Raw genomic sequence first — 72,089 nt, forward strand, 5'->3', positions numbered from 1 at the left:
TGATCAGATTCAGTATTGATTGAGATTGATCAGATTTAGTAATGATTTCGATTGTATCGTGATGCTATTGATATGAATTAGATTGTACCTTGTTCAGATATGGATCAGATTATATATCGATTTGAGTATTGATCAGAACAGGACTTGAATTGAGTTATATACTGATACGGTATTTATATGATTGTCATTATCAGATTTGGATATGGACAGATTGGGATACGAGATTCGTCTTCATCAGACCGAGAAGACAAAGGTATAAATTGATGTTTATTGGGAGATCGACTTGAGTTAGATTCTACTCGAGTTTCCCTAACCACATACTTGTATGGTATTGTTTTTATACCTTTATGTTTTAATGATTATGTTTATTCTACTGAGATAGAAAGTAGAAAGCAGAGAGCTATTGAATAAGAGTCACTGACAGAGTGTCACACCCCGAGCCCGGGTCCGTGCCTGCGTGACTGCACAATGGGCCCCTATAGCAACTACTTCGTATTCTTCCTCGCTTTACGAAAATGATTAACCCAAGTTGCTATAGAAGTCCATTGCAAGCCATTATAAACTCATTTTTAAATCTTCATTTTTAAGATGTGGGACATCACACAGAGGGGCCAGACTATGACAGAGACGTCACTGACCCATTGCACATTGTCAGACTAGGCTTAGTCTTGGTAGATACGCCAAGGCACTGGACATTTGGTGTATCGATGCGCTTAAGATACATATATTGTTCTTATTGTAGATTATTCGATACAGCTAGACCAAAGTCCAGAAATAAGAACGTACCGCCACCACGACTGGTAGTAGTAGTTGGAGACTTGTTACGTTCTTATACACCGGGATCCCTAGATTAGAATGAGAGATGAGTCGAGTCTTAGATATTGAGACTAGAATTGAATTACAGATCCGCATTGAATTATGTTTCGTAGATTACGATTCATGTTTTATTTATAGATTAATATTGATACATGTTGTTTGATTTTAGATACATGTACAAAGATATAATGCATGCTTTTATGTTAATTCTGTTAATTGCATGTATACATTGTTTATACTGAGATTTATTCTCACCGGAGTTATTCGGCTGTTGTCTTGTTTGTATGTGTGCATGACAACAGGTGGGACAAGATCTGGGTCAAGAAGATGATGAGAGAAGACGAGTTTAGAGTGGTGATTCTGGACTTATTGTAGACCTGGTTTAATACTTGAAATTAGTAGTTGAACCTTAGACTAGTTTGAATAATTGTTGTACAAGATTTGTATTATTATACTGACTTTATAATAGAATGATTTCATTACCTTCCGCATATGCATTTTAAAAAGAAAAAATTTTAGACCATGTTTATCTTAATTGATAATTAAATCCCAAAGATGATTAGCGTCCGGGTCCCCACAATTTATGTGGTAAATTTTTCATGTAACATTTAAGTTATAATATAACGTTTCTCTTTTTTATTCCCTCCATAATTATGAGTATTTATTTATTGTTATTCGAACAATTGTACTCACGAAATCTAAAATTTCAAAAAGATCAAATGTTATATATATATATATATATATATATATATATATATATATATATATATATATATATATATATATATATATATATATATTTATTTATTTATTGTACTAAGTTGGGCGCAGACAATAAATGGGGTTTGTCAGGAAAATTTAAAACTAAAAGAAAAATAGCAATATATTAGTTGGCCTAATATTAGCTACACACAAATGTATTAAAATTTCCCCACATTTAATTAAAGATCTAGAATAATTATTGCCATAGCCAACTAGATATATCGACTACCACAACTTTGAGGTGAATGTGATAACAGCTAACAATACATTAAACTATACGTACATACAAAATCAAGGGGAAAAGCGAAAGAAATATCACATTTATAAACTACATAATATCTTATCTATTTTATCATATTTTACATACATTAAATGATAGGAAAACTTGTAAACTTTGGTCTTTGTGCACTAAATTTTAATTTTTTTCTTATATTGGTCTAATTTCTCGTGTGATGTCGGATATGTCATCATTTTTCGGTTCTATGTGAGCAATTTCCGTCGTCATATCTTCAATTTTGTTGTCACGCCATCACTCGGACGAAATAGAATCAAATGACATGCAATCTATATAATTGTTATTGCATCAAAACTGAACTTTAAATACATAGTCAATCAAAATTCAATGTGAAACAAATCAGTGGACCGAAAAAAAGTTATTTTCTATTAAAATAAACATTTGACAAAGACCAAAATTATATACACATATATATGATCAAAATTGTAATTTTACCTAAATGTTATTACAATGTTCTTATAAATTATTTAAAAAAAAATATGCCGCCTGTTCGATTAATTCCCTCGTGATCTCTACCTTGTAGGCAAATGATATTGTACATCGAATCATATAAAAAAAATGTAACAACTTCAATTCGAAACCATATAAAATCAAATTTCTTTTATATTTCCATCAGTGTGCCCGATAAAACTATGGTTAATATAAGGACCAAGCCATAGCTTATTTATTCAGACAGGTTAAACTTAAATTACAATATTTTTTTATTTATTATACTGGGCTATACTTGACAGATCAATGACAAATCTAGAAGTTCATGAAATATATATATACATATATAATATTTATAGGAGGGACAATAACACATTTGTGCATGTACCTCTAAATGTATCAAATTTAGAGAAAAAAATCAATAGGGTTTGTCTTCAAACACCCATACTTAATCAAATAATATATTTAACAAGCGCGCACTCACACAAATTCACACATATGTATATATGTATTTGTAACTGTTTATATTTGTGTACCTCTAAATACATAAAACTTAGAGAAATCTTCTAAAGAGTCTGTCTTCAATAAACATGCGTGTGGCCGTGCACACACTTATATATATATAGCAAAAACTTGTGTGAGACGGTCTCACGGATCGTATTTTGTGAGACATATCTGTTATTTGGATCATTCATGAAAAAATATTACTTTTTATGCTAAAGTTATTACTTTTTGGTGTGAATATCAGTAGTGTTGATCCGTCTCACCAATAAAGATTCGTGAGACCGTCTCACACAAGTTTTTTGCTATATAAACGAATGGAGGCTAATTAGGATAATATTTGAAATGGGTTTCATTATTTCGCCAGCAGGGAAAAAAGATGCCAGCTGACTAATTTCGAACTACCTACAATAAATGCAAGAATTAATGGTTGAAAACCATCCAACTGCCGAAACCCTAACGCATTTACTCCTCCTTTCCCATTCAACTATGTTTTCAAACTATATATCGTCTTCTATCCCTCAATCAGTCCACAAGTCGTGACGAGCCCGGGACTTCCATCTTCTTCACCATGGCTAGAGCCGAACAACACATGCTGTCCACGGAAATAGTGAACCGGGGGATCGAGTCATCCGGGCCCGACGCCGGATCCAAGACCTTCTCCGTCAGGGTGCGGCGGCGGCTTCCGGAGTTCGTGAACTCGGTGAACCTCAAGTACGTGAAGTTGGGGTACCATTACTTGATCAACCATGGGGTTTACCTGGCCACCATTCCGTTGATGCTGCTGGTGTTCGGGGCGGAGGTGGGCAGCCTTAGCACGGAGGATCTGTGGCGGAGGGTCTGGGACAGCACCTTGAAGTATGATCTCGCCGCCGTGCTGGGGTTCGTGGCGCTGTTCGTGTTCACCCTCTGCGTGTACTTCATGACCCGCCCGCGTGCCATATATCTCGTTGATTTCGCTTGCTACAAACCCCAAGATGATTTGAAGGTATATATATATATATATTCATTAATTATTTGTATTTAATATATATTGTTCCATCTTCTTCGACGAGTTCATTAGAAGCTTAATTAAATGCTAATTAATGGGATGAAATGTTTAGATTTTTGTGATTAATTAGAGTGTAATGTGATAGCATTAATTAGACCAGCCTTAATTACACAACAAATTAGAGATAGATTTCAACGTGTCTAAGTGATGCCGATTGAATATTATTAAATTTTATTATAATTGAGAAAGTTTAAGATAAAAAGTTTGTAATTCGATTTATTGAGTATTTATCCATGTAGTAGATCAACTAAAAAATGGATTAAAGGGATTGAGGGATGGAATTTCTAATAGATCAGTATGTCTAGTGTGAAACAATCTCACAAATCCTATCGATATTCACAATAAAAATAATTCTCTTAGCATAAAAATTAATATTTTTATGGATGATTCAAATAAAAGATCTGTCTCACGAAATACCGACATGTGATACCGACATGTGAGATCGTCTCACATAAGTTTTTGTCTTTCTAATAATCTGTAGCTATTGACTGTTTCTTTAAATTTTATCGTGGTATTTATGTAATATATATGCATGTATTAATTTCTATATTTCAAATTTTTGTCATCAATCGAAATTATGGTTTCTTTATCTTCTGTTCTTATAAAAAAATCAAATTTTCCAAGGGTTGTGCTACATGTATAAATGGTGTTAAATATTGGGTTACAAAGTGTATTTGAAATTTAAAAAATATCAGAAATTAGTTGTTGAAATAGTTTTCCTAATAAAGTGTAGGGATAATTTTTTAATTTCAAATGTATTTTGTAACTCTCATCGTAGATATAGATATTTTTCATTTTCTAATTCTTGATCTGTCAAATTTGAAGGTACTTCAATGTGGTAAAAATCTTCATTTTTTGTACTCTACTAATTTTGAAATGTTGATTATTTTTAGCTCAAATCTTCTAACAAAATAATTGATTAGCATATGATATTAATTAGAGGTATCTACTACTTTGTCTAGATTTATTTTTAGTCAAATAGCAGTTTGAATGGATTTTTAAAATTAATCAAAAGGAAAATTAATTTGGTGAAGGTTTAGGTAAATAGAAATTTCAAACCTGATCAAACTAATTGTATCGAAAAAGTGCTATAGTATTTACATTTACATTACATTCGATTGATAATAGAAATATATGATTAAACTGATAAACACAATATTTTAGGGGAAATTTTATGCAATTTTTTTATATATATTTACATTATCATATTTCAATCTTAGTAATATATCTTTCATTTTTTGGTAATTTGAATCAATTTTTTTTATCGGAATTGCTGACATGACATTATTCACATCAAAACAACAAGAATAATTACATCAGTCGAAAGGACTAAAATTACCAAAAATACAAATATAACGGATTAAAACTGAAATTTAACGAGATAGAATATCAAAATCACGAAAAAACAAAATTTTTTTATAATCATAATATAAGAAATGTAAAATTTTAAATTTGATAAATCTATCTATTGTCTTTTAAGATAATAACGTTGGCATGAATGTATGCCTGCATGCAGATGACAAAGGATCAATTCATCGAACTTGCGAGAAGTTCAGGAAAATTTGATGAGGAAAGCCTGGAATTCCAGAAGCGAATCCTTCACTCCTCCGGCATCGGCGATGAGACCTACGTCCCCAAATCCATCGGTTCGCCGGAGAACATAGTCACCATGAAAGAAGGGCGAGCAGAAGCATCCACAGTCATGTTCGGCGCTCTGGATGAGCTCTTCGAGAAGTCTAAAGTCCGGCCGAAAGACATCGGCGTCCTGGTCGTCAATTGCAGCATCTTCAACCCCACGCCATCTCTCTCCGCCATGATAATAAACCACTACAAGCTAAGGGGAAACATTCTGAGCTTCAATCTGGGGGGGATGGGTTGCAGCGCTGGGATCATTGCCATAGATTTGGGGCGCGACATGCTTCTCGCGAATCCTAATAATTATGCTGTGGTGGTGAGTACGGAGATGGTGGCGTACAACTGGTATCCTGGGAAGGATAGATCGATGCTGATCCCTAATTGTTACTCCAGAATGGGTTGCTCCGCCGTGCTCCTCTCCAATCGCCGCCGTGACTACCGCCGTTCCAAGTACCGACTGGAGCATATAGTTCGCACCCATAAGGGAGCTGACGATCGGAGCTTCGGGTATGTATTTATCCCTTCATTTTTATCGCATACCGAGTTTTTTCTTTTTTGGTTTGTGTTGCAATATAATTGAGTGTCGATCGTCTTCATCTATGTAATGATATAATTACTCTCACTTTAATCATAATCTCGTGCTTATAGTTTGTGAATGATTTTGTATACTTATCATCATTCATTCCCTTCTTGTCAGGAGCATCCGACAAGAAGAAGACAGCGAGAGATTCAGAGGAATAAAAATCAGCAAAGACTTGATCGAAATAGGCGCAGATGCCCTCAAAGCCAACATCACCACGCTCGGTCCTCTCGTCCTCCCATTCTCCGAGCAGCTCCTCTTCTTCTCCACCCTAATCTGGAGAATCCTCTCCCGCAACGGTGGAAATTCCAAGCCCACGAAGCCATACATCCCCGATTACAAGCTTGCGTTCGAGCACTTCTGCGTGCACGCAGCGAGCAAGACTGTGCTTGATGAGCTGCAGAGGAACTTGGGACTCAGCGACAAGAACCTCGAGGCGTCTCGTGCCATGCTGCACAGGTTTGGTAACACATCGAGCAGTAGCATTTGGTACGAGCTGGCGTACCTGGAGGCAAAGGACAAGTGAAGGGTGGCGACCGTGTATGGCAGCTCGCTTTCGGGTCTGGTTTGAAATGTAACAGTGCTGTCTGGAAGTCCCTGAGGGGGATCAAGAAGCCTGGGAGGAACCCGTGGATGGAGTGTATCGATAGGTATCCTCAGCCTGGATTGTAGGCTGGTCTGGTCCCTTTCCCTGGTAAGAATTTTTGGCCAATTTCAAGAGTGATCAGCATCTTGGATTGGTTGATTTGATTGTTGCATTTGTTCTCTTGTTATTCTCTAATTGCTTTAATTCTGTGTCAAAGTTTGAGGTTATTTTCAGACACTGATGGCTATAAATTAGTTGAGATTTGTTCTGCATTTTCATGTATTTTGTGTTTTGTCTTTACAGGTACATGACGAGCAACGTGTTACCAGCAAATTTGAGGTTTTACATATAACATTAGTAGCTACACTCTCGAGCTATGTTTTAAGTTTGTGTTTGGTTGGAATAATATTATAGAAATAATAAAAAATCACAAATTATAATATGATCATGAAAGTGATGTGGTAGGATGAAATGGATTGCTAATACAATATTTGAGAAGTGACTAGGTTGGGACACAATATATATGTGATTGAAAGGTGAATTGTCATTATACCTTCTGATTATTGCATTTTTATGGTCAAAATTGTACATTATTTCCCTCTGGCGAACGAAAGAGGATTATATATATATCATGTGGTTTGCTAGTACTCCGAGCATTTTGGGTTTGAATAAATAGGCACTAAGTATAAACCAATCTGACGATGAATGATATTAACTTCATTCTCTAAATGAAGGCAATTACATGTGAACTCTTGATCAAAGTAAGATTGATCTGGGAAATTATTTGACGAATAGATTTTAAATAACACTTCATCATGATTATTACTACATGATATCAAATTTGGACTGAGATTTCAAATCCATGATTTGTGTAAGACGAAATAATCATTCATGATCCTATTTGCAATAATAAAGTGAAATTTTTGACATAACAAAATTGACTCGTTAGAACATGTAACAAAAGTTTCCCAAAATTAAAGATGGCATTTGTTTCACGCAATTTCACTTTCAAAATACAGGGAAACATGAATATTTTGTAGCAAATGCTCAATGAAGTAACATTCTTCCCTACACCACAAGCAAAGCACAATTAATGACATTTTTTATAACACAAATACCAAAAGGGAATATGAGTGACCATGAAATGTAATGGAAATGTTAAAGTATGAAACATATACGTACTCAATAAACCCAAAAAAAAATCAATTAATAAAACTTTAATTTATAAAACATAAAAAATTTGAGCATTCTTTCATCACAGTGAAGCCAGACTTCAACTAAAAATACAGGAGAGATCAAGGGATAAAATAATTTCCTCTCCATATGCTATTTTATTTAGTTTGCTTGTTCATTACATACAAGCGAGTCTTATTCAAGGAGAGCACAAATTTTCATCGTCATCACACATTAGTCTCGATATCAAACTAGTTCGAACAGATTTTTTTCAGGCTAACCAGTCGTCATCCATGGCTTCAATTTCCTCAATGTCCATGCTGCATTGTCACAAAGACAGAAATTGCAAAGGCATTCAATTGTAAGAGATCTTAATGATAATAAAAGAAAAGGAATCCAAAAGTGGCAGGAGATATCAGGGATAAACCAGAAAATTTTGGCAAGATAGTGTTGCACACAGTGCTACACAAATTCTCTGGTCATATTAAACAATGAAAAATCGAGGGACAAAATATTTTTTTAGGCATTACTATAAAACAAGGAATGTTACAGGAAACAATGTAGTAGTAATTGGTAAAAAATTTTGGAATCAAATTGTGCCTGGCCTAAACAGGAATAGGGCTAAGAACCTTTATGACTAGATCAACCTCATAGGTTATATGGCCATATCCAACCGATCCAAAATGAAAGATAAATCCAACAATTTTCAGGTGAACATTAAATTATTTCTCAAGATTAATTCTTACCAAGGCAAAGCAGGCTCTTGCAAGTATTCATCTGAGCAACAATCGTTCAGATCGCGCAAGCAGCTCTCGTTTGCATTTAGCCAGGCAGGATATTCCATAACTTCATCCTCTGGCTTAATTTCCTTCAAGAACTTGAGCCACCAAGCAGATGTCACTAAATTCATAGTGTCATTCCATTCCATCTGGTACTGCTCCCCAATCGACCTGATCTCTGCCATCTCCTTGTCATCCAAAGCTGAACGCAAGCCAGAATCACCGAATTCGGTCACCTCAGCCGAAACCACAGTAGGTGGCACCGCCATGCTTGGAATTTCCTCCGTGGCAAGGGAAGAAGATGTTGAAGCGGAAGAAGAGGAGTAAACTGATGAAGATTTGCTTATACCATTACAAGGGGTGTCCAAAAGGTTGAAATCTTGAAGATTGAGGTTGAGACCTAGCGTTTGGCTTGGTAGAATAAAATTGAGATTTTCTTGGATAAGTGATGGAGGTGCAATTGTCGAAACAGGCCAAGAATAAAGGGAACACAAGCCTTGTGAGCAATATAAATGGCCTAGATTCTCGATCGGAAAATTGCTGGTAGTAGAAGAATTAGAAGCATAAATTCTTGGATTCCTCCTAGACATTAATTTGGCCTCCTGTTCTAAGGAAAGTTGATTAGATAAGGGCCCCAATGGCGGCATTTCAGAACCTGATTCGAACTGCTGCTGCTGTTGCTGTTGTTTTTCACTTGCTTGTTTCATTGCCGCTCTATGAAATTTAAGAGCAGCAACAATTTCTCTTCGGGCTTCAGCCATATTTAGCAGCCTTTCTTGATAAGGCCGGCTTGTGTGAAGCCTTCTCCTCACTTGTTTTTTATGCTGTTGTGGAGATTTTTCTTGTTTATGATTAGAAAATCCATAACCAATCCCAGTTGAATTTTGGTTGCTGGAAACCAGTTCTCCCTCAACCGGTTCTCCCTCTGAATTCTCAACCACCTTATTATTCAATGAATCTTTGGTTCTTGAAGAGGTCAATTCCTTAACAAGGGTACGAATGTAAGTACCAGACAGATGGGGTTCTTCCAAATTTTCATTATAATCTACTTCCACCACTCCATCTTTTGTTTTCGGAGAAGATTTTCCCCTCATTTTTTGTGCAAAATTTGGTTTTCTAGTAAAGAAGTTTATATGGAATGAAGGGTTGGAAAGGGGAAAAGGTGGTTCTGAAGATAATTTTATGCACTTTATATGGGGGCCAAAGCACAGAATGCAGAGAGGGTAGAGGTCAAGATGAAAGGAGTGCTCGTGGGTGCTATAAATAGCTGGTGACATGGTCTAGGGTTTTTAAATCTTTTGGAGTTTTCCCTGTTTTGGAAAACTACCAGGATTTTTAACTCCCCGTTTTACTGGCAGTAGGTGGAGATTTCACAATTCAATTTGACCTTCTCTTTGGTTTTAAACAAAAGAATATATATACTAATAATTATAACCATGAATTGCCCCGTGAATATGGCGATAAGCAACTCAGACTTCAATGGTTGCTAGAGGGCATTGGTCACATAAATTACTAGCTTACTAGCCCAAGATTAAGATGGGTAAACAGGTACAACCCCAAGCATTTCATCATATCACTAGCTTAAATGCAACCCCATGAACACAAACTCTGGTCTCAATCAGATAATACATTTTCTTCTTCATCCTTGGATGAATATTAAACTTGTAACACGTTTAAATTTTTTTATACAAACGCCAGGCAGTTCAATTGATAAGCCAATTTGCATAGGACACCTAGTTTTTTCCATTCAAAGCATTTGACAAGTCCTAAACTTGGCTTTATCCTTATCTTAGTTGCTTACATGATCACTACAAACCGACCCCTATATTTTATCTTACTCTGCCCTAACTCTCAGGAGCCTAAACTAAGTCACAAGGAGAAGGGAAATTTGGGCATTTGACAAGGTTTGTTGGACAAAAGCCCGGATACCTGGGTTTCCCAAAGAAAAATTAAACGAGAAAATTTGATAGAATATTATATTATAGTTTATTTCCATGCTTTTATTTGAAACTTGCTTAGAATGTTTCTTCATCCTTTAAACACTCCAAATGCATGCTTCATGATCAAGCTCCACACCTTATTCGAAGAATTGAGCCTTGACATGACTCTCGGCACAAGCCCTATGCCTTGCCGGACCTTGAATTTAAGCACACTTTTTTAGTCTTTTATAACGCAAATACGAACTTAAAACTTATCATCATAGCAACTACAAATGTTACTACATGTATGAAATTGGGTGTCATAGTAATCGGAATTTCCAAATTTATTATTATTTTTGTTATAAAGTCATCTTCTATATCATTTATCTAATCATGAAAGTGTAAATTTTTATATGTGAAATCAAAATTTTAAAGAAGACCCAAGAATCATGCATTCTGATCAATTCAATTTCTGGTATACACCATACGCAAAGGGACCAGGCTGTGGAAGTTTCAGCACAAAGTGGTTACAGAAACTGACGGGAGAATTCAATCAGTGTGGATTCTTAAATAGAGCACTTGTTGATATTGGATTGTGATGCATAAATTTCAAGTCTCAGACATGTACAATTAAGTATGTCTTTTATATATGTTTCATGAGTAGCTCTCTCGTGAGAGACTCTCATGGATTTTTATTCGTAACACGAGTTGACCCGATCCATAATTATCACGAAAAGTAATATTTTTGACATAAAAAACGATACTTTTTCACGATACAGATTGGGTCGAAGACTTGTCCTATTTTTATAATGCAATGATAAACACAAATATGATATTCCCTGCAGCGTACAGTGTCGCTTTCTATGTGAAAAAACAGGGAAATTTATATGTAACTTGTTTCACATTTAAATATTATATAAATGATTTGATTCTCCAACATTGAATATTTTAAAATTGTCATTCCGCAACATTATTATAGTCGGATCAAACTTAGAACTTGGACCTATAATATAGAACAATATAATATATAATATGTAAAAATTTATGTGATATATATAATAAAAACACAGCCTGGAAAAAAATCACAGACGCTCCATACCTTACTCTCCTCGCTTTAAATTTCAAGCTCCTTTTTCGCTAAACCTCTTTCAGCTCATTGGCTTATGAGAGCCTTGCACACCCTTTTTCAGCAGCAAGCTGTAACGAAATTATGTTCCCACGTAATAAAAAGTATTTATATCTACAGAATCAGCGTGAGATTAACCTTTGTCTAAAAGTTGAGATAGAGAAATTAATGCTTAACTAATTAAGTTTCAAACCAGTTATCATTTTTTACGTGAACGTGCACTACAATTAGCGACAGTTTATATTAAAAAACCATCGTTAATCTACTAAAAACCGTCGCTAATTAGCGACGAGTTTTGAAAAACTGTCGCAATATGTTTGCGACGGTGACCTTAACAACGGTGTTAATTTCCGTCGCTAATTTGATTAGCGACAGGTTTTAGCGACGGAATCAGAAATATTTTTGTAGTGGTGTAGTGTCTCTATTGTGTCTCCTTTATCTTCGAGCTATTAAATTCGTGTTCAATAATTTCACTACCAGGCTAGGTCACAATCCATCATACAATGAAAATGAATGAAGAAGATACGTAAATTCAATATTATATATGCAATGGTATGAACTTCAAGAATCATGGGGTGATCTATATATTTTTCAAGATTTGTGGTACCAATTCCTGAAATGTTTCAATTTCTAGAACCATCCCAGAATTTCCTCCTAATTCCTTACAGAAATCTCTTAAACAAATTTATTGGTTCATCCAGATTTTACTTTCGGTGATTACCTCCATCTTTGCTTTTATATGCTAGGCTACAGGTGAAAATGAATTAAGTCGGCTTATTAACTTTTCAAATCGGCTCGAGAAATAGTTGATTCAAATTTGAAATTATCGTACATGTTTTAACTTTTTTTCGAGTTGAAGTCGAGTATATATTATTTTGTACGATAGTTCACGACTTGCTTGCGAACTTTAATTATTATTAATATAATATGATTATATATTAAATAAGAACATTTCGAATATTTATTTTAGAGCATTAGTTTGAATAGCTCGCGAACAAGTTTGAACATTTCGAGTCGAATTTGAACCAACTCAAGCTCTAATTTGAACCAACTCAAGCCAAAAAATTTAAAGTATCCGAGCTCAAATATCAAGTCGAATTCAAACCTTAAAATTTTCTTAATATTCGTGTCAGTTCGATTTGCTTACACCTCTATGCTAGACTCATTATAATTCAACAACTTGATACTAGTGATACACCATCATATATTCATTTTTCTTAGGACGAATTACATCTACTTCCTTGATGTTTATCATAGTCACAAAAAAAAATTCAAGTATTAAAAAATGTTACATTTACTCGTTTAAGGTTTGTGAAAAACAACAAATAAATCCAATAAGTTCTGAAATTACAAAATACTCTCATCAAATTTATATTTATCTTATATTTTAGACCTTTAGGTTTGCATTTATCTTATATTTTTAGAGGCTTAAGGGTAAGAATATACAAACCTGAACAGGTGGTATGTAATGTCAGAATTTACTGGATTTATTTAATACTTTTTTCAAGTAATATTTAAATACAGTTGAGTTTTTTTAATATGACAAATCTCGGGATAGATATATATAATTAACATTTTTTAAAGATTATATGGGGCGTGGAAATTTCTTTAACCTATGATTAAACCTAGAGTCCTTCCTAACTTCTAACTATCAAACGAAAGTGACTCTTAAATTAGATTCTAATCATCTAAACAAATACGACGTCAGAAACGAAGAAAACTACTGGAATTTGAAGAATAAATCCTTGACATCGTTTATATTTTCAATAAACACCTCATGAGGATTAAAAAAAGGAAATTCATTGAAGAGACTATGGCTTCTGACTCCGGTAAAATGATTTGTACAATCAACTGGACAAATAGCTACAGTATTGCTCAGAAGCAGAGTTCCACAGTGATTCAATCCAAAAACCAAATTTTTTATCACACAATTTTTTCATAATAAATTACTATTTCAGCCCTTGAGTATGTATTACTTTGAATGACACTCACAAATGTAAATTAAAAGTGTCAAAATAGTTACAAATTCATGTAATGAGGTAAGTGTACCTATTAACTAGTTCAACCATTAGTTTGGATTTTAAAAGAAACTATTATATACTTGCTTGCATGTGTATAATCAATCAATCATGAAATTGAATCTTTTTTCCACAAAAATGAATCACATTACATTGCTACAATATGCTTGAAATCAAGGGGACAATTAAGAGAGATTACTCCAAATTTGCTAATTTAGGGAACATTTCATCTCATATTTTCATGTACTTTGTTATAAATTGTTTAAAACACCCGTGAAGATAATTTTAAAGACACGAATTCATTATACAAAAAGAAGATAAAATAATATTTTTCGACCAAAATCCAATTTCCCCAATTCACAAATTTGAGGCATGTGGTGTAAACAGTTGGACTAGCGGTACATTAAATATCAAGAATCAACACCGGCAAACATATCAAGATACAGACATGAAATGTTGGAATTGCTGAATAAAAAATCGAACCAAACATAAAAAAGAGAGCGAAATTAGTAAAATCATGAACAAAAGATGTTAATACTAAATTAATTAATAATATAAATGGATAGGAAACAGGCCTGGTTGTTTTCTGGATAACATCCAAACACAAAGCGTCATCCTGATGCGGCGGCAACTTCCACCAATCCCCTTCGCCCGCCCGCAGATGTCTCAGATTGGCTCGCCGAATCGCATTTTCCCATTAAATTTTATGCAGCGCACACTAAATATTAAAAAAAATCGGCCACGGGTATTCGATTTCATACCAGTAGCGTCGAGAAAGCGAATTTATTTTGTGATTAAAAGCAAAAATATTTATTCAGATTGGCAAACGAGGGGGAGATTTTTTGAGAAAGTTACCAACAGCTAGCTTCACTTTCGACCTAAAACTCGTTCTTTTTATTTTATTATTTATTATTTATTATATTATATATATATTAACATATTAACATAAAATTATCTACTTATATAATTATTAAAGGAAAAATATCAGTATATAAGGAAAAATTATTTAATCCCCAAGCCGAATGTCATATCAGTATCTTATTCTTTCCGAGTTAATCAAGAGGTGGTGGGTCCGCTAACACAGGCAGAGGGCTACGTCAAGGGGATCCACTATCACCATATCTATTCGTGTTGTGTGCTCAGGGACTGTCGGCGTTAATCTCATTATTTGAGACGAGAGGGCTAATTAAAGGGGTGAAGATTGCAACTTCCAGCCCATCAATCTCCCATCTGTTTTTCGTCGATGACAGTTTGGTATTCTTTCGGGCTACAATGGAGGAAGGAGCTTGGGTAAAAGTTTGTCTGAACACTTATGAGAGAGCCTCGGGGCAAACGATCAACCTCTCCAAATCCGCTCTCTCTTTCAGCCCTAATACAAATCCGCTGGCCATTGATTCAATCAAAACGATACTTACTATACCGATGGTTCAATGCCATGATCTGTACCTTGGGTTGCCTACGGTATCATTGAGAAGCAAGAGACTTCAGTTCAAATATCTGATGGAGAGGGTGGTGAAACGTATTCAAGGTTGGAGCCATAAATGTTTCTCTACAAGGGGCAAGGAGGTACTTATTAAATCTGTCCTTCAGGCGATCCCGACTTATGCAATGTCTTGTTTTAAAATACCATCGCAGATATGTGAAGAGATAGAAAAAGCATGTGCTAATTTTTGGTGGGGGATAGAAAATGAAAAAAGAAAGATGCACTGGCGCTCTTGGGACTTTCTCTGTCAACCAAAATGCCGATGGGGGCCTTGGCTTCCGAAAAATGACAGAATTCAATAGGGCACTTCTAGCAAAACAATTCTGGCGTCTGCTAAGAGATCCAAACTCCCTTATATTCTGAGTCCTTAAAGGAAGATACTTCAAGCATGGGGACATCATGGAAGCCAGGCTAGGTAACAATCCATCATACATTTGGAGATCGTTAATCTGGAGTAAAGACGTAATTGCCAAGGGAATTTTATGGCGAGTGGGCGATGGCAAAGACATTCGAATACTTGATGATAATTGGATTCCTAGCTTGAAGAACAAACTGGGAGATACTTTGGACCCGTGGGCACATGATCTAACTGTCAGTTCTCTAATTCGAGATGGAGCTTGGGATTCTGATCTCATATCCGACAAATTCAACACTCATGTTGCAAGTGAAATCTTAAAAATCCCCCTCTCAACAAGGGATTATAAGGATACACGTTTCTGGAGATATGACGCTAAAGGCAAGTACTCGGTTCGTGATGGATACAGGTTACAAAGGGGAATGTTCGATACTCCAGCTCATCAATCGGCTTTCCCCAACGAAAATTGGTGGGCTTTCATCTGGAGCCTTTCTTCCTCCTAAGATCCGTATTTTCTGGTGGCAGGTCTCGCATGACAGTATCCCCACGAACCATAATCTCTGGCGACACCATATCCCAGTTACTGGTAATTGCTCACTATGTGGTGCCTCTACTGACTCAACATGCCACTCCTTATTCTTTTGCTCAATGACCAGACACCTGCGGAAAGAATCTCAATTCTCTTATTTGCTTAAGTTTGCCAAAGCAAGTCACACTATGGGACTTTGCCTATGGATGAAGGACAATCTTCAAAAGTCGGAGTTTGAAACATTTGCGATCCACACTTGGGCTGTTTGGAAAGAACGGCAGAGATATATTCATGGGTCTAGAGACCAAAGGATAGCAGAGAATGTTGATTGGTGCGGGGTGCTATTAAGCGACTTTCCACTAGTGAACTCGAAACTCTATCAGACTAATGTAGTGCACCGGCAACCTAAAGTACACATGTGGTCTCCCCCGAGCTTTGGAATGTTGAAACTGAATACTGATGCTTGTGTCAATAAAGAAACAGATTGGTACAGTATTGGGGGGGTACTCAGAGATCATCAAGGTCGTCTCTTGTTGGCATTCGGGAAACGAATCTCACAGCCTGTTTCTGTGGTCCATGGAGAACTTCTAGCAGTCCTTGAAGGGGTAAAGCTACTTTATGAGAAGAATTTCAATAATGTTTTGGTTGAAACTGATTCCTTACTGGCAGTGCAAGCAGTCGTAGCCACAGAGGATGATCTTGGCTATGTAGGTCTTTGCGCTACTGATATTGGAGACCGCCTCAGAAATCTTGCTATTTCGGAGCTTACTCATGTGTATAGGTCGGCAAATGTAGTAGCCCATCATTTAGCCCGTTTTGTTTCTTGCTCCCGTTCATCATTTGTCTGGTTGAATGGAGAGTTTCCTTTTTGGTTAGTTCAACTTGTAATGGACGATTTATCTCAATAAAGTTACAGTTTCTATCAAAAAAATTAAATTTGGATTTTCGTTTATTTAATTTTAGAAGTTTGATTTTGGTTCTCTAACTTTTAATTTTTGCTATTTTTGTTTAATTATATACACGACATTGGACAATTCACAAAGTTTCAATCTCACGTCATTATTTTTCGATGTCACATCTTCATTTTTCGGTGTTACGTGAGCACATCATGTGAAAACAGGAAATATGATATTAATTAGTATTATCGAATGAAGAGGATATTAAATTTTTCTTTGAATGAAGTAGAATAAATTTTACAATTTTTTTTTTCTGACGGATAAAATTAATGCAGTGGGGATATATTATTGAACCAAATACAGTTTGATTTCCAGTCGAAAAGTTTAAGTAAAGTTGTTGCATTAAGATTTAAAAGAATTTAAACATAAAAACAAAAAATATTTAAAAGAATTTATCTGGGGGATACCAACAATTCACCCAAAAAATGCTTAGTTTCATACGTGTTTTTCCATTTCCAATTACAAATCGATCGTTGATGGACTTTTAAACATACTTGTAAGTAGTTCGATTTCAAGTGTGGAATAGTTCGTTTGGCCAAAGCTCGACATCTGAGAAAGTATCATTAATCTGTTTTTGAGGATCACAAAATCTATATTATCAAGTTTGAGATATTTAAAGTAATTATAAAAATATTTTGTTTTCATTTAACAAAAATAATATAAAAATTTATTTTAGTAAATTTGTGTATTATTTTATCACTATCAGATCTATTTTCCAACAAATTTAGAACTAATAAATAATTTTTTTTAATATTTATCCAAATTTTAGAATTTTTAAATGATAATCTTTCTTTATATAAAAAATATTATAAGAAAGGATTAAATTTAAAATTAAAAATCAACACGAAAAAGTACGTGTGCGAAAGATCCAGTTTTACTTATAAATTAAATTTTAATTGAATTTGAAAATCAAATATTTTTTATGTAAATAGTATTAATTGAAGTCTAGTGGCTGAGACTCTAGGGAGAAGTGGTCCTTTTATTTAATTTATTTAATAGCTTTGCAACTATATAGATTTTGGGCAAAAATTTGTGTGAGACGGTTTCACGGGTTGTATTTGTGAGACGAATCTCTTATTTTGGTCATCCATGAAAGAATATTACTTTTTATGCTAAGAGTATTACTTTTTATTGTGAATATCGGTAGGGTTGACCCAAATAAGAGATTCGTATCACGAAATACGATCCGTGTGACCGTCTCACATAAATTTTTAACTACATAAAATAAACTTTTCTTTTAAATTGAATAGCGCTCTTCTATATAGAACAAATTTCTGTTAATTTTTTAGTACCATTTTATCAATTATAAAAAACGACATTGTGAATTTTTGCGTTAATGTTGACATTTGATTTATACGAGCTGTAATCGTTATTTTACACATACAACACGTATATATATATATATATATATATATATATATATATATATATATATTTCACACATACAACACGTAAAAATATTTCATTCAAATGAATTCACTCACATCTTTGATTTTAATAGTAATTGAAATAAATATGCGTAAATTGTGAGGTCACTTTCCGGTTTTAGTGGGGGTGGGTGAGTGAGGCCACCGGGACCATGTCATGGTTTAGTTTGCCCCCACCTATTCTATTCATGCACCCACCGCCACCCTTCAATTATGATATATTCCAACCGTTGCCATTTGAATACGTAGAAGACCAACAAAAAAAATATTTTTTATTTAGAAATTTTAAAAATGAATTATGTTATGTCTTGCGTTGGAATGCGATAATTTCTTTTTATTAAATAATCAATCGAAACGTGATATTTGAGCTACTGTAAAGTTTAAAAAATTATATTTATATTGTTACCATCAAATATAATTTTTTGATATATAGACAAGAGTGGGTTTCAGGTGAGACCGTCTCACGGATTTTATTCTATGAGAAGGGTTAACCCTACTCATATTCACAATAAAAAGTAATATTTTTTCATGAATGACCCAAATAAGAGATTCGCTTCACAAATATGATCCGTGAAACCGTCTCACATAAATTTTTGCTTATGGAACAAATGTGTTTCTTAGGATATTCATTCATTTAAAATTTCACAGATATTAGTTTTATATAAATATGCCAAATACAAGAAAATTAAAAGTTTTGAAAATGAAACGAAAGATTTTTCCATTAAGTTAATTGGGCCAACATAATAGATGACATCCGACTGGACCAAATAGAAGCCCAACTCTTGATCCAGCCCAATTCTTACAATGGCTGTGATAGGATCCAGAATTGGGCTTCCTTCCAGTGATTCATAGTAATCTAATCAAACTTTATCATATATTTCATATACAAAACTCGTACTTTAGATAAACTAGTATTTCATTTTGCGATACGAAAAAAGTTATTTTATTTAGCTAATAATTAAAATTGGTAAGCATCAGTAATTTAATAATTATTTAAATTATTGATAATATATAATGAATTTATTTAAATTTTAAATATTATTATAAAAAATTATTACATAAAAAACATTTATGCCATTTGAGATACTATCTATACAATCTATACTATATTATTAAGTAAGAAACATCTAGAGTAACTATCTTTTGATGTCATGGTCTGTTTTACTAATTATATATATTAATAAAGTGCTAAAAACTTAATGAAACTCACATGTAATTTAGTGGATAAAGCTTATGTTTCTTAGCCATGAAGTTGCAAGTTCAATTCTTGCTTGAGTATTTTTTATTCTTTTTTTAATTAATTTTTTACTTCATATATCAAAATTACAATGTAGTCACTCATTATTTTTTATAAATATATTTTGATCCTCATTTAAATATAAACCAAATAAATTATTAAAAATATCGTACAAGCACGCAACGCATGCGTAGATATACTAGTTCAAATGAAGATTACAATATTAAATCGTTAAATTGAATTCTTTATCTTGAGTGAGTGTAAGTGTTGCTAATAAAATATAAAAAATATTTAAAAGATCATATATTATTTTATCAAAATTTTAAACAATAAATAAATATTATTCAAAAAGTCAATTTTTTTTATTAGATGAATACATTATGATTAAAAATTGTAGTTATTTTTAAGACATGTTAAAAATATTTACATTAAATTTTGACTAAGATACATAATAATAACAACAATAATAGAAAGACAAAAATTTGTGTGAGACGGTCTTACGGGTCGTATTTGTGAGACGTCTCTTATTTGGGTCATTCATGAAAAAATATTATTTTTTATGCTAAAAGTATTACTTTTTATTGTGAATATGAGTAGGGTTGACCCGTTTCACATATTAATATCCCTGAGATGGTCTCACATGAGACTCACTTAAAAAAAAATATGCAGACAATTAATATACAAAAATTTCAAGACGAAACTCTTTTAAAAATCTAGAAAACATTTATAATATTATGTATAAAATTTGTATTTTATTTAATATGAAAGAGCAGTGAAAATTAAATATATAAAAGTAACACAAAACTTAAAACCATAATCAAAATTAAATGAAATAATACATAATCAATACATAAACTTGAATATAGTTTATATCTTCGATGAACATCAAATTCAAAGTTTAATTTTTTTTAAAAAAAAACTTAAAAAAACTTCACATTTAGTTACATTTTTATTTCATATCTGTTTTCAAATATTTAATGCATTAGATAAATGTATTAATATGGATATATATTTCCTTATATAATATTATTTTTGTTGAGAACTTTTCAAATACAGGAAAAAACTGTTCTTTTACATATATAGATATCGATATAAATTTCTGCATCGACTACATATTAATTAAAATTGGTCGATATTGACTCTTTACTTTCACGCCATACAAGTTGATTATTCTCTATTTAGATTCGATAACGATATAATAGTCTAACATTGGATTGACTCATTGTAACATCTCAAGTATTGTTGATTATTTGACTAGTCGGACATGAACTCTTACAATGCTCGATTTCTCAAACTATAAAAATATAAAATAAAATTATTTTAGGTGAAACATAGATTAATTTATCAAGAAAAACATATAATGTTACCCGATATTACATTTATTAAGAAGTTGCACCATATTTGGGTACAATCACAGGTAATTGCTTCTATTATTGTTAAGTTTCAAACTAACTCCACCATGCATTTAATGGTTTTATTTTATTCATACTACTTATATGTGCAGTGTCATTATCTATCTACTCAACATATGGTATGTATGTTGAGTAATAAATCATAACTGTTCATTCAATCATGACATATAAACGAATGATCATGATTTATCACTCAGCACATATATCTTATGTTAAGTGAACGAAAACTTTAACCATATTTAATCTAAGTTTTATGTTAGAAAAAAGACAATATACCAATCTCAATTGACATGGCTATGAAAAGCCCTTATCTCAACATTAATTTTGTCTCAAGTTTGGTGACAGTTAATAAATTTCTAGTCAAAGTGAACAAATATAAATAAATCAATAAATTCCAAGCGTAACATTTTAAATCACATCATGCATTTAATTTTCATACTGATCCTCTAAAAATAATATTTAATATAAAGAATCGTCAGCATAACACGTGTAAGCTAGGTAACATTTCCCTATTAACAAGCAGTGCTAGTGAAAAGTCCGTGTTTCGAGGAAGGTGTTTTATTTTCATAAATTTGTTTTGCAAGTAATTTATATTTATATTTTGTATTTATTATATTTGATAGAAAATTAAATTTGATATTATTTCTAAAATTATTTAAATATATATTCTTTGTAATTATCGTTTTTAACATTTATAAACTTTGACATATTTCTTATTTCTTGGTATTCATTCACTTACTAGAATTTTTGACGATCAATAATAGATATCAAATGATGAAATATAATCCATCATGCATAATCATACGTGGGAGTTGACTGATCTCTCTCCGAGTTGTAAGCCTTTAGGATGCAAGTAGATCCTTAAAAAGAAATACAAAGAAGATGGATCTATAGATAAATATAAATCCCGATTGGTGGCCAAGGGGTTCAAACAAAAAGAAGGATATGACTTATTTGACACATACTCTCCAGTTACTAGGATTACATCCATTCGTGTTCTCATTGCTATTGCTGCATTGCATAACCTTGAGATTCACCAAATGGATGTAAAGACAGCCTTCTTGAATGGAGAAATGGAGGAGGAAATATACATGGAACAACCCGAGGGGTTTGTCGTTCCCGGACAAGAAAAGAAGGTGTGTAAACTTGTCAAGTCACTATACGGACTCAAACAAGCACATAAGCAATGGCATGAAAAATTTGACACTACAATGAAGTCAAATGGTTTCAAAATCAACGAATGTGATAAATGCGTTTATATTAAAGGTAGTGCAAGTGCTTATGTCATTGTATGCCTTTATGTAGACGACATGTTGATTATGGGAAGTAATCATGAGTTGATTATAAATGCCAAGAATATGTTGAAAAGGTCTTTTGATATGAAAGACTTGATGTTGTGTGATATCATATTAGGGATTAAAATCTCTAGAATACCTGAAGGAATAGTGTTATCACAAACTCACTATGTTGAAAAGGTGCTTGAAAGATTCAGTACCTTAAACATTCGACCTGCTAGAACTCCTATAGATTTAGGTGTTCATTTAGCAAAGAATAGAGGAGAACCCATCTCACAACTGGAATATGCAAGGATAATAGGTAGTCTAATGTACTTGACTAACTGTACTCGTCCAGATCTTGCATATTCAGTGAATAAGTTAAGTATGTTCACAAGTAATCCAAGTAAGGATCATTGAAAAGCCTTAACAAGAGTGCTTGGATATTTAAAATATACACTGAACTATGGTTTGGTATATTCAAAATATCCTGCAGTTTTAGAAGGATACTGTGATGCCAATTGGATATCTGACACAAAAGACTCCAAGTCCACTAGTGGGTATGTACTCACAATAGGTGGAGGAGCGGTGTCATGGAAATCGCTAAGCAAACGTGTATAGCTCGATCCACTATGGAATCCGACTTTATAGCATTAGACAAAGCTGGGGAAGAAGCCGAATGGCTAAGAAACTTCCTAGAAGATATTCCTTGTTGGAATAAGCCAGTGCCTTCCATCAACATTCATTGCGATAGTCAATCGGCAATAGGAAGAGCACAAAGCAGTATGTACAATGGTAAGTCTCGTCACATTCGACGGAGACATAATACCATAAGACAATTGATCTCGAATGGGGTTATTTCTGTTGAATATGTGAAGTCAAAGGAAAACCTGGCGGATCCGTTTACTAAAGGAATAAATAGAGATCAAATGTACAAACTGTTAAGAGGAATTGGCTTAAAACCCACAAAATATAATATTTATAGCGGTAACCCAACCTTGTGAAGTGGAGATCCCATGACCTTGGCTCAATGGGACAGCTAAGTTATAAATATTAGTTTGAGTACTTGGAGTAAGTAAAGGCTCATTCCTATAAAATCCATGTAGAAAAGACCTGCAACATGTGGTGAGGTTAAGTTTTTTTTTAATGATTCCTATACCTATGAGGTAGAGTATGGCAGGATACTCTAGATAGGAGATCACCTATATAAGTGAGAAGTTATGGCAGCTTCAATGGAAAACACTTATGAATCTAAGATATGGTCCAGGGCCGAAACGGACACAACGTGAGAACAAGAATATGTTAGAATTATTATTGTGTAAATACTATTGACTTGGTTTACACAAACGGTTGACTAGTTCAAGACATCATGTCACTACTCAACTAGTAAATCCTATTATATATTACTAAGGAAGGTTCAAAGTCAAAAGCTACCTATCCTAATGCAATAATAATTCACAAGAGCTTTCAAGTAAATCTGCATACATGCATTATGTTCATTTATGTGGGGGATTGTTGGATAAATGAAGAATGGAGAGTGAGGAGTTGTAAAGAGAAGTGGGATGTCTTATGTGACTTGTCCGACATTGAGAAATTAACCAAGTGAAGCCTTCCTAATAAGCTCCAAGTTGAGACAAGGGTTTGGGCCCCAAGGGGTACCAAAAGTTTTTAGAAGGGGGAAGACGCTAATAGGCTGTGTCTCGGTGAAACACACGTGCGCGCGCTCGTCTCGTCTCGGGTCGGGTCGGTGACCACGCTAATAGGCTGTGTCTCGGTGAAACACACACGCGCGCGCGCTCGTCTCATCTCGGGTCGGTGCTGTGCGGTGCGGTCTTTGACAAATATTAATCTTTTTAGACCAAATTTATTTGGAAAATATTGTCAGAAGCTCATGCACAAAATAATATGACAGAGCTACATGCGCAGGCGCGCCGCATCCCGCGCGGATGCGCGCATGTTGCTGTATGTCTCGAGGCCTCGGCCAGGTACAGGGCGCGCGGCCGCGCAGATTCTCACGCGGGCGCGGGCCCCCTACTGTGCGCGCTGCTCGGGAAAACAGAACAGTGCGCGCGGTCCGCGCGCGCATGTCTGGTCGTGAGCGCACCAAACGTTTTGCGCGGCGTTTGACAGTCTAGGCATCCACTGAAGGCTGCTTTTGCCCCAACCAAGGTATCCCTTGCCTAGAAGTGTGTCTCCTCATTGCATCCGATCTGAAGAAACATGTCTCTTCAAAGCAACCGGTGATCATCTATAAATAATCCCTCAGATCATTGTCAAAGGCTGTTGGATCATTTTTGCTGCATACTTTCTTGACATTTTGCTGCACAATCTCGGTTCATATACTTTAAAGCAATTGCATATCTTTGTTCGCTGATAACAAGGATTTGTGGTGCTGCAAAGTTTTGACTTGAAGTCGTTGTATCTTGGGGACGATTGCCTGAAACGTATAGCACTTTGATACGGGCAATTTCGTCTTGCAGAGAAAGGATCTTCCTTGCCTTGACTTGATCTTTTGCTGATGTTGTTCGTGATTCAAGACCCAACTTTCAGTAACGCAGAGAAGAGGTAACAACATTCTAAGAATAATCATGCATAAGAAAATTTTGGATTCATATAAGATCTTCCAACATCTATAAGATTCGAGCCCAAAAATATTCTTTTTTTGGTTCTACGGATTTCCTTCATGGTTTTCTACGGATTCCATGTTAAAATTATGTCGTATTAATTCATGCAGCATTTGAAATAATAATTCTCCGAGTACCTGTTTTGAATGTAATATGTATTTTGTCTGTTTTGACTATTGTCCATGTCAAGTGACGTCACGATGTTTTAAATATATAAATGACAAAATAATAACAAACACAAGTAGAGATTAGTTATGTCTATTTTAATCAAATAATAATATAAAATACTCAATTAGAACATGATTTAAATGGTGAAGAAAAAATATTAAAACCAACAAACTTTTAATTTAAGGTTGTAATTTATATATAAATCGAGACACTGAATGTAATATGTATTTTGTCTGTTTTGACTATTGTCCATGTCAAGTGACGTCACGATGTTTTAAATATATAAATGACAAAATAATAACAAACACAAGTAGAGATTAGTTATGTCTATTTTAATCAAATAATAATATAAAATACTCAATTAGAACATGATTTAAATGGTGAAGAAAAAATATTAAAACCAACAAACTTTTAATTTAAGGTTGTAATTTATATTATATATAGGACAAGGGAAGGAGTGATATTTACTTGAACAGTAAACCCTCAAATAGATATATAAGAAATAATTAAAATTAAATGTTCATTTATTTATTATAATTATTTTCTTTTCTGTTTAGGGAAGGTCGAGTAAGGAAATGGTTGGAGGATGGAATTTGCTCTTCTTTGGGAAAATAGAATTCCAACAAAAAAAGAAATTAACATCACAGTTGAAAAAAAATGAATTATTTCTTAAATATTATCCATACAAAATGCAATATCAATAAATTAACATCACAGTTGAAAAAAAATGAGTTTCCTTCATGGTTTTCTACGGATTCAAAAAGGATTGTATCTAAGTTATTGGTTTCGAACCCTTGTAGAAGGATTGGGATCCAAGGTATAATGAAGACGCATTGGTTTAGAAAAGGGTTCAAGAGACCTAACGCATTCTCCATGCAAGAATCTATCTTTGAAAAATTCGATGAAGAGGAGAAATTCATGCACGAAATGATAAAAAAGTCCCCGTCCTCGCCGGCTTTCCACAACGCTTTTCAGTTCATTTCCGCGATGTCCACGGTCGAGCATGTTCGAGGATGAGCGCAAGGTGGGGTCCACATTCGCGTCGAGATGTTCGGCAAAGGTTATCATGGCGGCGAAGAAGCTAGAGTTTAAGGTTGCAAGGATGAAGGATTTCAAGCTGAGGTTGTTAGGGACAACCGAAGGTCGAAAGGGGCGATTGTCCCTATACGCCGAGGTTTTTAAGGTGGCGCCGGAGGTGACGGTGGTCGAGCTTTCGAAGTCTTCGGGGCGACACGTTGGAGTACATTAAGTTTCGTGAAGATGAATTTAGGCCCGCGTTGAAATACATTGTTTGGACATGGCAAGGTGACCCTTTATTTGGCGAAGAATGTTCTAAGCGATGATTTTTCCATTTTTTGTTTTTAATTTAAATTTTTCGAGTAACGGTAACACATGTATTTAATTTAATGCCTTCCCCTTGAATTGCTATAGACGGGAAACTTTTTTTTTTTTTTTTTTAATGTAATGGATTGAGGGTTAGTTAGTCTATGGCATGATTTTGTATATGATATTGCTTAAATTAAGGTAAGTCTTTGACTTTGGATATATATTTATTTATATAAAAAACCAAATATTTTCTATATATTAACCGGGAAAATTACAATTTTAGTTATGTAAAGTATTCAATTTTGGATTTTATTCATTTAACTTGTCGAAGTTCGGTTTTAATTCAATAATTTGGATTTTTTTTAGTTTTAGTATTTTTTTTCACAAAACCACTAATTCAACTAGACATTACTCTCTTATGTGGCCCGTTTCAAGTATTGAAGTTCATTTTGCTTATTTATTTATTTTTTTGATTATAAGAAATTGAATTAGAGTAATATGATCTTAATGTTGTCATAGGTATCATGTAAGAGAAATCAATGCTAATAAATCATATTTGGAAGAATTAATGATTTCGAGAAAAAAAATATAAAAAATAAAATAAAATTTACAAGTTATTGTATAAAAACTAAACTTAATAAATTATAAAACTAAAACCCAAAACATATCAATTTACTGGAGTAAAATTATAACTTTCCATATTTATTAAAGTTTCAAATTCAAATAATTTCCCACTCCACATACATATGCTATTAATGAGCTGGAGCAACTATCGAAAGTAATATCATGTCTAATAATAAACAACAAAGGAAAAACTGTAAGTGTTTGTAATTTCATTTTTTTTAATCGGTAAAAATAAAATATATCAATAAAAAAGAGTCATAAGTACATCATACACGGGACATACCTGGGCAAATAACAAGTCATGACATATAGATCAAGTGTTGACTTGATACTACATAGTTATATTATCACAAACTATAACTCATATTAAAATGACAAACGTTGCAATTTTAGTTCTTTCTTGATGCAACACTGATATGACACTGACATAACGTTAATGTATACAATGTTATACAAACACTCATGACATAAAATGACTACAATTATCAAGAATTAATAGATACAAAAATAAAAATGAAATTTGACAATGGAAGTACAAAGAAGACATGCGCACAACAAATTATATCTATTAATTTGTTATTATTATTTCATTTTAATTATAAAATGAAATATAGGTATGGCAGGAGTTCGATCTCCAACATTTTAGCGTTCCTAGTCATCCAATTGTGAGAGAGGGTGGACGAGAGAAACCCAAAGTTTGAGCCAAGACATGATCTCGAAAGAAGAAAGAAATGAAGATGGAATTTCAACTCCTTGTTGATGTGGTAGCCAAGCCGTTTTTGGCTAGGATGGGATCATTTGATGTCTATACAACTGAGAAGTTCATTGTCGGTGGCTGTCATTGTTAGAGACAATCATGTTTCTGTACGTATATAAATATGATAAACAAATATGCAGAAGCTAAATCGAGCGTTAACTCCGGTCATTGAATCATTTTGATTTCTCTGTTTTTCCTTCCGGTTGAAAGCCTTCTAAACACTCCAATCTCTCTATAGATGACTGTATGAGATTGTATGCTTAGGGACCTCAATCGCCTCTATTTATAGGCGTTTCTCATACCATCAACGAGAAAAGTCGGGAGCATGAATGTCAAAAGAAGAATCGTGTACGCATCTAAATTTTCTTGGCCATCGTCAATATCAATCTGTACACGCCTCTTTTAATATGTGTCATGTTTTTCTTAGAGTCATTGCATCTGGCATGAAGATTAACTGATCATCAGTGCTATTTAAGATTCTAAGGCTATGATTTTTTTCTGAGAGGTAATCATAAGGATTTGTCATTCCATTAAGCCGACTATTCGAAGATGTTGGTGTACTCTTAATGATCCAGTTACTCCGCACAAGTACAAGCAAGTACAAGACTATATGAATGTGCAAAATGTAATTGCTCTCAGACTAAAAGGGCAAGCTCTTAACATCTCCTCTGCAGACCTACTGAAGTTCAAGAAATAAATCCTAGAATAACTGGCGGTTGTCAAGAAGTCAACTAGTGATAAGAAGAGTCCAACTGATAGATCAGATAAGATTTTATAACACCTTTATCAATACATTAGAATGTCAAAGTCCATGCGCACCACCTGCATTGTAATATTTGTCGGAAAGAACGATGACATTGCACAACGACTTCCTGATTTGGGAACGAATATCAGATTCAAAAATAACGACGTTGGAATCAAAGCCTATAAATAGATAAGTTGAATGGACTTTTAAGCTCTCCCAACCTTATGAATCATCAAGTTCTTGAGAGCTTATCTGATCGAGCAAAAAAATCATCACACACAAATCTTATTTTATTTGATCATTTAATTATCATTTTGTGCTTAGTATTTTTCTGAGAAATCATTGTAATTGACAGAAAAAATTCTTACTGATCACTTTGTTTAAGTTTGTGAATATACTAAGAGTTTCACTTAGACATTGTTAAGCTCTGCTGGACTTAGAATTTGCAAATTGTTGTAATTGTCAAAGTCTTTTAATAAAAATCCTTCCACGAGAAATAAAGAGTGACACATAAGTTATTCAAGTCTCCAAACATTAAGAAACACGTATTTGCTTTTATACTAATTAAGTTACCTTGTTTTTAGCTTTCATTTGATAATTAAATTGTTCTTTCAACTGCTAGCTGATAAATACTCAACTAATAAAAATTTCATTTAGTGTTGTTAAGCACAACCGAAATATTTATAAAATTTGTTAAGATTATTTATTCACCTCACTCTAAATCAATCTTGGATCCTAAAAAAATTTATATATAAATGTTTGACTTCTTCCATTAGTCTACTCATCCAGAAGCTATCACGGTTTCAACACTGATATATATCTATATTATCGACATTATATTATTAATAAATTATTTTATAATAAATAATTTTAGTTTTTCACGCTATGAGAAAAAATAATAAAACACTAACTCACAATTTTTTTTATTTTTGTGAACTAATTAAAATATAAGTTAAAATCCAGACGATGAGCTAATGAAAATGAATTTTTTTTAATTATGAGATAATTCTTCCAATGAAATAATAAGAAATATTGATATTGTAAATAAAAAAATATTTATTTATAAATATTATTAAACAAGAAACACATTTTCGGGGAAACATCAAAAGTAATGGCATGACCAAAATCCATATATAATATGACATTGAAGATATTTTGGTGGATTAATTTTGCAACACAACAGCAAGAGTAACTATAAGGCACAATTTAATTAATAAGATGAGATAATCATAGTGTGAGAATAATTAATAAATCGAAAGATATATATAACAAAACAATGTATAACTCCAACTATTTTAAAACTCGAGCCAAACGTTAGATGAAACAATTAAGGAAAAAAATTCAATATTTTATCTTTCGCACCAAGTTGCGTTTTGAGATGATTTTTTTTAATATATATTAAACAAATAAAGATAAAAAAATGAAATTATTATTTTTTCTGTTGTTGTTGTTATTATTATTATTATATTATTAACTAAGATAATGATTGTGCATTGTTGTACCTAATCCATGATACAAGGTTTTGTCGGAAGATTCACTACGATAATGTTTGAACAAAGAACTCCTACTTTATTTTTTTTACAATTAATTAGTTATAAGTCATTCTTAATAATTATTACAGACTACGTAGAAAAAAGAAAGAATCACTTTCGCCTAGTTTCTTCGAAGACAAGTTTGATAATTTCATGTTTGATTTCTACGTTTTAAAGTCAAAAAACATAAATTAGTATATGCGCATCGACATCTCTTCACGCGTGATGTGTGCGTATACATTAAAGTTTAATTTAATAATTAATTTTAAGTAAATTTTTGTATTGGTATAATTTTTTAAATATTTTTTTTTAGTTTTTATATACCCAAATACTTTCATTTCCTTTTTCTTATTTTTTTTTTTTAAGAATTTGAACCCAAAAAATATTCAAAATATGCCAAGAAATTAATAGGGATATTTGATTGGAGTACCAAAGTCTTTAAGAATAAATGGAAATATTAATATAGTGTTAACGTATTCGACAGGATAATTATTTTCAACCAATTAATGCTAGAGCATCATAAAAAATTTCAAATTGAAATTATGATCATGTATGCTTAATTAATTATATTTTAATAAAAAAATTATATATCTAAATGGATATCAAACAAATAGATTTCTTCCATTCAAAATGGCAGTTTTATATTATTATTATTACGATTTACAACAATTTGTTTTGAATTTCTTTGTTATTTCATGATCCAAGGTAAGAAACTAAATTATAGTCAAATATTTACACATGCTATAAATAAATATATATCCCATTTCTTGATTTTACATCACAAAATAGCATATAATATCCGCTGATTATATAACACCATTTTCCAATACAATTTCTTCGAAAAAATTGCATCTATTAAACCAAAAATCATATAATTCTTAACAGATAAGTTTTCACACAAGATATATATGAATAAATCTTCCACCTTGGCTAAAATACAAATACAGATTGTAGAACATGGACAGCTTCAAGGGACAGATTAATCGGCCTAATTAAATTACTAGAAAATTTCCCCGCAATAATATAATTATGAAGCCTCAGAGAGAAGTAAAAAAGACTTGACTCAGCTTCAAGAATTATATATCTTATGCCACACATGTTAAGTCTATAAATATCTGTTATTCAATCTTAGTCAATTTCAATTCATTTGTTCAATATATTTCCCAAAAAAAAGTGTTCAATCTATTCACCAGAATTAATTCTTGCGAAGATCGGAGCTCGAGCTGTAGTTACCCTTCAAAACTCGTTGATCGAATCGAATCGAATCATCTTGATACGAATTCTTATTAAATTTCTTGCTTCTTAGTATTGATAGAATGGAGAAAGGTAACTTGTTAAATGGGAACTGTTTTATCGACCTCAACTCGAACCCCATGCAGAACCCTAGTGAATATTCGGTAAGCAATATTTTTGTCAAAAAAAAAAAAGGATTTATTTTTATTTTATTTTATTTTTTCATTTTATTTTAATAAAGGGAATGTTAAAATTGTATGAATTTAATCATTTTTTTCATCAGAATTCGGAGTTTGAAGATAATTTTAATTGTCATGAAAAAGGGTTGTCATTGAAAGATCATGAGGTATGCCTAATCATATAATATGCTGCAAATTATTATATTTTCTCTTCATGCCATTTTATGCATTATGTGATATAATCTGTATATTATAACTAAAATTCTTGATTAATTATTTACTATGTTTATAGACTATATAGTATATAAGTTTGCAATATTAATTTCATGCACGTAAACTAAAACTGATCCAGGAGTTGGATCGACTAAAATCCGAAAACAAGAAGCTGAATGATATGCTTGCGAATTTCCTCAAAAATCAAAACGATTCGACACAAAAGCAATCTAATTCTGAGGAGAAGTTTTCGCGGAAGAGGAAGCTCGACGATTCGAATTTTATTAAAAAGAGATGTTGTAATCAAGCTTGTTGCGAAGAATGTTGGTCACATGGAAGACCAAAAGGGATAAAAACTAATGCTTCGAAAAAAGTTTTAGTGAGCGCTGATCCCTCGGACACGAGCCTAGTAAGAATATTTTGATGATAAATAAAACTTGTTATATCCAGCATGAAAATCTGCATTTGTGGATAATGCATTCTTAATTCTTAAACATTTTTAAAAGATAAGAGTAAATTTGATTTTTTTTTCTCGTTGAGAGCGAATACGCCGAGTTTTCTGGATATTCCTCAATGTCCCGACTATTCACGGCATGAACTCATTATCTTATATAAGAATTTCAATTGCATTTTGCAAAACTGGAACTTTTTACAGGTAGTAAAGGATGGGCACCAATGGAGAAAATATGGACAAAAGGTTACAAGAGATAATCCATCTCCAAGGGCCTATTATAAGTGCTCTTTTGCCCCCATTTGCTCAGTCAAGAAGAAGGTGAGTTCATATCATCTTTTTAATGAAACAACAATTTAATTTAATTTACTGTAGATTTATTCAAAACATTCAATTTTAATTAAATTTAATAGAGATATTGCTTTCGGAATTACTTTGTGCTTGTAGGTGCAGAGAAGTGTAGATGATCCATCCCTTTTAGTTGTTACATACGAAGGCAAGCACTACCACCACCGCTCTTCCTCTCAATCTGAAACAGCCAGAGTTTCGTCTCCAGGCTCGATTTCCGGTGACTGTACAAGCCCTACAGCGAGTCTTGATTTGAGAGATCCTATAATGCACAGCAAAATGCAGAGGGCTATAGCAAATTGTGATAGCAAGGAAATCCAAGAATTTTTTGTGGATCAAATGGCTTGTTCCTTGACAAGAATTCCAGGTTTCACTGCTGCACTTGTTTCAGCAATATCAGGAAGGATACTAGACGAGGAAATACCTGAACCATGATGAGAAATGCTAGTAAATGAAATGATTTTGTAATTTTGGAATAAAAAATATACACATTTGAGAGGTAAACAATACAAAAATGTATACATAACAGGGCGTCAAGATACGTGATATAAACTACATGAACGAACTCGTGCAGATTTTGATACGAAAAGAAATGAAACAGGAATCGAATTTAAAGAGCAAGGCAGCGAAAACAGCCGTCCCGTTAATTTACATGCATATTGTTCACCATTTCATGTAATTTCAAGAAAGACATGCCTGAGATAATCATACAATTTTTCTTCTAGATGCTATGCCTATTAAGCTTTAACGTTAAGCATTACTAAGAAACATAGAGCTGGGAAAGTGAACCTTGAAACCCAGATTCAGTATGACCGGTAGCTTTTTAAGAAGCAAGGTGGCCTCAGCACAACTCGGTATCGAAATTGAGAGAAATTCCCATACTGAACAGCTCCTGACAGAGAAGCTTCGCTCCGTATGGGACGTTGGCCACGTTCTTACAGCTGCGGCAGATGTGAATCTGTGAGGAATCACTCAGGGTGAAGAGGCGCTCGTGTAAATTTGCAGCTGCACCGTGGGCTAATAGACAGTCGCGTTCCATCTCACAGAATTTGATCCCGCCAAATCGCTTCCTATCTGCAACTGGCTGGCGGGTAAGTGGATGGACTGGCCCTGTATTCCTGAATTTCACTTTATCCTCGGCCATGTGAGTGAGGCGCTGGTAGAAAGTTGGGCCCATAAAAATCAGGGAACGAACTGCTTCTCCAGTCCGACCATCATAAACTCTTTCATGCCCCCATCTTGAAAATCCAAGCCTGCAAGTTACATGTGCTTAAATATATCCAAACATACAAATTGATTAGGTATAATAAAATGTTAAGTGGGACGGACAATGATTCTCCTACATAACGGATGATACCTATGAAGTTGAGCTGTGATATCTTCAACCGATGGTGTTGAAAATGGGGTGGCATATTTTAGTGCACCCCCCAGGGCAATCCCTTTGCCTAAGGCGGCCTCTAAAAGTTGACCAGGAGTTTGTCGGGAGGGAAATGCGTGAGGATTTATCACAATGTCTGGGACTATTCCTTGTTTCGTAAAAGGGAAATTTTCTTGAGACTCCAGAAAGCCAAGAACGCCCTTCTGTCCATGCATACTCGAGAACTTGTCGCCAAGACATGGAGAACGAACCTGCACAGTCATCCTTATGCCACAAATACGATGAAAAAACTAGGGTATAATGAAATTTTAGAGAATGCGAACAAGAATCAAAGGGCCAAATTGGTCTGTGACAAATCGAAGAGAGTAGCTCTCGGTTGTGTTCACAAACATGGAGACACAATTGACATAAAACACACATCAAATGCAATCCAACAACAGTGGCATAAGTTGTGGGGAATACTCACCTGTCCTAGAGATACAACGGCATAGTTCTTTCCATCATCATTAGCAGAAAGCACGACTTTGTGAACCATCCCTCTTTCAGTGTGCCGCAACTTAATGCTGTGATCGACCCCCGATTCAGAATGCTTTCCTATGATTATGTCGCCTGTTTGGAGGTTGGCACCAACGAAGGGAAGACCATCATCGTCAAGGCTGTCTACCCGACCAATTTTGCTCTGTGTTTTCCCAAAGCTTATACCGTCCTCAGGCTTAAGCTTTTTCCCTAATCCTTCGGAGCTCTCAACCTCCGCCTTATAACTTCTAATGTGTTCAGATCGAAACATTTCACGCTCCAGGGATGAACGATTCATCACAATCGAGTCCTCTTGGTTGTATCCCAGATGGACATTAACAGACACAATCGCGCATTGACCATTAAAGAACTTGGGGTGTGGGATCATCCCCCTTTGCTGATGAGAATATGATGATTTTCCAAGACAATCAGAAAGCATCGTCCGGAAAAGTGGCCTCTGGGGGTAATACAGCTGATGAGAATTAGTATCGACTCTGGCCTTCGGGTTTGTCGTAGAAAATCCAATTGCTTGCTGGGAATGCTTCTTGGACTGGTAGAGAACTCTCTTCGTGTGATCGTGGTTGTTGAACGGAATGATTCCGCAACTTAAGCCTTCCAAAAACGAACAATCTAACTCACAGTGTGTATATACAGGTTGCCTGGATTTTTCAGTGGTGAAAAGGTATCTAATTCCCCATGCAGTCTGGCAATCTTCCTCTTCTTCTGGTCCTATTAACTCTATTATTCCATAATCTAGTAGAGTCTGAAATGTATAATCTCCTTTTACTCCTTTAATCTTCTTTAAATTTCGAACAACTAAAAGAGGCCGGAGTATCCTTCCAGAATCAGCAAATATGCGCACTTCAGAATGATGCTCGTCTCTCTTAATCTCAACCTACAAGAGGACAGAGTGTGAAAAGTTCGCCGACAGAAGCTGACAAATGAAAGCACGTTGGTAGACAGTCACAGCAGAGTAATGCTATCATGCTACAGAAGAAAATGGGGGAAAGAAAGGAAAATGAGCAATTATTTTCCTTATTTATTACTTCTTAGGATGCTTCATTCTGCAATAAAAATATAATTTATACAAAAATGATATTTATTCGTTACTCTGAAACACGTGTGACAGGTACCAATCAGGTAACAGCAACCATGAAAATTAATGCATGGTAAAATAGTCCCATTTAGAAATCATATTTACTCTATTACAAATTAATTGATTTAATGCAAAGAAAAAATTGGAATCAAATTTGAAATCACAAACCAAACAAGGCACTGAAGACAATTTTTATTTGAAGTTCCTGCAGGTAATGAGATTTGCTAACATCTTATGGCATTGCCAATCTCAACCTACGATTTGAGATCTGCCACTTAAAGTTTCCAAGGAATACAAAATAAATGTAGATGAACCTGATGAGGCACTTCCATCCCTGCGACGTTTACGTCTTAGCTTAGCAACAAATGACGCAGAATTTTCAACCACTCCAACCCAATCTCCATCTAAAAGAACCTTTTGCTTCCCTTCGAGCAAACTTGAAGTATCGTCAACCAAAATTTCCATTCCACACTGGCGTAATTTTCGGAGAAGACCATTCTTTTCCAATACATTGGTGCTGACAAGACCCAAGCTTGCTAGATTCTTAACTAGTCCACAATTTTCTCCATCAGGTGTAGAAAGGAAGCAAATCTTACCCCAGTGAATGGGTGGCTGCATCATAATGCAACCAATCATAAGCTATTCTACTATTCTTGTTGAGATATCAAGAATATAGTTAGAATGCTAATGAAAACAAGATTCAAATAATATGAAAAACACCTGTACGCCACATCTGGCCAAAATAAACTAGGAAATGTAGTTTCCCTGTAAAAAACTACACCAACATATGCATGAGAAGCAGTTTTCAAAGCAGAAGAGAATTTGGCCAAGGTATTACATAAAAACTAAACTCAAAAGCAAACAAGAACAAATTTTGCTGTCGATTTAAAGCAGAAGAGAATTTGACAAAGGTATTATATAAAAACTAAACTCAAAAGCAAACAAGAACAAATTTTGCTGTCAATTTAAAGAATCAATAGTTCACCATCCTTTACAATGCTGCACCATGCTCATGATCAAGTACAAACAAAAACCCCAGCACCAATTGAAATCACACAAAAAGAACTACGACGCACACTGCTTTTTAAATGGATAAAGTAGGTCAAACATGGTGAAGCGAAGGTAAAACAAGCCATGCTGAAAACAAAAGAAACATTTTCAGATAGTGAAAACAAATCAGAGTATCAGTTTCAATGGGAAATTGAAACTCAGTCAGAGAAGGAAAAATATGTTGGTTAACTGCTTCCCGCACGACCATTTTCGAATAGTGAAAACAAATCAGAGTATCAGTTACAGATTGAAACTCAGTCAGAGGAAGAAAATATGTTGGTTAAGAAACTGCTTCCAGCACGACCATTATTAAGGTACAATGCATAGAAACAAACAAAAAAATCAGAATGCACGCACATAAGCAATACAAGCTCTCTACAGGATTCAGTTGCTACACATGAAGAAAGCATGCCTCCACAACTCACATTTTTTGTTTGGGGACTGGCATGATGAATAAACCAATGAGACAAAGCAACACAAGGAAGGATGGAGCAGCCAAGAGTGTGACAAAAAGGCATTTGCTCCAAAAGAATAGTATGATGACAGACAAAAGCAAAAAAATTAAGAATCATAAAGAGAAAGGTTGAAATGTACGCTATCAAAAATGACAACAGCAGAAGATACAATAAAAGATTGTGTTTGATCAATATACAATAACAATCAAGCCTTTATCTCACTAATTGGGATCGGCTATATTTATCCTCCTACATCATTGTGTTCTTCCCTGTTATATCATCATCTATATTTAAATGAATTTTATCCTATTTTATAGTTATTAACCAGGTCTTCTTTGGTCTTCCTCTTTCTCAGTTAATGTGAGTATTTTTTATGATCTCAGATTGCCTAATTGGGGCATTTATTGTGTTTAATCAGAATCTCTCCAGAAAATTTTGGAGATCATCATGGGTAAGTATGTGCTGAAATTTTGAAATGGGTCGCGATAGATGTAGTGCAGTAACTGTGGTGATTGTAGGAAAAACAGAGAGCAATTTGTTATAGCTGTATCTTTTGAAGGTAGACAAATAGCATGTTTGAAGAAAATTAGGGGGAAAAAAACAGAAGAATGGTTAAGTAAAATAAACCATTAAAGTAGCAAAATTGCCACTCAAGTTACAATCAAGCCCAATTCAGTTTCCTAAACAATGCATCAAGGTTACCCAATCGTTTATCAGGATATTATACATTTCTGAAATCTGGAAATAACTATTCCCCATTGAACGTATTATTTTGGCTTATCACAGAAATAGCTGCTAATTTACTAAGCACCATGTTGAAGTACAGTACAATCACATGGCAGGAGTTGATGCAATAAAGACAGAATCCATAAAATGAGTTTTCACTTTTTAGAGTCAAGTCCTAAAACCAGATAAATAAACATGACAACTTACGGGTATCTAGCATCACCAGCCCTCCCTGTGTATGAAACCTGCTGGCGTGTTTTCCTCATATCACAAGTCGCTTGCAAAGGATTTGTTCGCCTTAGAGTAGCCACAACACCAGAAATTCTCTCCATCCTCTTGTAAGGATGTGACCAAGCTCCAGTAGAAAAAGCCCTGGAAAGACCGTTCGTGATGATTGAAGTATCCAAGTAGTGTTCAATTGATTGTATCTCCCGATCTCCATAAAGATCCCTTTGCATGGCTTTCACCATGCGCCTCTCAGCATGTTTTATGTGAACTCTCAATTCTCTCTCAAGTAGCTCACTAGCCAACTCCAACCTCTTGTTCCTGAAATCATCCCTGCTGTCAACTTTGCGAAGTCCCATGTAAGCTTCTAACACACACTTGACCATGTATGCCAGAAACCGAGCCTTCTGCCCCAAGCTTTTGAGGTTAGGAAAGAGAGAATTTTTAAAGCATTCTTCCACAGACTCTGTAGGTGGGAATTTGCAACCCTGCATGAGTTTCTTAACATGATTTACTGCACTGTCCACCTTACGGAAACCCTCATAATTTTATCAGCGACATGAATCGATGCAACAAGTACATTTGCAACCCTGCAGTTTTCGATGTCCAGATCTATCAACTTTACAACTTCTAGGTCATTTGAAACACCCAAGGCAAAGAACAGAATCCAGATTGGAACTTCAGTTGCCATAAAGTAAACTGTAAGGATCTTCTCTCATCCACTGATGTGCTCCACTTTTGGAACTAACTTTACGTGAACTTTTCTTCGTTTGGCAACTGAGCGATATGCGATTGACCAATTCGGATCTTTTGCTATCCACAGTCTTTTTAGACACAATTAACTGCATTGGTCACAGAAGAGCACTTCTAAGTCATCAATAAAATGGTTAACTGGTAATAATAAATGGTGAGAAGTGAAATTAAATAAAGCTCGTGAGTTTGTTACTCTACTACTCGTGTAGCCAGTTAAAGGGTGAACTGGTGTGGATAAAAGACATTGACTAAGACAAATCTTGACCTTGTACCACAGCATTTTGTGTTTTAATTGATACTACAAACTCCCTTGTTTGAACTTTACCAACATTTGCAAGGAATATACAGAAAACCATTATAAAACTAAACCCTCACCTTCTCAGCACCCTTAATAATAAAATATCCTCCATGGTCAAATTCACAATCCATTTTCTCAGTTCCTTTCTCATTGCACAAATCTGATTTCACCATTACCGGGAGGCTGCCAAATAGAATGTCACTCTGATGTACACTTACCACCGTCTTTTCAACTTCTTGTTGTACACCAGTCTTGAACTTGTCACTACTAGCAAGATTTTCGGTAAAACCCTGAAAAGTTACAAAATGATAACAAGATAATAAAATATGATACATAAATTTTTTAGGAGGTAGAAAGCTTTGGCTACATCATCTGACAGTAAAATTTTATATAGGTCTTAGTTTCGATCAAAAAATAATAATAATAATTTGAAAAGGTAGGTACAAAATAGACACAGTATAGCATCTGTTCGAAAGCTACAACTACTACAGTTCTTAAGAACGTAGGTCATGCAAAAATTTACGTGAAATTTTCAGAAGATGAAAACAAATACAGTAAGAGGAAAACTAAAAGAATGTAGAACGAAAAGGTTACATAAAAAAATAATCTAATACATACTACTAGTTTATCGTATAATATCTGTATCTATGCTCATCATCTAGGAGATGCTCTTCGACCAAAAATATTCTGATTGTTCATCCACAACCAAAGGTTTTACATAAAATGAAGAGCAATCCCACAGAACTAGCATAAGCAACACAATCAAGGAACTACTGTTTTAATCCACTTTTTAGAACTATAACATGCGTGTTAGGAAACCTTAACGGAAAAAACATGTTGGTCAAAATTAGCTTGGGGGTGGTTGAATGCCAAAAAAAAGATAGATTCTCTGACAAATAGAACCTCCAAAATGAACCTGGTCGCCAGCAGATTGTACCAAGCATTCAACCCACAAAATACAAGAAGCAATGATCACTGAAGAAATAAAAAAATAACATGCATAAACCCTAGTCCAGAACGTCTTCAGAAAAAGAAAGAAATAATCTTAACACGGATCCATTTACAAACCTCAAGACGAGTATCGATTCTGATCTTGGATGAGTAGGTCATATTCTGAAGCCGTGCATGCCGGGGCAATAAATTTAAATAATCCTTCCCACCATCGGCTGAAAACTTATCGCCAGTCCAAAAGATAGGCTTCTCAAGGGTAACCTTCCCAAATTTGAGAGATACCTGCCTCCAACCATCATCTCTCCTTTTCGATGGATCATACCCTGGCGAGATAAGAATCTCACCAACAGAGTCAAACAATTGTTGTATACCATATTTAACAAAGTCGTTATATGAATTAATTTGGTGACTAATTAGCCCATACTGATCAAAAAAGGCGGTCGAAGCCTTCTTGCAGAAAGTTTTCAGCGACCCTTCACCTAATTCTTGAAAAGAACTGCCCACATCATCACCGTCATCAGAATCAGAAAGCTCAAAGTCCATATCATCGTCAATATCCATTCTGGTGGTGCCATTGGAAAACTTCTCATTGACGCCACTAGGTCCAGCTTTCGGAAAATCCGATCCACCCATCTGTTTAGAAACAACAACAAAAAACATAAAATTGTCAATCCCCGACCAATATAACTCAAATTTTCTTTCAAAATCCACTTATGTGATCGTTTACAAAGACTCAAACATAAATGGTTTCTTCAGCACAAAGAGCAAGGTAAGCAGCTCTAATGGCTATACTTTCATTACAGAAAATAATTTAACACAGAAAAAGCTTAATAACTCTCATTCACTCATGCCCCATAAAAAATAATAATTTCTACGCACAAAAAAAACTCCTTCAAAACACATAATATTAGATAGGAGAACATGTTTCTATTAGTCGCATTTTATGTTAATTCTTTTGTGTATATATAGCATCACCCTTGTACTAAAACTCATTCACTCATATCAATACAATAGAAGTTTCTCTCACCCAACTCTTCAATCAAAACTATAATATGGGATCAGAGCCCAGACCCACCGTTATGTGTTGAACTGCCCTAATAGACCACCCGCTAATATCTTGCATATTTCACGCTCCAAATGTTTATTCTTGGACGTGAGGGGCTGTGTTAGATGTCTCACATCGGCTGGATTAAGTCCTTGAGAATTATATATACAGACTTGAACAATTCTCCCCCTTTAAGTAGCTTTTGACGTTGAGTTATGTTCAAGTCTCAATCTTAACATGATATCGTAGAGTTAGATCTGCTGGCTGCTTTGTTCTTCTCATGGCTAAAGGAGCTCAAACATTGAACGCTCAAGCTTCAAATGCCAATGCTTCGAATCCTCAAAATACCAGAATTGTGTTTGAAGATTCAAGCATTCCATTTCATCTTCAAAATGGAGATCATCCCGGTTTGATACTAGTTTTTCACTCACTTACAGCCGGAAACTACAACACCTGAAATCGAGCAATGTCAATGGCGTTAACTTCAAAAAATAACCTCAGATTTGTTGACGGTACGGTATGTTTCTGCAACCATTGCTTGACGATCTATTATATGGAGCATTGATACGATGCAATCGTATGGTGATTTCATGGCTCCTTAACTCCGTCAATCGTGAAATTTCCGATAGTTTAATGTACATTTCCACTGCACGGGAGATGTGCATCGATTTGCTAGATCGATTCCGCCAATGCAACGCTACTCGAATTTTCCATATTAAGAAAACTTTGAGTGTTATACAGCTGTTAGGTGAGTTTTTTAAATGATGTGGGGCCCACGCTGAATTTTATATTCAGAATTTAGAATCCCACATCAGAAATATTTAAAAAACTGACCGTAGGAATTAGTTATAAATAGAACTCAATTCCTTCAGTTATTGTATCCCAAAATCAAAAGCTTTTTAGCTTTGATAAAAAGAGAGTATATAGAAAAAAAAAGAGTGTATTTTTTTCTTGAGTGCGGGAATTCTCTTGTGTGAGTTAGAGAAAATATTTTTCTCGGTATACTCGGGTTGGGATCGTGAGATATTGAGTGTATTGGTGTATACACTTGTTGTAATATTTCTTCCTGTTATAAAAGTTGCAGTGCTCCGTGGACGTAGCCTATATTGGGTGAACCACGTAAATCTTTGTGTTCTTGTTGGTTATTTTATTCCGCATTTTTTGGGTACTATTATCATCGGTGTTGGCATTGCTTCGGGGTAATTTCCCAACAACTGGTATCAGAGCCTTGTTGTGAAAATTCTTTAAAATTCTGAGTATACTCTGTGGTTGCAGCTTTGTCTGATCTTCCACATCAGAAAAGATTTTTTAGATTTTTTGTTAAGGCTAGAGAAGTGATGACCGGAGATAATGGATCGGGACCGGGAATCAACAAGTTCGACGGTACAGAGTATACGTTCTGGCGACTACAGATTATTGATTATCTGTACAGTAAGAAGTTGCATCAACCTCTATCTGGAAAAAAGCCGGAAAAGATGGAGGATGATGACTGGAAGCTTCTTGATCGACAGGTGTTAGGTGTAATACGATTGACCCTAACGAAGAACGTGGCACATAACGTGGCGGAGGCAAAAACAACGGAGGAGATGATGTCCATTTTGTCGGACATGTACGAAAAGCCATCGGCAAATAATAAAGTACATCTCATGAAGAAGTTATTTAACTTGAAGATGAGAGAAGATGTATTGGTGGCTAAACACATCAATGAATTCAACACGATTGTTTCACAGCTAACATCGGTTGAAATTAAATTTGATGATGAGATTCGGGCACTTATTCTTTTGGCGTCTTTACCAGACAATTGGGAACCGATGCGGGCAGCGGTTAGCAACTCTGTTGGAAAAAGAAAGCTACAATTCAATGATGTCAGAGATCAAATTCTTGCTGAAGAAGTTCGCAGGATGGATTCGGGTGAAGGAACATCATTGAGATCTGCTCTAAATCTCGAGAACAGAGGAAGAGAAAGGAGTGGCGAAAAGAGTTTTAACCAATGGCATGGTGGGTCCAAGTCAAGAAATGGAAAAGACAAAAGCAACTTTGAAAAGAATGTGAAGTGGTGGAGCTGTGGTGAGACTGGTCACTTGAAAAGGAATTGCAAATCAACAAAGAACAAAATGTTGTTACTGAGGAGGTACATGATGCTCTATTACTATCCATGGAAAGCCCGGTTGATTCTTGGGTTATGGACTCGGGAGCTTCGTTTACTCATTCCCGTAGGGTTTCAAATAAGCCTAATCATTTGTGTGATTATTATTGTTTTGCTACTAATGTTTCTTCTTCACCTACGGCCCATTATTTAAACATGTTTTAGAGTGACGCAAGTTGTCTTCTTCATATAAAGCTTTTGTTAATTGTTCACGAGCGTATCATCCGTTGTTGAACCTCGTACCTTTTCTCAAGCTGAAAAATCTCCAGTGTGGTGCCAGACCATGGCTGCTGAGTTACGAGATTTGGAGGACAAAAGTATTTGGTCAATTGTTCCCTTGCAACACTGTAAAAGTGTTGTGGGTCGAAGGTGGGTTTATAAAGCAAAAATCTTAGCTGATGGGACTTTAGAACGTTATAAAGTGAGGCTTGTGGCTAAGGGCTATAGCAACAAGAGGGAATTGACTATTTTGATACTTTCTCTCCCGTTGCTAAGCTTGTCGCTGCTATAGCTCTTCTTGCTTTAACTGCCATTCATGGCTTGTCTTTAACGCAATTAGATGTTAACAATTTCTTCTTACACGGGGATTTATTAGAAGAAGTTCACATGTATTTACCACTTGGTTATCACCGAAAGGAGGAGATTTTACCTTCAAATGCAGTGATTAAATTATACAAGTCCTTATATGGTTTATAGCAGGCATCCTAACAGGGGTTCGCAAAATTTTCTTCCTCCTTAACTCGCATTGGTTTTGTTCAGTCGCATGCTGATAATTCTCTCTTTCTTAGAACTTGTGGTAATATTTTTTTGGCATTGCTAGTCAATGTTGACGACATTGTTATTGCAACCAATGATGCAGCCGAGGACTTGGGCAACTTAAAATATTTTCTGGGTATTGAAGTTGCTAATTTCTTGCGAGGGATTTATCTTTGCCAGCGTCATTATGCCCTTCAACTACTTGATGAAACTGGCTTACTTGGGTGCAAGCTCGCACTACACCTCTGGATGTGAATTTTAAAACTTTGCCAGGATGAAGGTGAGCTTCTTCCTGATTCTTCTTTGTATCAACGTTTGATAGGGAATCTTCTGTATGTCACAGTTACACGTCCTGACTTAGCTTACTCCGTATATAAGTAGAGTCAACTTGTTTCTGCTCCTGCCTCCTCGTGACGCCCATTTGCATGTTGCATATTTTGTTCTTAAGTAAGTCAAAGGAACGATTGGGCAGGGATTATTTTACAGCTCCTCATCTGATCTCAAGTTGAGTTTATTCTCTGAATCTAACTGAGCTGCACGCCCTGATACACGTCGCTCTGTAATCTGTATTTGGTTTTTGTGTGCTTACTAGTGGCTCTTTGATCTCTTGGAAATCCAAGAAACAACATATTGTTTCTAAGTCTGCGGCGGAGGCCGAGTATCGCTCTATGGCTCTAGCCACTTGTGAAATGGTGTGGTTACTCTCTTAACTAAAGGATGTACAAGTTTGTGTCCAGCTTCCAGTTCTTTTGTCCCATGATAACCAAGCAACTCTACATATTGCCTCTAATCCAGTCTTTCACGAAAGAACAAAGCATATTGAAATTGATTGCCATGTTGTTCGGGAACGCACTCAAGTCGGCCTTCTGAAAGTTCTCCATCTTGCTTCTCATCTGCAACTTGCTGATTTGCTAACAAAGCCTCTCTTTCCAGCCCGGTTTCGTGAGTTCTGGGTCAAGATGGGTATTCTAAACATTCATTTCCCATCTTGAGGGGGAGTATTAGATAGGAGAACATGTTTCTATTAGTCGCAGTTTTTGTTAATTCTTCTGTGTGTATATAGAACCACCTTTGTACTAGAACTCATTCATTCATATCAATACAATGGCAGTTTCTCTCGCCCAACTCTTCACTCAAAACTCTAATACATAACTAGCGAAAAAGGTAACATGCATTTCACTTTGCAAACCATTATTCACATAAAAAAACAAAAACAAAACAAAACAAAACTCACATTCCCAAAAGACCCATAAACCTTTGAACGACTACGAAAAAAGATATCGCACAATATGAAAAACATGAGATTGAAACTTACTTAAATCTTACTGTTGGGTTACCAAATATTTCAATTCTCAAGCATTTTGAAACTTTTGCTCCTCGTTTTAGACACCCAGCATACACACATTCAAACTCTCTTGGCGATGGAAATATTTAGTTGACTAAAACGCTGCCCTGCAGGAGAAAAACCAAAGACTCAAAATTTAAATAAAAAAAAACCCCACAAGAAAACCAAAGAAAAGGAAGAGAAAAGGACGGGAATTTTTTACCCGTTCTCCTTTTTACTTGCTGGATACTAGCAAAAATTTTGGTGCAGAGATAAATTAATGCCTAGATTGCTGTACGAATCTGTGAAGTGAGAAGTCAGTCGACTGGCTAACGAGTGAGGTGTAGTGTAGGGTATAGAGAATTAACTTTCTTTTAAAACAAAATTACAGAAATAATGCCATGTCCTTGTATATTTATAAATATGGAGGGAAATTCGGAAGATATAGATAAGGGTAGATAAATATTTTAATAAATTTGGAAATTTCGGAAAGGTGGTATGGTAGCTACAGATGGGTCATAAATCAACTTAAAATAACGTTTTTTTATGATACTATCGACGCATACGTTACATGTTAGTTAATTGGTATAAAATGTCTTCGCAAAGACAAGCTCGTCAACATTCAAGACAAGGCTCTCGGTGGGTGAAAACGACATAATTGTGTGTACAGATATAGTTCACATTTAATTGTATGTATAGTAAACTTTTGTTAGAATATATATATGGATCAATGAAAATATAATTTTTAAGAAAATTAAATGCAAATAATGTAATAATATTTGAGGTAGGTACCCCCTTGCTACACAAAGTCCAGCTTGAAATCATATCTATGTTGCAGTCCATGGACATTGATTTGTAATGATTAAATTAACATTTAACCAAATGAAACAAATCATGTGTCAATGTATGTTCATATTACTTGCTTGCAATCGGCAGCAAAGATTTCTTGAAGTTGAGACACAATTGCATAGTTATAAGTCCCAAAGCTGACTCCTGTTGTGGTATAGAAGTAATCACATATTAGATTGCTGGTCCCTATATGGGCTCGAACGTTGCTGACTGCATATTTTCCATGGTTGACACGTGTGTAGCCTGCGTATATGTTTCTGGTTGCTGAGCCTTTTCTGATGGCAAGCCCAGTTAGATTGTATCCTGGAACAAGATAATATCTTAACTCGACTTTTCCAGAACATTTGTTGTATCTTGAAGAAGAGCACAGGGTGTTGGTGTAGAGATCTTTTAGTCATGGACCTGTGTTGTTAATGAAATGCGCCACGTATGCAACTAATTGCTGTACCTTAGCATGCTTGGCATAGACTACCTAAAACCAAGAAGACGTAACACCAGCCTTTTGAGGTCGAACATGGAAACTCTAGTCCCAACATAGAGCGGAAAAATCAAGGGACCGGGCACAAATCCAAGTATCCAACCAAGGAAGATTAAAAAGAAGAAATTAAGGGAGGTGTATTGGTTCTAGACTTTTAATGACTTTTATGGAGTTTAAAGTCTAGAAGTTTCAAACTAGACTTTTATATACTCGTTTTTTTTTTTTTATCTACGGGGTGGGGACACCAATTACATTGTGTCTAATTTATTTTCACTCTCCTGTACAGGCTCATTCCTAGTCTGTCTTCTTCCATGATCATCAGCAACTTTATCGGAGGTTCCTCAATAATCTTCCAACCTCTTTCATACTCCAGGGCTACCGAAGCCAGGAAATCAGCTGCTCTATTCTGTTCTCTGTATATATGGTGTACTCTAACCTCCCAGTCCTTTGCGAGTAAGTTCTGACATTTGGAGACTAAGTTGAGCGCGGACGAGGATGGTGTCCCTTCGCCATGAATCCACTTCACTACTGTTTCTGAGTCGATTCCTACTACTACCTTTTTGTGCCCTAACTGCCATGTCATTTGTAGTCCTTTCCATACAGCCCATAATTCTGCTTCCTCACTCGTACAACTGCCAATATTATTGATGAAGCCTTTTATCCATTCTCCACGATCATCTCGCAGGAGGCCACCTCCGCCTGCTCTTTGGCCCTGAAGTTTAACACAACCATCGACATTTAAAGCACACCAATCATTGGGCGGAGGAATCCACTTAATCAGCTGATCTTCATATATGTTTATGTTGTTTGTCAGCACCCTACGTGTGGAATAGGCAGTCCTAATATCCCAATATTGTACTTTAATCCACTGAATCTTCATTCCTATATCGATCCTCTTACCATTAAACACGAACTCGTTCCTCCATTTCCAAATCCACCAAATCGCAATAGCGAACATCTCTTTCCAGTCTGTTACACCATCTTTATGCCTATCTTTCGATAGGTTTCTCCTTATCCAATCATCAAAATTAATTCCTAACTCAGCCTGATATTCACGTGGGGACCTCAACGCGCACCATATGCCTCTAACTTCATTACAATTGCGGAGCATATGGTCCACATCCTCAATTTCCTCTAAGCATAACGCGCAACGACCGTCCGTCGTAAAGTCTCTCTCAGCTCTTACCTTGTTGCTCATAATCCTCTTATGGGCCACTAACCAAATAAATGCACAAATGCGGTTCGGTACTCGAAGTTTCCAAATTTCGTTCCAAATGTGCTCCGTCCCTTGATTGACTGATTTGATTATCATGTCATAAGCCGATTTAACGGTGAAGTAGCCATTTTTGGTGCCCCCCCAGCAGTAGCTATCCTCAACACTTTCATCCTCCAATAAGGTGTATGCAGCTAATTTATTCTTGGTTTCCAGAGGCAGAAGTCCCTCCAAAGCTTGCCAGTCCCATCCTTCTCCTGGTATCCAGTAATCCTTGACTTTTCTCATTTCTTCCTCTATTGTAATAGCTTTGATTAACTCATTCTTCAGTGGTTCCTCCATCAGCCACCTATCCAACCAGAAAAGAGTAGATTTTCCACTTCTAGCTACCACTTTTTTCCCTTTCTCCAACTCAGTTGCAAATTTGGATATCCCCTGCCAAGCGTTTGAGGCGCCTTGTTTTGCTTTGATTCTACTGGAACTCTCAGCCCTGCACATGTATTTTCCTTGCATTATTTGCTTCCAAAGGCTCATTCAACTATTTATAGTTTTGTACTTTTCAAATATTATTTATATTATTCATTAGTTAATTAACTCTACAAATATGATTTGATGGGTAAATATTTTTTAGTGGATGATGGATATCCAAATCGACGTCAACTCTTGACTCCTTTTCGAGATGTACCTTATCATCTTCAAAAATTCACAGGTCAATGTCGTCACCTTGAAGATGCTAAAGAGTTGTTCAATCTTTGTCATGCTTCTTTGAAGAATGCTATTGAGTGGACATTTGATATATTTAAATCACGGTTCAAAATATTCAGGAAGACTCCTACATTTCCATATACTAGTATTGGCTTGTACTGGATTACACAATTTTCTTTGAAAGAATTGTCGATTTGATGAATTTCAAATTGAATCAGATAATAAGCTCGATTGTCTTCATCGGCACAAGTTTATAAAGGTGACAGCTTTGATCAGTTATTTGATACCCAAGAACAACAACGAGCAAATATTAATGCATAGAGGGCTACCATAGCCAATGGAAGTGGAGCGATGTTGATCAAATTGTCAATAATAATTAGATTTTTTTTTGTAAAAGACTAAACATTATTTTGATTTTTCTTTTAATAAAATTTTATTATGAACTTATAAAAATATTGTTCATTAATATGTTAAACTGGCATAAAGAATTGAAATTTTGATTTCAATAATTTGGATATTTCATTTGTCGTTTTCCACAAATTAAATTGATTTAATTTTTAAGTAAGTAAAATTCATTTACATTCATAAATAAAAATATAATTTAAAATTGAAGAGGTCGTCTATGTCCAATAATTATTTAAAAGAAAGTAAAAAAAATAAATCACAATTGTAAATCGCAAAAGTCACATAATTCTATGAAAAAGTTTACAAAAAGTCTACAAAAATATTGAAAAATAAATCTATAAGAGTATATGAAATTTGTTTTACTATTACTATGAGATTTTATAAAAGTCAATAAAAATTCATCAACTTCACAAAAGTCAATCATTTAAAAAAATCATTAAAATCTTTAAAAGTATAGAATGAATACATCTCCCGTGAAATTGTGTGCGCGATAATTCTAAATATAATTTTGCTGAAATATCCGATGAATCCCCGCTTCCTAGAGTCAAATCCTGGGTATGCATGCCACTAAAAGAGATGATGTACTGTCTCAACCCTATGGTGGAGATACCAGGTAAATATAGCATAAAAAGAAACATGGGAAATGCGAAGAAAATGAGCTTTTGAATAACATAATTACCACTACATACTAAAATTTTTACCTCGGATATTGCAGAAGAGAGGGATGACCAATACACAGTCTGAGCCAAGTATTGTGATTGACCGAGCCAATCCATAGTACTTATTCTAACCGTTCCTCCATTTCCTATAGATTTGATTGTATCCACCTTGAAAATATCTAGAGAATGGAATGGAATTCATGGCAGAGAACAGAATGTGGAAAATCCAATGAGACCAGGAGCTCATTTTCGATATACATTTCAGTAAGGATATTATATGAAGAATATAAAGTAGAATATTTTGCTGCTTATATTGATTTCGTAACGGGAATCTGTACAACAAAAAGATAAGTGTTTACAAAATAATTGAAAGAAGAATTAACTCAGATTTCTAGATGAGATTTTTTCAAGCGAATCTTAATTTTACAAAAAGGAATAAGATGACATAAATATTAATCAGAGGTGTAGACAAATACATTGGTATAAGATAAAAACACCACCGATTTATTTTCATGATACATGAACAAACATTTTGATAGGAAATAATTTTTTCGCAAATTCTTAAATCCTATACACAAAAAAATGATACTACAAGATTAGTGTTTATAATATCATGTGATTACAAAGTCATAGTCTAGAGACTAAGAAATGTATTTTACAGAAAATTGTCAATCCAGTTTCGCAGCAAGCTTGGTGATTAATTAAAACTTTTGAACAAAAAAATGAAAGATTCTAGACGGTTTGGAGAAATAATACTTCAATTAAGAGCTGATCAAAACCTCTAACTAGAGTAAATAGAATTCTTCAAAAATTATTTACATCAGAAGGATGTAGAGTTAGAAAAATTAGCATACCTAGAATATGTCAAGAAATGATCAAAGAAAACTATAATGAATATCACTTGTCATGATGAGATAGAAATCAACTCCAAGTTAGCCTTAAAATTAAGGAAGACATGGAATATGAGTTCACTTATCGCAACGAACATAAATTATCAAAAGGATATTCAAATTATTATCAAGAAACACTTCACCTCGAATATTGAAGAAGAAGATATTAACCTTAGACTTGAAACTGACAAAGAAAAATCTAAGTTTGGTACTAACAAGCTTTAATTTATCTATTTCAGGTATATCAACAGAATTGAGAGAAATTGAAAACAAGAATATGCATCAATCCAACCATAATCCGAGTTGATGTAACAAGAAATTATCATAGGCTATTGATGAAACCAAATTCTTATCCCAATGAGTTAAAATCATGGTATGAATTTAGGGCTCTTGCCTCAGTTTATACTACATCACTCACCTTCCCAGAAATCTTAGCATTTCCAAATTGGATCAAGTAAATTGTTCATGAAACATGGACAAATAATGATTATTTGTCAAGATGAGATATTTCAGAGCTTTAATTTTTTAGTACATCACCAGAACCAGCCGGAAAAAGCTCACATGAATCATTTCACTTAATTAAGTTCAGAAGACTAGACATGAACATTCAAAAGTTCATCAAAGATCCCTGGATGGTGAAACACCTCTTGTTTCATGACTCACTGAAGACGGCATCTCCACTAGACAAGCATGAGGATTATATGTCTGTCTCACAAAGATGTACAAAGCCGAGTTTCCATTTCATTTAACAAATTATGTATATGGATCTTTTTTGTTAAATACTACAACAGGAAAAACTACAAGTTTTGCATAAAAAAATATTTGAAAATAAAAGAAAAGAAATATTATGTGAAATAACAAGTTGTCGGTGATTAAATAAACTCGTCGAAAATTTTATAATATGACTCATGTGGGAAGACAGTCAGAAAGAATCTGTCCAGAATGCTCAAACCAGAAAGAACCAAAATCCGAGAAAGGTTTTCGGTCCAAATTTGACCGAAAGCATACTGCAGAGATAAATCTAAGTGGTGAAAGTCCACACAAGTCATGTTTTCTCGGAGGACCATTTTAAAGCAAAAGATTATCCAAAAAAGGTAAAGAAGACATGTGATCAACCACTCCATTAATGGAGGATGGACTATTCAACGACCACAACATGATAAATCACTAACTAGTGGTATACCAAATAAAAAGATGTCGACCACAATTGGCAATACAATTTAAAAGTTTGAAGTCCGGATTTCAAATCCACCATGACTTCAATATATATCAAGACAGAAAGAAGATGAAGACATCATTCATGCTCTTCTTTTTTTTTTCAAAAAAAATTAGATATATTTTCATTTTATGTGTAACTAAACAAGTTTTTTAACCTCTACAGGAGGTTTTCAAAAAAAAAAATTGTTATATTTTCATTTTATGTGTAGCTAAACAAGTTTTTTCACCTCTACAGGAGGTTACTATGTAATAATATATTGTATGTTTGAATAAAAGAACCAATGTTTATTGTCTCTCTCACGTATTATTTTCAAAAATTAAACTCACTATACATCATTAGGTAAGAAATGAAACATGGTTGTGCTAAGTATTGTTAAAGGAATCTACATTGGGAACCATATGTTGCGACTGCGTGGTTAAGCTGTGAGGAGCAGGGGGAAATGAGGAAAACGGGAGTCACGGAAGTGTTTATTTAAAAAAAGGGAGTCAATGTAAATTTACTTTTTTATCCTCTGTTTTAAATTTGTTTAAAATTAATTTTTCATTTAGTGTATTTAAATTTTAATTTAATTTTATATATATATAAAATTTGTAATTTAATTAAATAAAAAAAAGGATACATCTCTTCCGCGACTCACCTCAACCCACTCATCTCAACCCTAGTTTCATTTCTTCTTCACAGAGATCTTCTCCTCCTACATTGCTAACAATTAATCATGAGTCTAGCAGGAATTCCTCTGCAACAAATCGCACGAAAAAACCATGTATTGGTAAGAAATTTATTTTGAGATCGAAAATGTACACGCTTCGCGACACAGGGGTCGTGATGGGTCGCGAAGCACATCGCTTCGCGACCCCTGATCGGTCGCGCATACACATGCTTCGCGACCCTCGCGAGACGTGTGGGGGTCGCGAAGCACACTTCGCGATGTGCTTCGCGACCCCTGATCGGTCGCGAAGCTTGCTTACCCCAAGCTTCGCGAGACCAGGGTCGCGAGCATACCCACGCTTCGCGACCCAGGGGTCGTGATGGGTCGCGAAGCTTCGCGACCCACAAGTCTTGTGGGTCGCGAAGCTTCGCGACCCATGAACACAATTGCTTAAATTTAAATTTTGGTTATTTATGTAACTTTTTGTGTTTGTTTTGATTTTTTTGCAGATTTACTTTCCAACTAAACTTGGAAGGGATCAATTCTTTGAATGCAAAGTAACCGTAGGATCAAGATATACTGAAATCTGTAAGAAAATTGTAGCATTTTTAAATGAGAAAGAGATAGAATATTTGGTGCAATATACTCAATTTGGTAATTTAATTTTATGTGCTAAGGATTATAACAATTCCAATCAATTGTTATGGTTTTTGATCAGTAGGCAAAGTTATGACAGTGAAAGTGAAGAATTTTGGATGATATATCGTAAACGACCTTTACGATTTTCATTATTAGAGTATTGTTTGTTAACTGGATTAAATTGTTCAAATGTTTATCCCATGATACCCGAAGAAGATGAATTTAGGGAGAGACATTTTGGTGGGAGTTACTCTATACGTTTGGGAGATTTGATAGATAGAATAGATGAATATGATAACGATTTTGGAGGAGAAATAGACATTGAAAAAGTGAAATTGGCTTGTCTGTTGTTTGTGGTAGGTGTATTAGGGAGACACAGAAAAAATAAAAATGATACCATAGATTTAGAATGGATTAGATTAGTAAATAATTTTGATAGTTTTATAAACTATCCCTGGGGTAGAATAGCTTTTGAAGAAGTAGTTTATGGACTTAGAAAAGATCTTGAAACTAAGTTCAGAAGCTACGAAAATTTGGTAGCACACCGTAGTAATGATCCAGATTTCAGCGGGTTCGGCAGCTTCCATATAAGTGGATTTGTTCATCCTTTACAGGTAACTAAATATTGTTCATTAAATGAAATATCCTTGTTATTTTATATCATACTAATCCTTGTTATTTTATATCATACTAACTGTGTTTATTTTTCTGTGTTAGATTTTGGCATATGATATTTTCCATCCATTGCTCAAGTGTTCGCCCGACCTCGAAAAGGTCCCAATGTACCGATACCTCGGATGTGTCATTGGTTGACTAGAAAATGGAGTAAAAATCATTCACCTTCCATGGATGATGTGAACAAAGCATTTAAAAATGTATATAACAAGGTAAAAATACAAGAAATTCATTTTATTTATTTTTCTTATTATCTAATATATTTTTTTGTTAACGGTTAACTAATTTATGTTTATTGTTAATGATTAATATAGGATATTTTGGGGATACTCATTCCCACCTCGGAGGAGCGGGTGTCTGTACATTACATGACTGGAAATTTTGTTGATTCTAATAATGTGATAATCAATCGCATTACGGAGTTAATTTGCCGAGGTATCCAAGTAGTTTGCACTCAAGATCCATTGGGTGACCTAGAGGATGAAGTGGGTGTACAGACTGAGATCGAAGATCGACCATTTCTCCAGCCATTCACATATACATACTCCAGATCATCTCGAGATAAAGTCAGAAAATCTTCTCGGCCATCTCGTAGTCCTTCACACATGAATCCACCGTCTCCTCCTTTGTCTCCTCCATTGACTCACCCTCATTTCTCTCCTCCATTGACTCACACGAGAGATCATGTTGCAGATATGTATGAACTTCGTTTCATAAGTTTGGAGGATAAAGTTGAGACGATACAAAAGGACCAAGCCGATATCAAAAATCAATTGAAAAATATACATGACGATATCTCGAGTTTGAAGGATATATTTGGGAGATTATCTTCGATGAATGTCAATGTTGGTAAGTTTTATCAATAGTTATATGATTTTTAATTTTGAGTATGAAAAATGACAAATTGTATGTATTATTCTCAGATCAAGGCGAGACATCAAGTCATCGATTTGAAGATATTCCATTTGAGGTGGATCCAAATATTCGACTTGTGAGCGATCCTTCTTTGACTCGAGCTTTTGAAAAACTTCGGGCGGTAAGTTAAGATTGTTCACAGTGGAGGAAGAGCCTATGACTGAGGAGGAACTGCGTCGTCTTGTTGTAAATGATATGATGTCTGTGAGTTTTCAGAAAAGAGTTAGAATGTTCGCCAATAGATCGTGGCCACGAGTAAGTGCTGAGATTAATTGTCCTACGGAAAATAGGATGATATGTGGGCTGTGTTCGTCCTACGATAGCTCGTGGTTTCGTGTATTGGGGACACCTGCTTCTTGGCTGACTGAGACCGTAAGTTTGTTCTTTTTTTTTTTTTTGCGTTGAGTTAGTAATTAACATATTTCACTTTTATCACTTTCAGCATATTCAAGAATGTTGTCGAGGGTTGCTCCAACTACAAAGGACATACTCACATTTTATGTCACAAGAAGTGTCATTGATGGATGTCGATTTTCATCAGCTGGTTTCGAGTGCTTTCAATGAGGGTGGAGAGTATAATATAGAATGTTTGATGCTCTATGTGAGAGCAGAAATTAGTGAGTGGCCGGCTATTCCATGGAACAAAGCCAAAATAATTTTGATACCCTTTCATCTTCCTGGGCATTGGGTTTTGTTAAAGGTTTTGCCTAATCGTAAGAATATCAAAATCATGGATTCAGACCGTAGCGTAGATAGGTCGGGCAAGACATTGCTTAAACTTATTAACCCTTTGTCTCTTATGCTTCCACATATGTTGGGTGTTGATTCTTCAGAAAGATGGAGTATAGTTAGGCCAGAAACTTTTCCTACTCAAAAGACGAGGTTAAAATTTTTTATTTTAAAAATTATTATTTCATTATTGTTTAATGTATATCAATGTATTTAATGTTATTTTTTCATTGCAGCGGTGAATGTGGAGTCTACTGTTTAGCGGCAGCAGCTTATACCATGTTTAGAGAAAATGCCTATGAACTTAACGATGAGAAGATTGAGGAATTTAGGCATTATTGTTGTTGTTGTATTTGGGATAAATTTTGGTCATTGGATTAAAACATTTATGTGATACATTATATTGATTTTTAGTTACATTATGTATTTTTAGTTAATGAATGTGATCTATATACTCAATCTATATGAAAATTGATTTTATTCATTGGTTCGTGTAGGAATCTATTTTAAACAATGAAACATGAAACCAATTTTCATTGTTTAAAATTTATATGCAAAATGAGATTACTAAGGAAATGAAAAAATACTGGAACGACACGAAATCATCAAACAATGCCAAGGAATTGAAAAAATACATAAAAAAAATACCAGACACGAAGACACGAAAAAACGTGAAGGGACACATGCAAGGGACACATGCAACGCCCGCACCGCCGAGCGCTCTCGGCGGAGCTCGGCAGCACAGGTTCGCGCACCTGCGCGCCGATCCGCGCGCAGGTGCGCGCCTGCTACTGGCAGGCACGCGCACCTGCGCGTCCGCGCGCACAGGTGCGCGGGTACTGTTCACGGGGTCGCGATTACACGCGACCCACGCGACCGAAATTTGGTGGGTGAGTTTAGATCGAGAAACATATCGATTTATGTACAATAAACATTAATTTAATTTCATATGCTTCTATATTAAAGTTAATATGTAATGAAATCTATTACTAAATAATTTTAGTGAAATTAAAAAATTAGTTAATATTTATAAACAATAAATATTAATTTCATACACTTAAATATACATTCATTAAAATTAATTTCATATGCTTACATATAATTCATCAAAGTGAATATGTAATGAATTTTTTTAGTTCAGTTGTGTTATTATAAAAAATTTGTTAAGATTTTTAGTGGAATTATAAAATTTTTTAAGACCCTATTTGTTAGAACAAGAGATACATTCTTGTCAATTTTTTAACTAACATACTTAAATTATAATATATAACTCATTTTAAAATTTTTACACAAATAATATTTTTATTTATATTTACGTTCTAATCATATATAAAGTAAATTATATATTATAAAATGATAAAAAAATCAAAATTTCTTACCTACGCGACCCATGGAGACCCAAACTCGACCCAAACCCTAAACCCTAAACAAAACCCTAAACCAAACCCCTAAATTATCACTCAACCCACGCGACCCAAAATTGAAAAATTTACAAGCCTACGCGACCCATAAATGAAAAATTTACAAGCCGATTACTCACCCTCGAAAAAAATTAAAAATTAGTACACAAATTACAATAAATTAATAAAATCAATTCGATTGTCTTTAAATTCAAACAAATTACAAATAATTCAATCCTATCTTCTACCAAATTCTCCAACGGATGGAAATCTGTTTTGTTTTTTCCTTCCACGTCTTCTTTTGATCACTGGTGGCAGTACTAACATATCATCAAGAGGCCACTCGTTCTGATTCAGAACAGGATAAATCGGCTCAGAATACGCTAAAGACCATATCATAACAAAATAATACTCTGAGCATAAGGAATACAAATTAACATCACGAAAATAACTCGCTGCAATGGCATGTGAACATGGAATCTTGTCAATATCGAATTCCCTACAGGTACATCTCTTTGATTCCAAATCCACAATGTCACTATCCGTAGCACTTCGAACATCAAACTCGAGACGGCCCAGCTCATAAACTTGATATGCCCGACCAATATTAAACCTTTCACGTAGAATTGACTCAACAGTTGGAGTGAAATTTGTTGTTGATGCTATAGATGCATTTTGATACCTTGAAAACCAAGATATAGTCAAAGTCTGCAAAGAATTTAATAGTGCAATGATTGGAAGTTGTCTTTCTTCACGCAATCTTGCATTTATTGATTCAACACCATTAGTTGTCATAATATTATACCGAGATCTTGGGCTATATGCTCGAGTCCATCGATCCAATGAATCACTTTCACTCAAAAACTTTGCAGCATCGGGATATATTTTCTTAAACTTCTCGTACTCCAAGTCAAAGTCGATTTGCTTGTAAATTTTTGCTAACCGCATAAACATTTCGGTACAACCCTTCTTTTTACAACGAATTTTCATATTTTGTGACAAGTGCCATATACAATGACCATGATGTGCATTTTTGTAAACGTTGGCAACTGCGGCAATGATGCCCGGATGTCTGTCTGAGATAATTACCAACTCGTCCTCATCAACCACTACTTCCAAGAGCTTCGTCAAAAACCAACTCCACGAAGCAATTGATTCCACATCAACAACAGCCCAAGCCAAAGGATATTGATGAAAATCTCCATCTTGTGCTGAGGCCACAAGTAAAATACCGTCGTACTTTCCTTTCAACCATGTACCATCAATAGATACTACTTTTCTCATGCATCTATATCCTCTTGCACATGCGCCATATGCTAAAAACAAATAATTGAATCTATTATGCTCATCTACTACTAAATCTATTATACTACCCGGGTTCATTTTCTCGACCATTTTCAAATACGAAGGCAGAAGACCAAAACTTCTTTCAGGATCACCTGTGAAGATATCATGAGCAAGTTGTTTACCTTTCAAAGCTTTGTAATAGGTAATGTCAACCCCCTTATTCCGCATCATTGTCATAATAGATTTTGGTTGAGGTGTTTTCTGTTGTCCTCGAAAGTTCTCTACCAACATATCACAAACGATAGATGAGCTAGCTTGTCGATGCTTTTTACGCATTCCAGTCATGTCACAATTGTGTGTGTTGCAATATGTACGAATCACAAAATCTGTTGAGTTATCGTGTTTTGAAGTCCAAATTCTCCAGCTGCAACCTTTATTCACACAACGAACCGAATAGATATTTCTAGAAGATTTGACACTTTCAAACTCAAAAGACGAGTTCAAAGCAATATTGGATAGCACTTTCTTCACTTCGGTCTTGCTTGAAAATCTTTGACCAATAAATAAGCTTGAACCATCGGTAAATGAATAAGTATCAGCTTGAACATTAGTCTCAGTATCATGAGCTATACCAATGTGGTGGATGTTAACATCGTTATCATAGACATTAATATCATCTATATCCTCCACATCATTTTCTGTACTCCTCACATCATTCTCTTGTATATTTTCAGTTTCTAATACATCATTATTGGTACCATGGTCATTTGAGACAAAAGTTCTATCAAAATAGTGATCGTACATATTTGTTTCATCATCAACATACTCATCATCCAAATGCGTAAAATTTAAATCCGGTGACATGATATTTTCCCTTTGAACAATATCAAGGGAAACAACACTTAGTTCAAATTCTACGTGAAGTACTGGTCTTTCTTTTGCACATCCAAAATATAAGTATGCTTTCAAATCATTATCATCCTCAATATAAATTGGACGAATATTGCAATGCTTCACGTCAGGAAGATAACTTAATTTCAATTTTTCTGTACCAGCTAGATTTATAATTCTGTATATCTCACTTTCTATATATTCCACTGAACAAATATCAGAATCCAAAGGAATAGCTGCCCACTTACCACTAGACCATGAACGCCATTTAAATATATTATCTTCATTAACTTCCCATTCTCCGTTGTACTCAAACAGAATAACTGTTGGCATAACCTACAAAAACATAAATAAGAATATTAAATTATAGACAATATCATTTATTTAAAAAAATATGTTAATGAATTACAACATTGACCAACACATCACTAAACACACGTGGGTCGCGGAGAACACCGCGACCCACACGTTTGGGTCGCGTGGGTCGAGGTGGGTCGTGGTTACCTAAGCCACCGCGACCCACTGGGGTCGAGGGTGGAGGTGCACCTCTACCCACCGCGACCGTGGTTGTGTGTGCACCTCAACCAATCTGTGCACACCTCCACCCATACACCTCCACTGTGAACCTCTATCTATCAATATGTGTGGTTTAGACACTATCCCATATCATAATATAACTCCTCTAAATACCCATCCGAACTCCACTAACAAAAATTCTAACAAAATACAACCAGAACTAAACTGAACAAACAAGTACAACAGTCGAGTATATGCTTACTTCTAAGAGAATCTTCAAATTCAAATGATTTATTTCTCTAGGAATCTTCAAATTTTCAAATGATTTTTTATTAGTTTATCGTGAAGAACACAAAAATAACGGGAATAAATGAAACCTCAATAAGGAATAGGAATAGAATAGGAATATGAAAGGTTTCTGATATATCAATTAAAAAAATATTTTTTTTAAAAAACTAACTAACTCCCCTAATTAATGAACTAATAATGACCTCACCTAACTAACACAGTCAACTCCCTTCTCCCGATTTAAAAAATAAATCCCTTTTATTTATTTAAATTTAAAATGGGTCATATATTTTTTATTGATCCTGAGGAGCAGTCTGTGAAACCCGATGGATATAACTCGACGGCAGTCCGATCGAAAAGGTAAAATATTTAGTTTATTACACGGAATCCTGGTGCAATATATATATATATATATATATATATATATATATATATATATATATATATATATATATATATATATATATATAATTCAATCGAATATAACTTTTTCTTTAACGTTAAAGTTAACGTATTTGATATAAAAATTTCAAATTTAGGACAAACTTTGAATTTAAGTACAATTGTGAAAAATATCTTCTTCGTCTAAAACACACAATATATTATTGAAATATATTTTCATTTGAAAAAAATAAAAGTGAATTTTTTTAATAAAACACTTTAAAAATACTCATCCAAGGAGAGTCTTTTTGTTGGTATTGACATCACCTTCACCTCGACGATAATACCATAATTTTTTATAGAAATGCTTCAACGTTTTTAAGTCCGAAATACATTGTGACAAATATGTGTTCGTCGTGTGCGTAAAATCTAATTTTACTTGCAATATGATACTGGTTCGAAAACAAAGTAACGGTTAGGAACAAAAAACAGGTCTTTTTTCCTTGGTAAAAAAACAGTAAAAATTCCATCCTTATAAAAGAAATTAACAGTGAACTAAAATCAGAAAATTAAGACGGCAAATATTAAAAAGATGCCAAATAGGATCGCATCTTTAAGTCATAACAGATAAAGTATCTACAATACTAGTCAATCTTATATGAGAAAGAAAGAAACTGAATATTGATCAAATACAAGAAATATACCAATAAAGTACATTAAATAACTGCAAGGGTCATCAGCACTGGCTGTGATACACGCAAAAATAATCGAGAATCACGTTCTGTCTAAGAAAGATTGATGTCTTCTGATGTTTGAGAGTGCAGGGGAATACGAAGTTACTTAATAAAACGGCCATGAATTTCACAAACGAAAACCGGCAACGTTAAAGCTGTGAACCTACAAGGAGAGATGTAGTCAGAAGAGCTAGAGCAATACAAAATAACACTCAAAGAATCACAAGAGGGGATTAGGATCAGTGGATGATGAGCGACAGATCTACACATCAAATAATGTGAAGGTTTCATGTTATGAAAGCTGCTATTAACATAAAAGCAACAAAAACAAATATCCACCGAGTGATTGAGGTTCCCCATTTTCAATAGTGTAGCAACCGCAAAATTGTATACTATTCTCACAACCCAATCATTCAAAAAATAACATAACACTTGTTGAAATAGTGGAATCATTCATTTTGTATCTGAGTTCAAACAGTAGCAAAGACATAGGACGAGGATAGTAGTAGAAGTAAAGAGGGTGAAAAAGAAGGATCTATCTTTTTACAAGAATCCTATAGATAAATACTGCGAAAGAAAGTTACATCAACGTCAAGGCATGAGCCAGGCAATTCAAGTTTTTTCCTTTGAAAATCCTGTGAAAGTTCAAATAAGGAAACTACTACCAAGTTATGCAGTCTCTATAAGAGATCAAACCATTCACAGTTCAAATAAGGAAACTACTACCAAGTTATGCAGTCTCTATAAGAGATCAAACCATAGAGCACATGTTATATCTCCCACTTAAGGATGCAAATGGTTATGAAATATTGACAATTTTTAACATTTAGCTCTGACTAGAGAACCAATCTCTCCCAAAATTATCCTATGCACTATGTGTCCATCTCTCTTTCACGCATATTTATGTGAGTGTTAAAAGACAATGATTACACCCAGTTCAACGTATAACATCCATGTTTTCAGAGCACTCCACTCTTAATAATTCTAACACTAGAAATCATGAAATTGAACTTCTAACCATTCCATCAGTAATCTTATGATATCCCAAAAAAGCAACTTATAGAATGAGTAAATGATACAGAGTTGGCAAAGCAGTAGACACGGATGAGATACATTCAGAAGAATCCTTTTAGTAATTTTACTTTGGGAAAATAAATATTTTAAGACCCAAAACTATATTTGCAAGCACGGAGTAAAACACATTTTAATTACCACTGACTGAAGGTTATAGATAATCATTAATAAAGGTTATAGATATCATTAATAGTTTTCAAGTAGAAAAATTGCTTCTGCTATTCCATAGAGGGCTAAAGACTTTCCAAGTATCTCAACCTAAAAATGGCAATCGAAAACTTGACTAGTGGAGGAGTAATCAGCAGGCCCACTGTTCATGGTTTGTTCAACTATCAAGAAGAGTGGTGTCTCAACTACCTAAACAAAAGCTATAAGTTGCAAACATGAAATCAAAATAAAAGAGTGGGTCTCATGTGACGGGTCAACCCTACCCATATTCACAATAAAAAGTAATACTCTTAGCATAAAAAGTAATACTTTTTCATGGATTACCCAAATAAGAGATCCGTCTCACAAATATAACCCGTGAGACCGTCTCACACAAGTTTTTGCCAAATAAAAATTGTTAGAAGTGGACAGAATACTACACCGACTTTTTGAGAGTTCTGATTATAACTCGAATTTTTATGTTGGTAGCACAGCTCGTATAGTCTATAATCAATGCACTAGAATCTAATATCTCAGAAGCTATCCAAATGTAAACTGAAGAGGTAGCTTCTTTCATAAAGTCAGACAACACTTTCAGCAATGAAAGATATGAAGAGTAATGTCTTAAAAAAATAGCTGTTGTTTTCTATTTTAAGACATCAACAGGCGACCACTATAAAAAGAGCTTGAACTCGAATCACGTTCGATAAATTCCATGACATACAACCCTGACATCAAATGACTCCAAATATTTTATCAACTGATAAAAATCATTATTGCATGCCTGTAATCTCGCTGTCAATTAGCATCTCTCGGCCTTCGGTGAAATCACACTTTTCAAACTTTTCGGTGAAATTGCACTTTTCAGTAAAGTTTTAGCATTCATTTTCCCGCTGGATCCACTTTGCCACAAAAGTTGCAATGCGAAAATCGAAGAAAAGGAGTTAAAGGGAAAATATTAACTACTTACTTTCCTTTCTATCTGTTGCAATTTATCGTGTTACATACTCTCTGTTTTTTTAAAATTATATATATAATCAAAGCTGTGCAGACTAGTTAACATCAGCTTGTATTGATGAACTTACATACATAAAGTAACCATGTTTTTTTTTTGAGAGGAAATAAAGTAACCATGTTTGACATTCTTTCAAAATCTTTAATAGACTACTTATAATGGTTATTGTCAATTTAAATTTCACACTGATAAGTATGAAACAATATCGTTAAAATCTTTTCGATCATAATCAACGATACAACTCATATTCGAATATAACAGAACTACGGAAGTTAATGTTTAAAAAGAATGCAAGTTCTGCCGAGATTCAAGAGAAATTTAAATATACACCAAATAAATGATGGTATACGTAGATGCCAAATAAGCAAGGCAAAATATGACTCGAGAACATTTTGAACATACAAAAATAATATACATAAAATAAATACATTTGGGACAATGACCCTTGCATAGGATAGTGATTCATGAAAACCAACCAAATAGGGAAGAAAGCCTAATAATTTTCTTTAGTTTTCTTTTCCTTTCCCACACAACTTCCGCAGAGTGCATACACCAAGCAATCAAGTTAACTTTTCACTTTCAGGGATCAAACAACCCACAATTTGTGAAAGGAAACTATAAAACCAAGAAACTTCTCTCACATGACAGCGACTTCACATGTCATAAGATATGCAGGACATTTATGGGCAAAATCAAACGAAACTGTAGAAGAAAAAAACATAAGTCTACCAGAGGATCAATCCTGAGTTTATGCCTCACCCTCGGAATCCTCAGATCGTAACTGTAAAGGTCCTTTTGTAACGTTTTTATTATCACCAAGTAGTTCACGTGATGCTTTCTCAAGGAATTCCTGAGCTGCAGAACGAAGAGATTGCTTCTCCGGTGCCTGATATTTTCTCTTCTTTTGAATACTTCTTTCCAAATAGTTAATCCTTCGGCTCTCCCCCCGACTTACTTCCCTCATGCTCTGCTTCTGCTCTGCAAAATTGATTTATTGCACAAAAGACGCCTATACATGAAGGCTACATATCTATAAAAACAAAATCATATACCTCGTGAAAGATCAGGCAATGAATGCTCAATAAAGCGGGCAGCTGCTTGCGGATTAATGGTTGTTGAAGGTCGAAGAGGTGCTGCAAAAACAAAGGACAGTTAGACAATGATAGTAAAGCCATTCTCATAGATAACACTACCATCATAAGACCCAAATGGCAGATATAGCGCACATGAAAGTGCCAATTTCACCGTACAATATGACCTGAAATATAATTTTCAAGACAACATACCACACAATCTAACTTTCACGTTCATGAAGGAAATAAAGGTGTCAAAACTTGACAGCACTGCAATTCCCATTGACTTCTTAGATGAGTGGTTATTATTGAAAACCAGTCATTTAGAGTGCGAAATGCACTAAGTCACACAGTGCTATGGGGCCTAGGCGCAAAGCACGAGGTGAATGTGTCATCAAAGAGAAGCACAATAATACATGATATTTTAAAATATAAGGATATAATTATATTATATGGCATCCAAGCTATACTTATAAAAAATCCAACAAGCATACAAATAAAATTTTATTAGTTTATTTGATATTCCTTCTTAGATCTTATGCACAACATTAATTCTCAAATATTCGTTTCACTTAGCTATACCACACCCTTACTAATCTCTTGTGCATTGTCAATTAACATGCAGGATTAAAAAATACGAAAGTTATGAGTGAAAAATTGAAAAACATAAAATCACTCTTGGTTTTTTAAGACATTTTCTTTCAAAAAGCTCTCTCACAATTCTTGCATATTTCATGTTAGGTTGTCAGCTTATTTTCTACCATTCTCACATATTCACATAGGGGAGGTATATTGCGGGATTTTCCATGATTTTTAAGTGGGTTCCCTTTTCTCTTGGTTATGAAGTTTTAAAGCTTTTTGAGTCATGCTGCCATGGGAAAGGGAAGGGCTACAGTCCTGATGAAAAAAGAAGGTTTCAAAATGATTAAGGTCTTTATGTTTTATGGCAACAAGATCCTTCCTCAAAGGCATAGCATGCCGCGTGCCTCTTTGAACTGCCTGTACCCTCGAATGCAGCAGGCCTGCAGGGTATACAGGACGCATCCGACTGTGCCCTGCACCTAGTTGTGCCAGGCCCTTATCTTTGCATTGATAACTATGATCAATACCATAAGCAATTGTGTTTGAAAAGGGTAACACAGGTTAATTTTTACATATAAAAAAGCCTTAATTCTATGTTTTCGAAACAGTAACACAACGAAATAAAAAAAAATTAAGTAGAGTTCTACTTAATGTCTAATCTTTGAGAATGAAAGGAAGTATATGTATACCTTTGTTCAAGTCCATGGACTGCTTCAATTTCTCTTCATACAAGCTCAATCTCTCCTAAATTCATTGCAAACAGGAAAAAATTAACAAACAAAAGATAACAATTACCAACTTCCTATCCAATAGGACCAATACCAGATATTGTGTGCATTCAAAGATAAAAAACCTCATATACAGCAGAATCAATCAAGAAAACAACCACTATTTTTTAATACATTAAGTTGAAACGGTACATATCCACATATGCGACTACAAAAAATAACAAATAAGAAGACAAGCACTCCAACTTGAAGACCTATATAATTTATTTGAGCATCAAGAATGCAAGAATTAACTGAACTTTTTCCATCCCTTCCCTGATAGACCGATACCAGATAACATGAAAGGCTAGCATCAATCATCTATGGAGGAAAATATCCCTTCCCCGTCTCATAGGGAACTATTTAACATGCAATGGCATGAGGAAACCACAAGAATATCCCTCCTCAACCACATTTCAATATCACCTATAGCAAGAGCTATCAGAACCAAGGAGCTCATGAAACCAACAAGAAAAAGGAAAATAAAGACTTAGGAAACAATTATAACATACGACTGTACCAAGAAACGAAAAGAAACATATTTATCTCCGAAGTAACTAATGAAAAATAAATAAAAACCCAAATCAAATACAGAAAAGAAGACCTGAAAATTAGAAATCATTTTACAAAAACACCATCATACAAAACCTCAAATCAGGGAGATTCATCAAATCAAACACCATGACCATATAAACCAAAAAGGTTAAGTGTATGGGGTGAGGAGTACAACATTGATTGTGATAAATGTAACATACAAATTCTCTTTTGATAGGATGATCATCTGGGTCTACACCCTTGCATCTCAACCTCACTGTAAATCACGTCAAACAAGAAAAAATAATTAAAGATTCAGTTTCATTAACTCACATTATAATACAAACAATGGGATACCAAAGAAATTGAAACTTCACATCAACGATTCGTTCTCAATCTTTAAACAAACATGGATGAAAAGCAAAACATATCTGCATACAAGCAAAGAGAGTGGTGTTGGCTTTGGCAATCATCAAAAAGACATTTGCCCTTTCGAGAGGCTCTAAATCGGAAAGGGTTTCCTTATCACAGTAAGACAAGAACTCCTCCAGATTTGCTTCGACCTCTTCAATGTTTCTTGATGTTCTCCTCACAGCCTCCATTACTGATTCAGGTATCACGTTGTGGCTACCCCCACTGCTGCTACCACCGCTTTCCATCGTTCTCTTTCAATTCTTGCAACTAAATTCGAGTTCTTCTCCTGTGGGTGTCTCCGAAAGAGGGTTCGAAGAATTAAATTCGTTGATTCGCACAATCGACAACTGTTGTGGGGCGGAATTATAACAATGGGATTTCTTTGCTGGCGGCGGTTTACAAGAAATGGTAAGCGAGAGAATATAAAAATATGCTTTCAGAAAAAGAGAATATATAAAATATCTATATATATTTTTTAATTTGATACATTTTTATTTGATAAACAAAATATCATAAAAATATTTTTTATTATCTATAACTATTTTAAATACCATATCTCAACCACTTTCCAAAAAAATTAAAATTATTAAAAATTTTCTTTAATTTTTATCTAAACTTTTAAATTTTTTAAATACATAAAAATTTACTATAAAAACCGAAAAATTTATAAATTAAACAAAAATATTTAAAACAAAAAATTTATATATATACACCATTTATCGTATGTGAAGAAACACTTATATTTGTTATTATTTTTTAAAATATATATAAATAAAAAATCACTAAGTATTACTTATTAGGTCACTCATTAAAAAATATTATTTTTTAAGACGGATCTCATATTTAGATCACACATGAAAAAAATATTATTTTTTATGCAAAAAATATTACTTATTACTGAAAACATAGACATGATTGAATGATATCATCTCACAATAGACTTACTAAAAAATTTGTCGACTCTGAGTTATAACATTTTTTAATATTTATTTGCTTGACAATTAAGAATGATATTTTTAGATCACTTTTATTGCGTGTTTTCAAATACTCATTCTTTTCACCTTGATGTTGTTTAGTTTCCTTTGATGCATTGTTAGCTTGAGTTCTAGTAAGCACAATATATTACAATCATAAAACAAAATTATCAAGAACAAAAGGCTATACCTCCATTGAAATGGTAATTTAAACTCAGATCTCAACATCAGTGAAAATTCATCCATCACACAAACATGTCAGAAATACAGTACAGATCTATAATGTTCGAACCTGTTGTTGAATCATCTGTACTAACTCTTCCTTCCTCGAGGTAAACTCAGATTTAGTTTGAAGACAACCGTAGCAGTATTCCAATTCGTCCTCGAATGCATCTGCTCCAGCCTGATTGATTGTACACGAACTAACTGGAACTTTCAAACACCAGAGTCGAATGTTACTTAACAGACGAGGCAGTCTAGGTTTCAGCCTCTGCTGGCTTTGAGTCGAGCTTTATTTCCTTAGAAGTGGAGGATTTGTCATTTGAGGATGTACTTGATGGTGTGATTTTCTTGAATTGCACCAGTATCATGGTCATGTTGTCACAGCCCTCGCCTCCAGCAGTGGGTGCCAGGCACCTATCGAAAACTTTTTCGCAGACAACAGACAGCTTACTCTCCTGCTAAGGCACGTGTAATATATAGGTTGGGTCAAATGGGATAGTCTATAGGCAAACATGGCATGGGATCCAGACAGTAAGGTGAACACGCCCAAACATATTTGTGAGAGGAAAAACAAGATTAAACTGGTTACATTGATTCACCTAATATCCAACCAAACCACATGAGAATTTCCTGCCTACAACATTTCAAGTAGAATATTCGAATTACCATTGGGTGGAAGACCAGGCTTGCGGCGGGGATGCTTGTCACCACTCAGTTGAAAACATTTTGAAATTTTAATCTGTGATACCCATTAACACCCCCTTCTCCCCCTGCTATTGTAAATATTGGGTTCGTCCCTGCCATACAAGAATGTTGCACTAAGGAAATAACCACGTAGTTCATTTATTGGGGCCCAACTTCAAGGACTCTGAGTGAAAACAAAGTAGCTATATATGATTTCAATTTTTCAATCGTAACATGGCAACCCTCACACAGAAGTTATTAATTACTAGAACGACACCTCTAAGTTCTGAACAGTTTCGACTTTCACCCCCTTCCACAATGGTAAAAACGAAGAACTCAATCAAATTAGTCATTCGACCTATAGAAACTAAATAAACTGAGTATGTCATTTAAGAAACAAACAAGACACTTGCTGGTTTGTTTGATAACTATTTGGTAGAAACTTCTTTCTTTTGTGATAATGCTCCATTACAAAAGAGACTAATCAAGTCAGAGATGGGACAATCAAAATGATGTTATAAGTTCTTCTTGGGGTATGATAGGTTGGTTCAATTCAATGATGATATCGACAAAAAAAAGGAACCAGAGAAAACCAAACAAGACTAAATAATTTCAAGATTTAAGACTCGAACATTCTATAAACTATGCAAGGACATACCGATTTCAGCTGCTCGCGAATGAAATCTACCAGTTGTTGGCTTGACATACAATCCCTGGAAAATATCAAGAATTGTGAAGACGTACAAAATCCCCCATCAAGAATTCTTTTTTACATTAAAAATTTACAGGACTAACAGTAAAATTAGGAGTCAGAGTGAGAAAAAGACTACAGATTAAAATTTTAAGAAGAAACCAACTGAAACAATCTTGAGTTCTTTCTTCAGACAGTGCAGTGGAATGGAAATTATGTAAGTATCTGCATAATGGGGATTCCCCTTGAGCATCTAACAGATTAAACAAAGTTTAAGTTTTTCGAGCATACCAAATGCCATCACAGGCAAGCACAATGAACTCATCGGCGTCACAAAGTTCAACCTGGTTAAAGAATTAAGAAAAGTAGCATCATTATTTCTATTGCTTACAATAAGCAGAACAGTTTTACAGACTTCAGTATGAATGGTTTGGATAACAGAGTAATTATCTAATTCTCCACCGCAAATTCTTGAGGCCACAGTTTATCTAGTTATAATTTCAACAATCAACTTATGACATGTCCAAAGGGTTGCACTAGACCAAGTGTCCATCTATGACACCAAATAGGAGAATGTATGCTTGAAAGTAGTTTAGCAAAAAGGCCAACCAAAAGGCCTGCAATTACCAAACATGTAGGTATAAATGCACCAGTGAATCCATTTCAAGAACAAAATCCCTTAGAATTTCAACATAGATTGGCAAATGACAAAATGGTTTCTAGTATAATCCCAAAATTTATTCCAAGAATACAAATGACCCTCCAAATGAAAAACAAACTACATCAAGGCATTGTTTGATGCAAAGGATGGAATATTGATTATTTCCACATTCTTATTTCATTCAGTATTTGGTTCACGTTTTACAATAATTTGAATTATGCATCCTATATTATTCATTCTTTTCAATGTATTACCCTATATTATACATCTTACTTTGTCTCATCCCACAAACCAAGAGGTGACCAACTATATGAAATAAAATAATAAAAAATATTTTCAGTTCACGTATTATGTAGAATTAAGTGAAGAAACAGCCGCATGCATGAATTCACCAAATTGAAGTATCATGCCTAGTTGCACATCAAATTTCTGATTAAGTTTCCATAGTGGTTGTCAGCCTTTTGCATTACAGCAAGAACAGGAGATCAAAATTTAATGTTGCACTCAAAAACAATGAAAATTTGTGACTCAATGTAGAAGACAATGAAATAACGTACTATATTTATATCTGGATTGGCAGTTACTATTTGCTTTTCGGCTGGTAAAAACTTATTCTGCTTGAATTCCATATCACCTGCCGGATATTATAACTGGTCAATTACCCTTTCATATAAAACAGGTCAATTATCAAAAATCCTATATTTTTCCTACTTTTATTTTCATTAATTAATTACAACTTGTGCCAAATATTATATTGCAGATTTTGTCATGGAATTAATAGCACCGTCCCAATAAAGGATCAAATCCATGCGAAGCACAAGCCATTTACCAACTTTCAATGTTAAAAAAATTAAACAAGCCAAAAACAGCGCCAAGCAGACTTATATAGCACCTATAGCCCTTGCAAGATTTAAACTGCCATTGACACGACCCGCATGGATAAAACCACCAGCTTTAAAGATTCTGTCTCTCTCAACTTCGAGATCAGGCTTGTGGTCTCTTGAAAGGTTGTATGCCTGAAGACGATAGAAGCACACAATATTATCTTTTTGTCAAGATAATTAATAAGAGAGAAAAAATGAATGTTAGGACTTTTCCACAGTAAGTGCACCATTGCTCTTTTATATTATTTTGGAACAATATAAACAAGCAATGGCAAAAAATACTAATATTACATTCTACCTGACCATTCCTAGAAATTACGCAGCGAGAATCACCAGCATTTGCAACAACTAACTGGTTTTCCCGGATGACAGCAACACAAGCAGTGCTCCCAGAGGTTGGTCCAGCAAAATCAGAGTGTGGCCCCTGTGCAAAGCAATCACCCAAACTTTTAAAAATATATATCAGAATAATGACACATAATGACCAGACACATTTCACATATCATGCTTATTCATCGCACTATATCAGAAAATTTAGCTATTCCATTAGTGAATATAAACACCTCCTCAAATGCCCAATCATCAATCTGGTCATTCTTTTCGCTCCCTCTTGGAGACCAAATCAAACCCTCTATCATGCCAGTGAACTTGTTCATTTTATCTCCCAGGACAGCCAGCTCCCTCCACCCTTTTTGCCCCCGCATCATCTCATCCATCCTGCATAAACAAAGAAAAAAATGGAGAAAACAGACAAATGGTATAAGAGACACCAATGCTTCCAACAAAAAGTTCCAACACTCTCTGGAAACTGCAGAATAAGCATTAACATCCAATAATTTGGTATGTGATTCAGCATATCAGAAAAGCGAATCAGTCATACCAGTGAGAGCTGGCTTTGAGAAAATCATGTGCTATACAGCCTCTAAAGAGTTTAGATAGGCTTAGTTACGAGCCACAGTCCCACAGTTTAAAAAGTATGTGATGCATTTCATTGCAGAAATATCCTTTAAATGAAATATTCAGAAACCGAATACATAAACAACAAACCTGATAAATTCCATTTCATATCAAAACCAGCATAAGTTATATATAGTAAATAGAATTAAAAAAAATAAATAAACATCATATGGTATTAACTTAATGTGATAGAATTTGACAGTCCAGATATCCGTCCAAGTGTGTTTCAATGAGGTGGAATACAGCCTAGCACACAGCCACACATCAAAAGTGCAATAATTATCACTATCACCTGACTTCAGTGCTGAAAAGCTTACATTATTAAGCCTCTTAGGATCCTCAGACTGTTTTTAGGTAAGAAAATTTCTAAGACTAGAGGTAAATTGCAATACCAACCAATTTTTCAATGAGTAATGCATAATTGAATATTCGAATTGCATTTCAACCCAAAATTTTTTTATGTATGTAACCTAAAACTAACCAACTACAATTCTTGTCCATGTGAACAAACATTAAACATTTCTAGCACCTGGATTGTTAAGGGCTACCATCTTTTGCTTTATATGCAAAACAAATAGACAGTTGGCGATATCACTTTTGCTTTCGGCGTGCCAACATATACTTTT

At 34.6% G+C, this 72,089-nt stretch overlaps 6 protein-coding genes, 1 long non-coding RNA gene and 1 pseudogene across 16 annotated transcripts in view; 4 read left to right on the forward strand and 4 right to left on the reverse strand.

The window, feature by feature from the left end:
- Positions 1-3,310: 3,310 nt before the first annotated feature.
- Positions 3,311-7,064, forward strand: LOC140811575 (3-ketoacyl-CoA synthase 10-like). The gene is given in 5 exon segments (XM_073169537.1): positions 3,311-3,791; positions 5,371-5,996; positions 6,187-6,587; positions 6,590-6,763; positions 6,959-7,064. Coding segments are annotated over 4 exon segments (1,596 nt in total). The 5' UTR covers positions 3,311-3,374; the 3' UTR covers positions 6,742-6,763; positions 6,959-7,064.
- Positions 7,065-7,857: 793 nt separating this feature from the next.
- Positions 7,858-14,559, reverse strand: LOC140812300 (uncharacterized). Of its 2 annotated transcripts, none has more exons than XM_073170531.1 (3): positions 14,246-14,559; positions 8,575-11,723; positions 7,858-8,148 (listed from the first exon to the last, which is right to left on the reverse strand). In XM_073170531.1, exons 2-3 carry the CDS (start codon positions 9,882-9,884, stop codon positions 8,100-8,102), a joined length of 1,359 nt encoding a protein of 452 aa, XP_073026632.1. In that variant the 5' UTR covers positions 9,885-11,723; positions 14,246-14,559; the 3' UTR covers positions 7,858-8,099. The 2 variants fall into 2 exon arrangements, with proteins under 2 accessions (XP_073026632.1, XP_073026633.1); XM_073170532.1 differs by having other exon boundaries at positions 8,575-10,743; positions 11,626-14,559.
- A 16,702-nt stretch (positions 14,560-31,261) lies between these two features.
- LOC140812384 (probable WRKY transcription factor 60) lies at positions 31,262-32,978 on the forward strand. The gene is made up of 5 exons (XM_073170638.1): positions 31,262-31,516; positions 31,636-31,698; positions 31,884-32,153; positions 32,400-32,516; positions 32,643-32,978. Exons 1-5 carry the CDS (start codon positions 31,436-31,438, stop codon positions 32,976-32,978), a joined length of 867 nt encoding a protein of 288 aa, XP_073026739.1. The 5' UTR covers positions 31,262-31,435.
- Positions 32,979-32,986: 8 nt separating this feature from the next.
- On the reverse strand, positions 32,987-45,630 carry LOC140811899 (DNA-directed RNA polymerases IV and V subunit 2-like; annotated as a pseudogene).
- Positions 45,631-54,699: 9,069 nt separating this feature from the next.
- On the forward strand, positions 54,700-55,706 carry LOC140813136 (uncharacterized). Its single transcript, XM_073171585.1, has 3 exons — positions 54,700-54,930; positions 55,001-55,440; positions 55,524-55,706. The coding sequence occupies exons 1-3, from the start codon at positions 54,715-54,717 to the stop codon at positions 55,666-55,668; spliced, it is 801 nt and encodes a 266-aa protein (XP_073027686.1). The 5' UTR covers positions 54,700-54,714; the 3' UTR covers positions 55,669-55,706.
- A 4,929-nt stretch (positions 55,707-60,635) lies between these two features.
- On the reverse strand, positions 60,636-66,823 carry LOC140811791 (uncharacterized). Of its 2 annotated transcripts, none has more exons than XM_073169861.1 (6): positions 66,416-66,823; positions 66,198-66,253; positions 65,365-65,419; positions 64,073-64,153; positions 63,750-63,998; positions 60,636-60,947 (listed from the first exon to the last, which is right to left on the reverse strand). In XM_073169861.1, exons 1-5 carry the CDS (start codon positions 66,633-66,635, stop codon positions 63,769-63,771), a joined length of 642 nt encoding a protein of 213 aa, XP_073025962.1. In that variant the 5' UTR covers positions 66,636-66,823; the 3' UTR covers positions 60,636-60,947; positions 63,750-63,768. The 2 variants fall into 2 exon arrangements, with proteins under 2 accessions (XP_073025962.1, XP_073025961.1); XM_073169860.1 differs by having other exon boundaries at positions 63,780-63,998; positions 66,416-66,822.
- Positions 61,348-62,854, forward strand: LOC140811792 (uncharacterized). Its single transcript, XR_012113535.1, has 2 exons — positions 61,348-61,460; positions 61,515-62,854. It is a non-coding gene; the product is annotated as an uncharacterized lncRNA (long non-coding RNA).
- Positions 66,824-67,531: 708 nt separating the features above from the next.
- The window catches only part of LOC140812882 (probable protein phosphatase 2C 60), a 10,109-nt gene continuing 5,551 nt past the window's right edge, over positions 67,532-72,089 (reverse strand). For 4 of the 8 annotated variants that reach the window (XM_073171256.1, XM_073171258.1, XM_073171254.1 and 1 more), the window contains exons 5-11: positions 71,070-71,223; positions 70,805-70,930; positions 70,515-70,638; positions 70,180-70,256; positions 69,253-69,305; positions 68,929-68,983; positions 67,532-68,044 (exon numbers count right to left, since the gene is read on the reverse strand). In XM_073171256.1, coding sequence (XP_073027357.1) covers positions 67,841-68,044; positions 68,929-68,983; positions 69,253-69,305; positions 70,180-70,256; positions 70,515-70,638; positions 70,805-70,930; positions 71,070-71,223 — 793 coding nt within the window. In that variant the 3' untranslated portion in view covers positions 67,532-67,840. Of the gene's footprint in view, positions 68,045-68,252; positions 68,384-68,928; positions 69,187-69,252; positions 69,306-70,179; positions 70,257-70,514; positions 70,639-70,804; positions 70,931-71,069; positions 71,224-72,089 lie in introns of all 8 variants that reach the window. The other 4 variants (XR_012113769.1, XR_012113770.1, XM_073171255.1 and 1 more) reach the window with 4 other exon arrangements.

This window comes from Primulina eburnea, chromosome 14 (assembly GCF_022965805.1).
Source record: "Primulina eburnea isolate SZY01 chromosome 14, ASM2296580v1, whole genome shotgun sequence".
Taxonomy (NCBI): Eukaryota; Viridiplantae; Streptophyta; class Magnoliopsida; order Lamiales; family Gesneriaceae; genus Primulina; species Primulina eburnea.

Bases quoted from the DNA above. Each gene is read 5' to 3' on its own strand.
- LOC140812300 (XM_073170531.1), bottom strand. From the start codon at position 9,884: ATGTCACCAGCTATTTATAGCACCCACGAGCACTCCTTTCATCTTGAC. The intron at 8,149-8,574 runs GTAAGAATTAAT...GTGACAATGCAG, and splicing joins CAAGAGCCTGCTTTGCCTTG to CATGGACATTGAGGAAATTG.
- LOC140812384 (XM_073170638.1), top strand. From the start codon at position 31,436: ATGGAGAAAGGTAACTTGTTAAATGGGAACTGTTTTATCGACCTCAAC. The intron at 31,517-31,635 runs GTAAGCAATATT...TTTTTTCATCAG, and splicing joins AGAACCCTAGTGAATATTCG to AATTCGGAGTTTGAAGATAA. The intron at 32,517-32,642 runs GTGAGTTCATAT...TTGTGCTTGTAG, and splicing joins TTTGCTCAGTCAAGAAGAAG to GTGCAGAGAAGTGTAGATGA.
- LOC140813136 (XM_073171585.1), top strand. From the start codon at position 54,715: ATGACTGAGGAGGAACTGCGTCGTCTTGTTGTAAATGATATGATGTCT. The intron at 54,931-55,000 runs GTAAGTTTGTTC...TATCACTTTCAG, and splicing joins CTTCTTGGCTGACTGAGACC to CATATTCAAGAATGTTGTCG. The intron at 55,441-55,523 runs GTTAAAATTTTT...TTTTCATTGCAG, and splicing joins TTTCCTACTCAAAAGACGAG to CGGTGAATGTGGAGTCTACT.
- LOC140811791 (XM_073169860.1), bottom strand. From the start codon at position 66,635: ATGGAAAGCGGTGGTAGCAGCAGTGGGGGTAGCCACAACGTGATACCT. The intron at 64,154-65,364 runs GTATACATATAC...TTGTTTTTGCAG, and splicing joins GTCCATGGACTTGAACAAAG to CACCTCTTCGACCTTCAACA. The intron at 63,999-64,072 runs GTATATGATTTT...TCAATTTTGCAG, and splicing joins ATTGCCTGATCTTTCACGAG to AGCAGAAGCAGAGCATGAGG.